This window comes from Benincasa hispida, chromosome 10 (genome assembly GCF_027475165.1).
Source record: "Benincasa hispida cultivar pf3 chromosome 10, pf3_genome.v1.1, whole genome shotgun sequence".
Classification (NCBI taxonomy): Eukaryota; Viridiplantae; Streptophyta; class Magnoliopsida; order Cucurbitales; family Cucurbitaceae; genus Benincasa; species Benincasa hispida.
The window spans coordinates 7218692-7279639 of record NC_143487.1 but is presented as its reverse complement, the minus strand read 5'-3'; the positions used below and the strand labels follow the sequence as shown (position 1 = coordinate 7279639).

At 33.8% G+C, this 60948-nt stretch overlaps 1 protein-coding gene and 2 pseudogenes across 1 annotated transcript; all 3 read left to right on the top strand.

Moving 5' to 3' along the window:
• Positions 1-10457: 10457 nt before the first annotated feature.
• LOC120088868 (linoleate 13S-lipoxygenase 2-1, chloroplastic-like) lies at positions 10458-12763 on the top strand. The gene is made up of 3 exons (XM_090306204.1): positions 10458-10729; positions 10826-11063; positions 11147-12763. Exons 2-3 carry the CDS (start codon positions 10865-10867, stop codon positions 11557-11559), a joined length of 612 nt encoding a protein of 203 aa, XP_090162330.1. The 5' UTR covers positions 10458-10729; positions 10826-10864; the 3' UTR covers positions 11560-12763.
• Positions 12764-13978: 1215 nt separating this feature from the next.
• LOC150033080 (linoleate 13S-lipoxygenase 2-1, chloroplastic pseudogene) lies at positions 13979-14636 on the top strand (annotated as a pseudogene).
• A 29-nt stretch (positions 14637-14665) lies between these two features.
• LOC150033079 (linoleate 13S-lipoxygenase 2-1, chloroplastic pseudogene) lies at positions 14666-15439 on the top strand (annotated as a pseudogene).
• Positions 15440-60948: the final 45509 nt, after the last annotated feature.

The following is a 60948-nucleotide window of genomic DNA, read 5'->3' as shown; positions in this document are numbered from 1 at the left end:
AAAATCAATATTTAAATTAAATACCAATATGACTTTATTAAAAGAATTTGATAACATTAATGTGCCATATAAAAAATCTAACTGATAATAAATGCATTAAATTTACACAGTTATTTTAAAAATTCAATCATAATGTAATAATAATAATTAATTGCTTGTTTAAACAAATACTAATTGGTTTAATTGATAAGAGTATATTATATAATTTTGACAACATTTTTATTTTCATACACAATCCAACATATTCCTAATCATTTGTTTCTGGCATTCTTAAACCAACTACATCTACAAAACCTTAAACTAATCCTAAAAATATATATAAATGGCACATAATTTTAGGTAGGAAGAAGCATGGGAAGGGATAAGACCACGTGATATTGCCTCATTGGAACATTATCTTTAGAGTTCACATGTTATTGGTGCAGTTTGTTTGACCTTTAAGGTGGAGCCAAAATTCTCTTTTAATAGTATTCTGCTGACATATATATTAATATATATTTTCATTGTCACGTTATAAGATTTAGAATAAAAAATTAACTTTTAGAATATGTTTGTTGACTTTGTATTAATATTAATAATATTATTATTAGATTATGTTTGTACATATTATGATTTATGAATGATGTCCATATTATGGTTTTGTTTAGGATATGTGGCCAAATAAATTGAACATGATAATGTGATTTAATAATTCTGCTCACCTCGTAACTACTATTTTATCCCATTCACATTTAAAAGAAAAATGAAGGGCCGGTGGGGTGCATTTTGACAGGGTCAGGATTGGTCAATAATTAAGGTTATTTGATTTTTTTATTTTTATTTTTGAAAATTAAGTGGGACACTATTTTCATCTTCAAATTTTTTCTTTTGTTATCTATTTTTTTACTAATGCTTTAAAAAATCAAACCAAATTTTGAAAACTAAAAAGTAGTTTTTCAAAACTTGTTTTTGTTTTGGAATTTGACTAAGGATTTAATCATCGTACTTAAGAAAGATGCAAATAATGATAAGAAATGAGAAAGGAATAAGTTTAATTTTCGAAAAACAAAAACAAAAAACAACGGTCCTATTTGATAATTATTTTGTTTTTTGTTTTTGTTTTGAAAATTAAGCCTATATCATCTACATTTCTTACCATGATTTGCATCTTTCTTAATTACAACGGTTAAATTCTTAGTCAAATTCCAAAAAGAAAAACAACTTTTTGAAAGCTACTTTTTTTTAGTTCTCAAAATTTGGCTTAGTTTTTTAAATCATTGGTGAAAAATAGATGATCAAAAAAAAAAATTTAGAGGAAGAAATAGTGTCCATAGAATTAATTTTAAAAAATAAAGACAAAAAATAAAATGATTAACAAACATGATCTAATGTATTCACTCTCCACATCCACACTGCTTCTGTTTTTTTTTTAAATGGGTTTGCTTTTCTAAAAATTTTAATATTTAATGCATTTATTTAATTCAAATTAATTCAATTAACGTAGTATTATTATTATTTTAAAGAGCTAGAGGTTGAATTACCCCGATCCACATATTATATAAAAAGAAACATTGTATAATAGTGATGGCAATTTAATTTTCCAACTTGTGCTGACACAAGTATAAAATACGTATTCTTCCAGTGTGTATATATAAATACCGATGTTTAATAAAATATAAAATCAACGGTTCTTTTTTTTTATTCGTTTAGTTCTATGTTTGTTTAATTTTCAGTTTTGCCCAATTACGTATATTTCTTCTTCTTTTCTATTCAAATTTTTAATTTTATTTCGTTTTTGTTTTGAATTGGACATTTTAAAATTTGGACTATTTTCTTTAGATTAGAATTTGAGCATTTTCATTCCTTTTCTTTTAGATGACAATAATTGAGCATTTTTTTAAATAACAAACGTGAATGTATCATAACAATTAAAATACTAAAAGTAAAAATAATAATATAACTATCATTCATCAAACATAATATAATGAGAATAATTCATTGTCCATCCAAATTTAAGAGTATATATACACACCACTGAATCAATTAGTTTCCGACTGATTTTTCTTAATTGAATCAATAATTTTAATTTTTCTCCACATATAAGTTAATAAGTCTAATTTTTCACTACAAAATTGTTCCAAACAAGTAAATTGACTTAGATCGGTTCAGTTTTTCGATTTCTAGTTTCTTTGGGTGCACTCCTACATTTTTTATACTATAGTTTTGTCTTCATCATATATATGTATAAATAATATTGGTGGAAGTTATATATAAAATACAAGTTCCATCTTTTTGAAATTGACATAGTGAACGATAAACAAAACGAGCATGTGCATCACACCTCCATTAAATAAGAATCACACGATAATATAAATTTACAGTTTTTCTTATTTGTTAATACAACAATGGTAGGAATATGAATTAAATTTTGGACTTTTTGAGTAAGAAGATCGTATTAACTATTGTTGAGTAAACTCACTTTGACGATGTAAATTTAGAGTTAAGTCAACAATATACAAATTTGTTTTTTTTGATTATGATGGAATGAAATTTTGAGATAATTAACAAACAAATATGGTTGACTAGAACATTTCGGACAAGGATGAATCTAAAATTTTTGTTCAGAGAACTTTGTTTAAAGCTTCACAAAATTATTAAAATGAATAAAAAAAAGTTTAAATTACAATGACCTTTTAATCTTGTGTTTGGTTGATTATTAAACTTTAGAAATGTCTAATAAATCTTAAAACTTTCAATTTTGTATTTAGTAGATTTATGAATTTTAAAGAATATCAAATAATTAATAATCTATTACTCTATTAAATACGTAATTTAAAATTTAAGACTTAATAAACAAAAATTAAAAAGTTTACAGTTTTAGAGCTGATATTGTCCATATAAAGATAAATTTTAAAATTTTTAGATATATTTATGTGTTGTCATAGTCAATGTAATAGAACTAAAAAGTAAAATTTTAAAAAATTGCACATAGAAAGATTTTTGAATTTGTGCCAAATGAGAGAGGATGAAGTACCGTACCAGTACCACTCCGTGTGCGTATGGTAAATTCACCGTGATTTTCACCTATGAAGCACAGATCTTTCATGTGAGGTAAAGAATCCGTATCAAATACATAATATTTTTAAATATTTTCGAAATATGTATTTGATATGTGATTTGACGTATCTATTTTTGTACTTATTTTTTCTTAAAGAAAAAAGATAAGCAGCTCATCTAATCTTTTTCCAATTCAAAATTAGACAACATATTTTAAAAGTTCACTACTTGAATCCAAAACTAGAAGGAAAAAAAAAAAAAATCAAACTCTAGAATAATCTAATTTTCATATTTGAGTCTCCACAAAATCCACTAAAATATAACCCACTTAAATATTTTTAACAAAACAATGAAAAAGTTTTTCGTTTATCTTCATATTTCTCCCTCTAATCTTCCTCTTCTTCTCTGATCAATATGAGTTGCTTTTCTATTGTATTTTATTGATCATTTTACTTCAACATCTTAGATGTTACTTTTTGTATTTTATTTCAATGATTGTACTGTATTTTATACTATTGTCATTAACTTATATATTAAATTTATCTATATTCTAGATTTTTTTTTAAGAAAAAGAAAACGTATATTCAACATATCAGTATCCTAATTTTTTTGAAATTGGTGTATCGTTGTATCCTATTATATTCGTATCTCGTATCTGTATCTATGTCTGTGCTTCATAGATCTCGATGATGTAAAACCATGACAGGTTATTAATTGAATAGGTTTTTCTTTAATTTTTTTTAACCAACTAATTTAGTTTCAGAGTTTGAGGATACAGAACTATGCATTATAAAATTTACATTACAATGTTCCCTAACTATTTTTATACTGCTCCTTAAAGGAGATTTTTCTATATAAAAAAATTTTTAATTATTAGCTTCACGAACCTAAAATGTATGTGCTTAAATACATGGGGACACTATTCTTTTTTGAGGTTAAATATCGGAATAGACCCTTCGAAGCATATACTTTTAAAAAAATGTCATAAATTTTTAGAATATCATCTTCATCAATGACTAAACCATTTAAACTCCAAGTAATATTTTAAATTACCATTCTACCTATTATGGTGTTTTTGTAATTAAATTTCAAAAATTACAAAAAAGAAAAAAATAAATTATACTTTGGGCTATTTTTAAATATAGAAAAACGAACCAAAATATTTACAAAATATAGTAAATTTTAGAACTATCAAAGATAGATGTACTATCAATGTCTATCAGTGACATTAATAGATACCGATAGAAGTCTATTAGTGTCTTTCAACATTTGTCATTGATAGTTCTAAAATTTTACTATATCTTATAAATAGTTTTAATAGTTTTACCATTTGAAATAATTTTCCTTATATTTTTTCTAACGTTTGATTTTTTCCACTAACGATTTTCAATTTTAATATATATATTAAAGTATTTACGTGTACTTTAATAGCAAATGACAAAGGAAAAATAAAAATAATATTTCCTAAAGCTTAGTGTTTTTTATATTAGTAGATATATAAGAATATAAAGAGTGGTAGAGAAAGAAGTGATTGTGAAAAATATAACCTATTTTTTTTTTCTTTTTTCAAATTTTGAATTTTAATTACAAAATTACTACAATGTGCATAACAGTAATTTAGTCTCATTTTCCCCTTAATTTTACAAGAGTAGGTTTTTATTTGTACGTTTTTATATATTTGTTACATTACACATTTATATTCCATAAATTTATGAGATATTAATTAGTACGAGATGTATATTACTGTTTCACTCTAGGATTACATTTCATAAATATGAGTGTACATATTTTCTTTTTGAATGAATATCATTATTGGCTTCGGGGTATGATGAGGGTGCTAAGAAAGTGTAACCTAGTTGAAATGTTCTGATGCACTCCCCGATCCTTCTTCCCTACATTGTTCAAAAGAAAAAAAAAAGATATACGGTATATTTAATAATATGAGGTATATGTTCTTGTTTCGTTCCATATTTATATTTAATAATACGAAATACGCTTGCTTAATCAATGGTACATAGAATATAATATACAGTAACTTAAAAAAAAAACAGTATACAACAATATATATACAAATATCAACAGCTTAAAGAAATAATATACATATATTAAACAATGTTAAAAAGACAAATGTTAATATACAAATGTTGAAAAAAAAAAATGTTAGAATATTTAGATGTAGATGATGAGAAGCTCACGATACACGTGCATAAATTCACAAACAAATAGAAAATGCAACATGCACAGTTTGTATTATTCAACTCATCAACTTGAACTAAACAATTAGAAAATTTAACATGGGCCATTATTGCATTACTCGGCTCATCACCTTAAATTTAGGTGGTTTAACCACATAAACCACAATTTTCTATTTCTTTTCAAAATGTTTATTTTAATGAATAAATTTAATAATGGTAATTGATTGGCATCTATCATCTCTAGGGAATTTTTTTTAGTATTATAGGAGAACATACAATTTCCATCCAAATTTTGATAAATGATATATTATTTTAATCCATAGATCACACACAATCCATAGATCACACGCAAATAAGTTTCAAAATCTTTCTTCTTTGACAGTAGTATGAAAAATGGGGAATTTTTAAAAATAAAAAATAAGAGAAATTATTTGCCCAAAATAACAAAATTTAACATTCTTTGATAGAGACTGATAGAAATTTATCAATATATATATCAGTGATAGGAATGGATAGAAGTATATCATTGACACTATGTGATAAACGCTGATAAAGTCTATCAGTGTTTATCAATATTTTTTTTTGTGACTCCTGTGAATAGTTTGACATTTTTTTTCCTATATGTGAAAATTTGTCATGAAAAATTATAGGACTAAATATTTCCGGTTTAATTTTAAGTTTTCTAGTTAATAGACAGATTAAATTTAAAAATATTTTCAAGATTAATTATTAAACATAAAGTTAAATTTAAAATCTAATATTGCTTAAAAAAAAATAAAGTCTAATATAACATTCCATTTTTATTTGTAAATACTACTACAGAAATTGAATTACTTGACGTTTTTCCAATGTCAAGTAAAGGGTATACTTGACGCTTATAAAAACATCGAGTATTCGATTGTCAAGTATAGTGTGATACTTGACTCCGAAAAAACGCTAAGACAAATGTTTTTTGATACAATTTTGATGTTAAGAAAGATAATACAATTGTCATTGGTGGTGTGTCAAGTTTATTGATTCTTGACCTTGATTAGTAGCATATATGATAACTCTTGATGGTTTTTATTTGTCAAGTATATGTCTTTTTTTTTTTTTAATAAATTAAATGCCCCAATTGATATTCTCATTTTCTGCCTTGTATTCCAACAATATAATATATCAACTAAATAAACATTATACATTTAAGATCTATCAATGCAATATTTTTACTAAAATTTCCATATGTTCAACTATGACCTTTCATATGAACACTCCTCACAAATTACAACAATATTTCTCTTTCACATGTACATGCACAAAATAAATTCTCAACTATTGCTTTTATATATAAAACTCAACGTTCAACAAACACAAAAGTGACAAATGGTTTAATAAGTAACTTCACAACAAAGTACATTATTTAATCTATACATTGAACTTTGAAGTCTAAAGATCGAGAACTAAAGGTCAAACAAACCATGTTTAAGTAAGTCAACCTGCAAAATAGAATAAATGATGATAACATCAAATTTTAAAAAAATATAAATATATGTTAAGATACAACAATAACAAAAAGTTACGCACAAGGAAAAATGTACATGATTGGCTTACTTAAAGTTAGGGACTTACTGGGATTTCATGCATTCTCTTTTGACCATATCCAGCCTCAGGAGGAACAATTACCTTTCGCTGCAAAACAAAGGAAGATCGGAGAGATTTGAGAAAATATAATAAAGAGGAAGAAAATTATCAACAAATCAAGCATATGCTAAAAATTAAAATAGAAGAATGCAGACACATTTCCTCCAACTTTCACAACTTTCACAACTTATCTTATCAAGAGCTTCTTATACTTGACATGAAAAACGTGTCAAACAAGATCTTATATTATTTGACACGAAAAATTTGTTAAGTAATGATTTGCGTGAAAATATCCGAAATATTCCGTAAATCTCTGCCTTTTTAACCATTTTACTTGACATTTTCTTTTCTAGAAGATCATTACTTGACCTTTTTTCCAAAGAAACGTCAAGTAATTAAAAACTATGAGTGTTAAGTAATGTAGATTTTGTAGTAGTGAAAAGACCTATATTTGATACAAAATTGATGTATTAGAGATCTATTAGACATAAAAATTGAAAACTCAATGACCTATTAGATTTTTTTTTTTTTAAAAATAAATTAGAGACTATATATAGTCATAAATTTAAAAGTTCATATGTTATACTTATGATTTTATATAAATTTGTCTTTATGTATATGACATAAAATTTTGGATCTACCCATATTAACGGGTGTAATTTATAGGTTCGGTTCATAATTAGTAATATAAATATAGGCAAGTATTTGACTATGCGGCATTTGATGGATGAACTCAAAACATTAGCATTAATTTTTTTTTTTAATTAAATAGAGCGATAAAGGTTGTTATTATTGTTATTATTCTGAATGTGAACGTGAAATTTGAAGCTTGAACTCTCTCCAAAGTTTTTGCTAGTGCTCTTAGAAAAAATGAAAGAAAAAGAAAAGAAAAATACTAATGTATCTCAAGCAATATTGATAAAAATACTTATGTATCTCAAACAATATTGATATTTGTACATCCTATCAAATTATTAGATCATAATTTATCACATAACAATTTCTTATTTCTTCTTCTTTTAAAAGATATATCAATTCATTTTTATATGTGTGTGATAATAATATGATGGATAAAGATGATTGCATCTTGAATATATATGAGTATTGCTAAAAAGAAAAATGGTTGAATCAGAAAGAAAGATATAAAACAAATAGGAGGGGGCAGTTCCGTAATCTTGAAGCTCCCAACTAGTATATAAAGACCTTTGATGGAAGAACTAAACTCACACCAATAGCAAATACAAAATTTGCATTCTCTTCATCGAAAATGAAAAGAATAACAATGTTGAAATCTCAAGGCCTTGGGTCTTCAACAAGAGTGGCTCCGGCAACTCTCTGCCATATGCGGAGGTCGTTGGGATGTTGCAGCATCGACGGCGGTGCTTTGGTTCCTTACCAGAATAATAATAATCTCCAAAAGCAGCTGCGGGGGATTAAGATCAAGAATAATAATGGAGGTTTGAGACTAACGTCTAGGGGTGGAATAGCCAAAGCAGCCTTAGCCACGGCCACGGAACCCACCACTAGTGTCACTACAAAAGTTACTGTGAAGAAGATCACAGGAGAAATCACTTCATCCAAAATTTTAAAAGAAAACCAAGCCCCTCAAAAGTTGCTCCAGCTTGGGTTTGCCAGCATCCTCCTCGACCCTAGTAAGTTTCTCTTCCTTACACATTTAATTAATTATCTAAACAAAAACTATACTCTTTTATTTTATAATAATGTGAAACCTTTTTTAACCTTCATACGTACAAACACATCACTTGTTTTGTTTCCAAACCAGTAGTATTTGCTCATTTTCGGGTGTTTTTCGGCGGTGTTAACCTAAAACAAGACGGATCAAAAGACTAAGAGTGTGTTAGGAATACATTTTCAAGTGTTTAATTTAAAAAACAAGTCATTTTGAAAGAAATTGAAGTGTTTGACAATCACTCAAAATAACTTTTCAGGTGTATTTTAATTTATTTTTATCAAAAGTATTTAAATAAAAATGATTTCTTGAAAAAACTTTTTTTTCTCACGTCAATCCAAACGGGCTCTAAAATTTATCATTTAAACTTTGTTTTATCAATAAACACACATCTCACTCTCTCACTCTCACAAATGAGGTCATAAATGGCAATTTTTTTTCCAAGTAACTTTTAATAAAATATAAATATTGGGATTTAATTGGTTTGTATATATAGAGTTAATTAAAACTCATAAAGATAAAATACGATTTTGGTCTAAGCCAAGTCTTTCTATTTTAGTCAATGTATTTCTAATACATTTTAAAATTAGATTGCGTTTGAAAAAAGTTTATTAAGTTTTTAAAAAGTATTTTTAGTGCAACAATATATATATAATGTTTGAAAACGTATGATAGACACTCACAAATAAATAACTAACGAATGTCTATTTGAAAAGATACATACTAAATAGATTAAATTGAAAGTATTTGTATTTATATTTTTTATTTTTTATTTTTTTAGGAAAAGTTGGCAGGGCTAATGATATGGTTGATTGAAAGCATAGAACTAGATAGACATTCAAAATTATAAATACTAAACGGATTAAGTCTCATATTATAGGAATAAAATGTGGTATTTTAACTAATTACGTACATGGTACAACTGAACAAAAAAAAAAAAAAGCAAACATAAAAATACTTTAATATATGTTTTAATAAAAACTTAAATTAAAAAAAAAACATTTGATTAGATTCACGTACATTAAAAATGGTTGATTATATCATCATCATTTAGGGTTAAGTTTGTGTGGAAGGAAATTTTTTTTAATTGTATTATCTTTATCATCAATAGAAAGTTAGTGTTGTAGTTGGGGTGGATGAGGTGTTTGTTTAGAAAGAAAGAAAAAAAAATCCCAAGACATCCAAAATTTCAATTTTATGTTAAATAGATAACCAATTTTTTTTGGTATTTTTATTTTGAAATAAATTTATCGTTGTAATTTTTGTCCTCTAAAATTGCCAACTATCAAACACCAATACAACAAATTCTCACAAAAATACTGGTATATACGAATTGAAATGGATTGGGTTAGAGCATTTTTTTTTTAACCAACCCAAAAATTCGGATTGGGTAAATCCACAACCCCGTCGGTTCTATACAAGGGGTCAACCCAACCCAATCCAACCCTATTTCGAGTTGGATCGGATAGGGTCACCGAATTAGATCTTTTTAAAAAACTTACCATCCTTTTTATTACCTTTAATAAGTTTGAATCTTTGTGTGTTGCTTGAAAAAATTAATAAAAAAATTATTTTGAATAGGCTCAATTGTAGGTGTACCTTCAATTTTTATATACATATAAACTAACATAAATATACTAAATTACTTGTTAAAAACATAAAAAATGTCTTTAAATTAAATAAAGAAATATATTTCTTTGATATGCTAACCTATTAAAATATATTAATTATACACATCCATACTTCTAAATTAACAGGGCCAAATAAAATAAATAATGGAGTAATTGATTTTTGTACCATTTAGATGGTTAAATTTGGCCACAACCTTTTTAATATTTTATAAGGAAATAAACATTTATACTTGATTCTAAATAGTGAATAAGAAAGTTGGTTTTATACTTGTTTGATGGAATAAGGAATTGGATCAGAGAAACCCCCAATTACGGTTCAAGCAAAATTGATACATGAGGGTGTAGTAGAAGAAATTTATGAGGCAAAATTGGAGGTTCCCTCAGATTTTGGGGAGATTGGGGCCATCATTGTTGAGAATTACAATGAAAATGAGATGTATGTCAAAGAGGTTGACCTCCATGGCTTTACTTCTGGTCCACTCACCATCTCTTGCAACTCATGAGTTCAACCCAAGACTTTGGATCCCACGTAGAGTAGAGTCTTCTTCACCAACAAGGTCATGCTCAACCCTTTTTTTTTTTTTCCTCTTATTACCTTCCAAATTTTAACTCAAAATGTTTATTTGTTTTTCACTTTGCTGGGCTCGACACAGTCATACTTGCCATCGCAGACTCTTGCTGGACTTATATCCATGAGGGAAACAGAGTTGGTGAATTTGCAAGGTAATGGTACTGGAGAGCCTCAGAGTTATGACAGAATATATGATTATGATGTGTACAATAACCTTGGAGATCCTGAAAAGAGTGACGATCTCAAAAGGCTCGTTCTTGGTGGCTCTGACCGCCCTTACCCTAGACGTTGTAGAACCGGTCATCCACCTTGTCCAAAAGGTCTCTATTTCCTCCTTTATAACTGGCCACCTTTATCCTAAAGTAAGTTTGTAGGTTTTAATTTTTATGTAATAATCATGTAGATCCACAATCTGAGCAAAAGGCATCAGGAAGTATATATGTTCCTCGAGATGAGACGTTCTCTGATATAAAGCAGACACAATTCAATGCAACTACTGTGTTGGATGTATTAAGAACGATTATACCCAATCTTCAAGTACATTTCGATAAAAACGCCGGATTCCCCAACTTCAAGGCAATTGATGCACTTTTAAATGTTGATGGCTTCAACTTGTCCTCTCTTGAATCCACTACCTCTTTCAAAGATCTTTTACCTTGGATTTTTAAACTCATCTCTGAGACTGGAGAATTTCTCTTCTGCTTTCAGTCTCCTGAACATATGGACAGTAAGCACATCATCTTTTATCTCCTCCCTATTTTTCTACTTCTTAATACTCTCTTTCTCTTTATTTTAACTTTTCTTTATGTTCATTAAATAAATATGGAATAAGTTCTTTTGGTTGAGTGATGAAGAATTTGCAAGCTCTTGCTGGTCTTAACCCATACAACACTCAGTTGGTCACGGTATGAATGAACTAACAATCATACTTATTGAATTCATAATTGATACTCATACTTCAATAATATTGTAAGAGTGGTCAATAACTAGCCAACTCGACCCTAATATCTATGGTCCTCCCGAGTCTGCATTCAACACCTTAATGATCAATCGCGAAATTAGCTCTATGACAGTTAAAGAGGTGTGTGTTCTTGTAACGACCGAATCCTTACATACTGTGGTCCGACCGCTACGATATGCATGCTTAGACTTTTCTATTATGAGATGAGTTTTGGACAAAAATCTCAAAAGAACATATCAAAGATTTTATTAATTAGGTAGAAAACTATATAAAAATTTTATTTTACAAAACACCAGGATCCATAAAACACTAGCGTAGTGATACAAAAATGCATATGCCTATAATAGTGAGTTTGATGGTTGGCCATTTGAGCGACGTCCAGTTCTACCACCTACGTTGTGTCCTTACCTAGAAAGTCTGTAAAAATAGGATGAGTATATAATATACCCAGTAAGTAGTTCTCACATAAGGTAGTGACCAAATGCACAATTACATGCAACATGTCCTGAAAACATATGATTGGGACCGAAAACATATAATAACATGTGGTGGTTGATTATGCTTCTAACGTAAATTTCTCTGCCCTGATAGGAAGATGAGGACTTAGGCGGAAACTAGCTCATCTGATGATTAGCGGGTTATGCAGTCAGTAGGGCCAGAGTCGCATCCCACATCACTAACGTAAATTTCTCTACTCTGATAGAAAGATGAGAACTTAGGCGGAAACTAGCCCATCTGATGATTAGCGGGTTATGCAGTCAGTGGGGCCAGAGTCGCATCCAACATCAATCATTAACATAAACGTAAGATTGGACTAGAGGGGTGTAACCATACATACCTTGTTAGTCCCTAGCATAATCTTGACATAGAATTGGGTCTAGAGGGGTGCAACCATACATGCCCTGCCAGCCCTAGAAGCATAACCTTTATCTAATTAAAATTTAATCTTATGAACAAACATAATGCATGAGGCCCTTGTCGATAAACGTATTTTAAACATGTAATGCAACATAACAATAACATAATTATGCAACATATTAAAGGTACACTACCATGAAACACTGGTGAGATAACTACTTACCTTGACTGCGATCCTAGTTATTCCTTATTATTCCTTATGGTTTGATCAGTAGAGCTTTCCCTCTTAAACTAGAAGGAAATTTGGGCAACACCTCACCCGAGCTTTATCTCTTCTAATCTCACAGAACTTCCTCACTCACACTTACTCTTTCACACGATTCTTTGTTACTGAGATTTCTTTGAGAATGGGTTAAATATTCTGGCAAAGGGTCCTATTTATAGTGGTTTTCGGCTCTTCTTAGTGTGACAACTCATCCTAAAAATGGCTTCTTTAAAATTACTTAGGTTTAAGAATTTCTCTTAATAAGACACCTAATTTTGGCTAACGTTTGCCCTTACGTCTTCAACCTTTGTTTGTATTCAATTTTAGGGTTCTTCATATATAATCTATAAGATCATGGCCAAATTCAACGCATAATCCACGCTTCTGTCCAAATCTCGCTCTCTTTGTTCTCAGAATCTCGCTCTCTCCAGCTTTCTCGCTGGTTTGGCTCTCATGACTCTCGCTCTCGCTCTCGCTCTCACTGGTCTCGATCTTGCTCCCGCTCTCGCTCCTGCTCTCACTCTCACTCTCGCTCCCGCTCCCGCTCTCTCCCACTGTCTCGCTGAGAATCTCGCTCTCTTTACTCTTGCTCTCTCCAATTTTCTCTCCAATATCACTAGTTTTTACACGTGGTTGTCTTCACTGCTTGTGGATTCCACTTCCCCTTTTTAACTCTTTCAAATTTTAGGAGTATATGGGCAATTAATTCATCTCCAATTCTTCCAATGAGCAGTACCCAAACAAAAGTTATCTACTGCTCTTTGTCTCCTGAATTAGCTAGTGTCCAACTTCTAATTAATTCTTACTGATTCTGCCCCCTTATTCATTATTTTTGGATAATTAATAAATTTCTTATTTTTTTCAAATTCTAAATTTCCACCCGACTTTCCTATTAAATTTATATTTTCATTCTTAATTATATATTTTATTTGTTTTCCTGCTTTCTAAATTAGGGTTAGGGTATTACATTTACCACCCCTTTAAATAAAATTTTGTCCTGCTTAACATTTGACATTTAATTTCCTGTAGTGTATGCGTACAAATTTGGGTTGCTACAGTTCTCATCTCAATTCATATTAATTCATAGCCATACAACCAACGGTGGCATTTGTACTAATATCTTGTCAAATAATTCATAAATGGGATTCAAGCAACTCACAAGAAAAAGTTGTTTATTTTGGATTACCATGACCTAGAAGAAGTGAGAGCCCAAAAAGGAACAACCCTTTATGGATCAAGAACATTGTTCTTTCTAGATGATGATGAAACACTTAGGCCACTAGCTATTGAGCTCACACGACCACCCATGGATGGAAAGCCTCAATGGAAAAGAGTTTATAGACCCAACGTAAAACCCACTAGCCTCTGGCTTTGGAGATTTGCCAAAGCTCATGTTCTTGCCCATGACGCTGGTTATCACCAACTTATCAGTCATTGGTTGAGGACTCACTGTGCCGTAGAGCCTTATGCTATAGCCACAAACAGACAATTGAGTGCAATGCACCCTATCTATAGACTTCTACATCCTCATTTTAGGTACACTTTGGAGATCAATGCAAATGCGCGCAGTGTTCTTATCAATGCAGGTGGAATAATTGAGAGCACATTCTCACCTTTTAAATATTGCATGGAGTTCATTTCTACAGCATATGATCTTCAATGGCAGTTTGACTTGCAAGCTTTACCAGCTGACCTAATTCACAGGTAAAATTAAAGGTTTTTTATTTGACTTTTTATTTAACATGATACCATAGTAAGAGGTCTCATATCCGAACTCTTGTAATATCATTTTCCCTATTAATATACAAAGGTGACCTTTTTCATGGAATGGTTGGTAGAGGATTGGTGGAAGAGGATCCAACTGCTTCACATGGTCTAAAATTACATATTAAAGATTATCCTTATGCTAATGATGGTTTGATTTTATGGGATGCTCTAAAACAATGGGTGACAGAGTATGTGAATTATTATTATCCATCTCCAAACCTTGTAACATCTGACACAGAGCTTCAAGCATGGTGGACTGAGATCAGAATAGTGGGACATGCAGACAAACAAGACAAACCATGGTGGCCACTTCTCAACACTCCTTAAGATCTAATAGACATAGTGACAAACATTGATTGGGTGGCATCAGTGCACCATGCAGCTGTGAACTTTGGACAATATGCATATTCGGGGTATTTCCCAAACAGGCCAAGCATAACAAGAACTAACATGCCTATAGAAGATTATAACCCTGCACTTTGGAAAAGCTTTTTGGAAAAGCATGCAGAGTTGCTTCTAAATGCATTCCCTTCACAATATCAAGCAACACAGGTAATGTTTACATTGGATGTGCTATCAAGTCACTCTCCAGATGAAGAGTATCTTGGAAAGAATATGGAACCATCGTGGAATGATAATCCTATAATAAAGGCAGCATTTGAAAGGTTTAGTGCAAAGATGAAAGAATTAGAGTTGATAATTGATAATAGGAATGTTGATTCCAACTTGAAGAATAGAACTAGAGCTGGGGTTACTCCTTATGAACTTTTGAAGCCATTTTCAGGGCCTGGAGTGACTGGGAAAGGAGTTCCATATAGTATTTATATTTAATCAATGAAGGAGGTAAAAATTAAGTACTGAAAGCTTTGAAATACTGAAATCTATATATATGTATCAGACATTAGTCTGTGATGTATTCTATCAAAATTCAAAATAAATGCTTTGTTGTTGTTTTAAGAAATCAAACCTATCTCATTGATATGCCATAACCATGTGCATGCGAAAAAATTAAAATTTAATAATTATAGGTCAACTTTAGTTATTACATCTAAAGTACCATAATTTAGAATTTATTTATCAAATACTAACCAACTTGTTGAACTATAAAGTTTGAAATTTACCAAACATTAATAAACTTCATATTATAGTTGATTTTACTAGAAACTTAGTGACCAACAATTATTCTAGAGCTACAACAACACCACATGAAACTTAAAACTTATTTATTACTACTTTCTTAGAATGTCAAAAGCCCTATTTTGTCAAATTTCTAAAATACCATTTATTTTGGCCCTCATATTTTGAAATTTATTTAATTTTAGTCTCTATATTTTCAACTATCCATTTTTATTTCCACACACTTTCAATAAATCTTAAATTTAGTCCATCAAAGTTAAAACTTACTGAAATTGATTAAATAGTAATAATTATATTAATTTTCAAACAAAGAAACACAATGTGTAAATATATTTTCAAAATTTATAATTTTATAGTAAGCATATATGATTATGATGTGTACAATGACCTTGATGATCCCGAAAAAGGTCATCACGACCAATTCTTGGTGGTAAACAATTTCCTTATCCTCGACGTCGTATGACTAGACGACCTCCTACTCCTTTAGGTTTTCTTTTCCACTTTTCCTTCTACATATGTTTCTATTTTTTTAATAAGGCAAAAAAATGGGAAATACTAAGAAGTTTAGGGCAAAGGACAGAGAGCACCTTTTAGGAGATGATGAAATATTTTACTGAGTGAGTATTCCATTCCATATACAGAAGGTTAAATAGTACAAAGGAGGATAGGTGAAAATATTCCTACCTTATGAGTAGGCGCCACATGGCATATACAAAGAATAAAAAAAAAAACAGACAATTCTAACAAACTAAAGGACACCGTTTCACAATGAGCAACAATAGTTTTTACAATTTAGGATATAAATTAGGCTTCTGTTTCAAAATCCCCTCTCAAACACTGGTTATGAGATTACCCTGAGTTTGGACCGCAATTCACAAAATCGGTGCTCAGATAGAGGCTTCGTTAAGCCATCAGTAAGCTGGTCTAAGGAAGAAACATACCGTACTTCCAATTCTTTGGCCAGAACTTTGTCACGAATAAAATGAATGCCCAATTCAACATTTTTACTACTAGAGTGACAGACCGGATTAGCTGCAAGAGATAAGGCACTCATATTACCGCACTAGATGATGGAAGGAGCCGAAGGATGAAGGGATAACTCTCAAAGGAAAGATTGTATCTAGCTCACATCAACAGTAGCGTAGGCAAGACCCTATATTCTGATTCAGTGTTGGAGCAGGCAACATGTTGTTTCTTCGAGCTCCATGAGACAAGAGAGTTTCCTAGGAAAACACAATGGGTAGCGATGGACTTGCAATCATCGACATTACATGCACAATCTACATCACTATAGATGACCTGAGATCATTAGGTTTGGAAAGAAACAACTCATGATGTAGAGTCCCTTTAAGTACTGAAGGATTTGTTTAATTACTTGCCATTAGGTGGATTTATGAACTAATTAAATTGGTTGAGACGATTGAAAATAAAGGAAATTTCTGGACAAATGTGAGTGAGGTATTGAAGAGCTTTGATAACACTCCGATATAAAGTTGGATTGGTCATGGGAACACCATCATAAATAAACAAGTGCTTACTAGTGATAGCCGGGTAGGAGCTAGTTTTAAATGAGACAAGTCAGCCCTATCAAGAAGATGAATAATATATTTTGATTGAGTGAGATAGATACCATCACTTGTTCAGTTTACTTTAACAACTAAGTAGAAATGAAGAGGTCCCATGTCTTTCAAGGCAAATGAGCTATGTAGTTGCTGAACAAAGGAATCAATCCACGTGCTTGGCATTCCAGTGACCAATATATCATCAACATAGATGAATACAAGAGCAAGAAACATTGTGGTTTTAATAAAGAAGAGGGACGAGTCAGCTTTGGAGTTTGTAAAGCCCCACCGGATCAGTGTAGCTTTCAATTTGTCAAACCAAAGTCTTGGTGCCTGTTTCAACCTGTAAATACCCTTGTGTAACTTACACACATGTGTAGGATGGGAAGAGCTAACAAAGCCCTCTGATTGTTTCATATACACATATTCAGTGAGGACTCCATTGAGAAAGACATTGATCACTTCTAGTTGCTGAATCGCCCAATCTTTGGCAGCTGCAAGGGTAAGGATAATCCGAATAGCTGGGGCTTTGACAACATGACTGAATGTCTCATGGAAATCAACCCTTGGAATTTGGTGAAAACCCTTGGCAACGAGTCGAGCCTTACAACGTTAGAAACTGCCATATGGATTTTTCTTGATCTTGAACACCCATTTATGGCCCATAAGATTGACATTAGGTGGAGGGGGAACGCGCAACCATATGTGGTTGGTTGTTAAAGCAGTCGTTTCCTCGACCACAACTTGCTTCCAAGTAGATGACTGTCAAGCTTCAGGCACATTTCGAGGTTCAGTTGTGGATGGAGTGGCAGCAGAGGGGAAGTAGCATTAGTAGGTGAGGATAGAAGGTGCCATCTTTCGCACGGTGCAGAGGATGAACAAGTAGTGTGAGAGCTAGCATTGAATATGAATATGCCATCTTTCGCACGGGTCTGCATAGGATGAACAGGTAGTGTGGGAGCTAGCATTGTAGGAGGAATGAGAGCCCCATGATTAGTTGGTGAAGCCTATTCATTTACCACATGATAATAGGGGAAGTAGCATTAGTAGGTAAGGATAGAAGGTGGTCCGTGATAGGAGTGCAAGTAGGCTGATTTATTGGGCTAGATGGTGTTGTGCGAACCTCTGAAGGGGTGGCAGGGCTGAAAGGAAGAGTGATACACAGGGGGAAGGTGTTGATGGCAACATAGGCTTAGAGGTAGGTGAAGGAAAAGGCAACCAGGTCATAATCGTGTCATTGAGATGATGTTTAGAAGGTGAAGTGGTGAGAAATCATGTTTAAAGGGGAAGTACTCTTTATTAACGACAACATGACACAAAATGTAAAGGCGACCACTTGAACTAAGGCACCTATACCCTTTGTGAACTTCACTGTAGCCGAGAAAGACATACTTGGTGCTGTGGAACTTAAACTTGTGAGATTGATAAAGGCAAAGACAGGGGTAGCAAGTTGAGGGATCAAATCTCGAAGCAAAAGCATTGTGAATGTCTTGCATCCTGCAATTCGATTTTTACATAAACAAATTCAGTATACTAAAACAAAATATAAACATGTAATATAGAATGTTTTAGGAAAAAAGGTTAGAACCATTCTTACCATTATAGATGCCCGTGTTTCATGAACGATCCTCTTTAAGTTCCAACGAACAGCTCCTCCAACGATCTTGATCATGAACAATTTCTTGAACAATCTCGAACCCTACCACGAAAGTAACCTTGTTATTCTCTAGGATTCTAATAGATGGATAGGTGGTATCCAACTATTGGGAGAAGCAGAGGAGAAAATGGTTTTGGAAAGTAGAGAGAATTCTCTTTGTTGCTTAGGAAAAATTTTGCACAATAACATTTGTGTGTTGTGCATTGTCAGTGTATCCCAAAGAGGTCATAAAGAGGTCTTTATATAGAGAAGAACCAAATATTTTTCCTAATTCTTTTACTGTTTCCCTTGTGCAAAATTAATTAATTAAATAACACTTATATAATTAATTATACCAACTAATTAAATAATACTTATTTAATTAATTAGCACAATTAAATAATACCTATTTAATTTAATTTGCACATTAATTAATAACTATTTATACATTAAATCCAATCTAATGTATATACATATTTAATTATCATAAACATCGTATGTATATGTGCAATACCATTCTATTAATTAATTCTTTGTGTTAAGTTGTATGTCTTAAAACCCACAGTTTGTAAAATTAAACATATTCCATTGGCAATAAGAAGTTATTGAGTTTTATTCAATAGAACTGTTATTGAATATGTAAATTGCTCTTGTAAAAACTAAATCCAATAAACTAAGATCTATGGCTACTACATGAGTACTTGAACTTTATGTGGAGATATAAGAGTGAATTAAGTTTGAGTAGATAGCCAAAACGGTCTATAGTATATGGATAAGAGTAGGGTACCTTATTGGGGACACTATTGGATGCGGCTCACTTTGTATTTAGTACAAACGATGTAATCTTGAATCGTTAATGTGGTGACATGCGAATGGGAGCATCATATGCAAAGAGTTTGTATAAGATCAGACCAAGAAATAAGTCACTCTTACTTTATAACATTATTTACCGTATAAGACCGACTATTTCAAAACGATAACCTAGGTAACTTAACCTTAATCCTGAGCTAACTATGAACTCCTGTTTATTCGAGATTATCCTTATATTTGCATGGGTGAGGATTGGCTCAACAACGCTGACTTAATAAGCCCCCTATTTTAGGAGTAAGATTGGGTAGATAGTTGGGGACATAGGGTGCAAGACGGAATTTACTCCCTGCTTTTAGGGTTAGTAGAGAGGTCATTCCCTTAAGTACTGACTCCGAGTTTTGAACAAAGGGCTTCACCCTTTCATAGGTTGGAGAGGGATTCGATTTGGTGATTAGATCATAAACCAATTGTTCATTAGAGAATCAACGGGACTTAAGGAGTAGGATGTAATATTGGAGGTAAAACAACTTTTGACCCAGCTGTTATTACAAACAACTTGTGAAGGGTCGATTTAGTAATTATGGTTAAATCAAGTGAACAGAAATATATCTATAGTGAGGAGAGTACAACTACGGGCTTTAGTGGAGTGAACCTATAATTAACAAATGTTGATTAATTCGGTTTAAAGAATTAAACCAATTAATCTCGGATCGCTGGAGCTCATGATCTATAGGTCTATTAGGTCTCCCTATTAGCTCACAAATGGATTAAACCTAGAATAGCATGATAAGTCAATTTGAAACGTTCAAATTTGAATTAAGGAAATTAGTGATTATATACGATATAATTAAACGTTTAATTATCAAATTAAACAGAATTGGAGAAATGAATAATATTTAAAATTGATTTAAATATTAAATGCATGAATATGGATTTATGATTGTGGAATTGATGATCTAATAATTGAATATTAGATATTAAATTATTTTAATTAATTATTTGAATTAATTTTATTTAAAATTGATTTTTTGAATTTTATGAAAATTTAAATATTTAAATCAATTTTGTTTTAAATTATTTTTTGGAAAATTAAATTAAAATTTAATTTTATTAAGAATTCAATAATATTGTTTCTAATTCAATTTAAATTGAAAATTTGTCTTGTGGTTTTTTCCCACTTTGGACACTAAAATTCCATTAAGAATTAAAGTGTTTTGGAGTCAAACTATGGGACAAGAGAGTGGCATGCTGAATCTGATATAGATCAAATTCATTTCAACTGAAGAGGAGGACATGCAATTGGAATTTTTTTTAAAAAAAATTTAGTTGAAGAAAGGTTCTTCAATCCTTGAATACCTAAACCAAATTTTCTCTCCAATCCTCCCTAAATTCATTCTCATTTTGGATCCCACAATCCAATCAAAGGTCTTAGAGAATAGTAGGGAAAAACAAGTGGTTATTTTCAAAGATTGAAGATTGGAGTTGGATTTGAAGATTTGAGGAGTTCTTCAAAGGTATAAGTACAAAACCCTATGTCTCTTATTGGACATGCTTGCTTGTTTGCTTAAATTGATGGAATTAGAGTACTTAGATCCTAATTGCTTCCGCATGTTGAATGTCAACACCATCAATTGGTATCAGAGCATGATTTAAGCACTCAATTCGCATGTTTTAGCTTTTTAGGTGATTTTCATAGATTGTATGAAAATAGGTGTTGATATGGATAATTTCAGTTTTGGCATTAGATTTCTCTTCAATTCAATGTTAATTGTTGTAATTGGCTATTTGTTTATGAGCCTTAATGTGTGATTAAGTGTCTGTAAATTTGTTAGAGTCAATAGAGCTACAATTAGGTTGTAATTGAAGAAAGAAGGAATCAAGCTAAGCAGCAAAAAAACGTTTTTGAAGCTACTACCTTGCAGCATTGCAATGCTACCCTTGGAGCACTGCAACATTGTTCTTCAGACAACCCAGAAAAAAGGAGAAACACCTCGAAGCGTTAGAACACTATCTTTAAGCATTGCAACGTTGTGCTTCAGCCTACCCAAAATGCGTGCACGTGCCGACCGGTGGTCCAGGCGATTCGATTGGACTTGTTTGACCCCTTTTGGTTCGGTTCAACAAGGAATTGATCGGTTCAACCCATTTTGTAATCTAGAGGTCCGATTCAGGTGGTTGGGGTCTGATTCGGGTTGGTTCGTGCTATCCCATGGCAGTTCAAGGCTTTTTCCATTTATTATTGTAATAATTTAAGTTGTTTCCTTGCTTCGAATGCCAAAACTGGTCCATATCAGTGTGTGTTTAAATACTTATGCATTATGAATGTATGTTATAATTAAATAAATCTTGTATATGCATATAGTATGCCATGTATATTTGAAATCCCACCATAGGAAGCACGTGTCATACATTGAACGTATGTTATAGTTTGTTATAATAGATAGTATGCATGATTTATGGTTTCATACTTTTAATATAAATAGTTATATTAAATGTTGAAATGCTTGGTGTTTGTTATGGATGAAAAACATGTCTACAGTTTTATAAATTGTTATACAAATGGTTTAGACATTTAAAATCCATAACACAGATAATATGCATGCTCACCTAGGTTAACAAATAACAACTTGTTTTAAATAGTTAGAATAGGTCGTTATCTTGTAAAACTTTGGTTACAAACGCACTCGAGCTAAAATCTTGTCTAAGGCTGGAGGTACTTAAGTTGACGGTTTATGGAATACCTGCTACGTGGGATTTTAGCTGTTCTTAAGCCTTTTTTACCCAATTTTATGAGCATGCATAAGCGATGTGAGGTAATAAAATGGTTTATCACATAAACATTGTAGGTTAACTCCAAATATAAATGTTATACTTGGAAATCACATGGACTTAGGTTATTTTATTAGTCGGAATATACCTAAGTAATTATTTACCCAAAACAAATAGAATACTTAAATGGAAGATTAATAACATATATGATATGTTGTTCTTAGTTCTCACGTCTCTAAGAGATCACATTGTGAGATTCATGCTTAGCTTTGTGTCACCTTGGAAGTGACCTCCATTCGGAAAGTGTTTGCATGAGTCAATAGCAAGGTGAATAGGGGAAGTAGTTCATAATAAGTGGCTAAAGGATGTGTGTTAACGTATCCTATAGTCTCCTCCATTAGTTTGAACTGTGAGATTCCTATGTTGCGCTTGCTTGTCGTATTTAGGCGACATAAGCTAGTTGTTTTATAGCGGCTATCCCCTCGAATGGTTGTAACATTGCATTTGGAACAACTCAAACTTTAGAAATGGATGGGATTTCTTAGGTCTATTCCCGACCTTGACTTTCCAATTCGGTAACATTGTTGGGGTCGACCTCTAAGGTCTGAAAATGGAGGGTTATACTTACAAGAGTTACTAAGTGTTAGTAAGTTCTTGACCAAAAATGGTAACCAAATGATTATAGGAATAAGAGTTATTTTGGAATTAGTATTTAGTCAAAAATGTCTTGCTTTAGTGAAGGAGTATTTGACTGCCCTTCGGTATATCTATTTTGACTCATTAAAGTATTGTTACAAATAAATAATGAAATTTGAGTACATTATTACTTTTGTTAAATTTGTTTGGATTTAAAAGTAATTTACTGATTAGAATTTGTTTATGTTTTCAGCATGTCGGATTCTTCTAAATTACCCGCTTTCGATAAGTTTAACGGTCGTAATTTTCAAACAACGAACATAAATGCAATACTAGCAAATGATGACTTAAATTTTGTTTTAACAATATCCTCCATCTCCCAGTTCATCTACAAACCAAAGAGTTTAGAATGAGACAGATAGATTAAGGTAAATGAAAAGGCCTGAATCCACATCTTAGCAAATATATTAGATATACTAGCTAAGAAGTTAAAAAACATGGTTTCTGCTAAAGAAATCATAGATTCGTTACAGTCATTGTTTGAACATTATGTCAGGAATGATATTCTTGAAGATGTTTATAACCATGTCATAAATGATAGAACCTATGTTAATGAACAAGTTATGGATATGTTAAAATTAATAAACACGAGTGTCATAAATGAGAAAACTAAAAAAGCACAACAAAGTAAGTATGATTTACTTGTCATTGAGACATGCTTAGTGAAAAATGATAAATTAACCTGGACATTAAATTCAGATGCCCCTAATTATATTTGTGTTTTTGATCAGGAAATAGGTTCATGGAGGTAGCTTACAAAAGGCGAAACAATGTTTAAGATAGGGACCGGGGAGATTATCTCAGCTAAAGCAGTGGGAGATATGAAGTTATTTATTGACGATAGATTCATATTACTTGAAAATGTTTATTATATTCATTCCATGAGGAGGAATTTAATATCTATGTCATGTTTGCTAGAACAAAATACAAAATCTCTTTTGAATATAATGAAGTATTCATTATTTAGAAAGGTATTAAAATATGTTCTGTAAAACTTGAAAATAATTTATATGTGTTAAAACAAACTAAGGTAAATGTGTTTTGAATATAGAGCTGTTTAAAACAGCCGACACTCAAAATAAGAAATGAAAGATTTCTCCTAATGCATATCTTTGGTACTTAAGACTTGACCACACCAATCTCAATAGGATCAGGAGATAGATTAAGAGTATAATCCTAAATCAGTTAGAAGACTACTCTCTATCACCATGTGAATCCTATCTTGAGGGTAAAATGACTGAAAGATCTTTTCCGGGAAAATATCTTAGAGCCAAAGAACCCTTAGAGCTCATACATTCAAACCTCTATGGTCCATTGAATGTTAAAGCCCGAGGAGGGTATGAATATTTTATCAGTATTATCGATGATTATTCTAGATATGACTACATTTACTTGATGCACCATAAGTTCGAAACCCTTAAAAAGTTCAAGGAATATAAAGCAGGGTTGAGAACGAATTAGGTAAAAATATTAAAACACTTTGATCATATCGAGGTAGTGAATATATGGACTTAGAATTCCAGAACTATTTTGTTGGATTTTATGTCCTAAAACTCGTGGATTGTAAACAATAAACTCATTTTGTAAACTGATAAAGTTTTTATTGAATATATGAATTGCTTATTTCGTTTTAGAAATAAATCCAATAAACTAAAAGATCCAAGCTATTACATGAGTACTTGAACTTTATGTGGAGACATAAGAGTAGATCAAGTTCGAGTAAATAGTCAAAATGATCTATAGTATATGAATAAGGTTGGGTGCCTTATTCTGGTAATACTATTGGATGCGACCTCTCTGTAGTTGTTACAAGCAGTTGTAAACTGCTACAAATAAAGTGATCTTGATTCGTTTATGTGGTGACATGAGGAGTGGGGGTGTCCTGTGCAATGAATTTGCATAAGATCGGACCAAGAAATAAGTCACTCTTACTTTATAACATTGTTTACTATTTAAGACTGATTATTTCAAAATGATGACCTAGGTAACTTGACCTTAATCCTGAATTAACTATGAACTCTTATTTATTGAGGATTATCCTTGGATTTTCATGGGTGAAGGTTGGCTTAATAGTGCCAGCTCAATAAGCTTCTCATTTTAGAGGTAAGATGAGGTAGATAGCTGGGGAAATAGGGTGCAAGACAGAATTCACTCCTACCCGCTTTTAGGGATAGTAGAGAGGTTGTTCCCTTAAGTATTGACTTCAGGTCTTGAACAAAGTACCCCACCCTTTCATTGGCTTGAGAGGGACTCGGTTTGATGATCGGATCAGATACTAATTGTTCATTAGAGGATCAATGAGACTTAAGGAACAAGAGGTAATCTCGGGGGTAAAATGGCCTTTTGACCTAACTGTTATTACGGACAACCTCTGAAGGGTTAACTTACTCATTATGGTTATATCGAGTGGACACAATATATCTATAGTGAGGGGAGTGTAACTACTGGGCTTTAGTGGAGCAACTCGGTAGTTAACGAATATGGGTTAATTTGGTATAAAGAGTTCAGCCAATTAATCTCGGATTATTGAATCCCATGATATGTCAGTCCATTAAGTCCGTTTACTAGCACATAAATGAAATTAGCCATAGAATAGCGTGATAAGTTGATTTGAAACGTTCAAATTAGAATTAATAGAATTAGTAATTATATGTGATATAATTACACGTCTAATTTTAGAATTAAACGTAATTGGAGAATCAATTAATATATAAATATGATTTAAATATTAATTTGAAGATAGAGATTCATGGTATGAAATTGGTGACAAATTAATTTAATATTGGATATTAAATTAATAGAATTAATTATTAATTATTAATTCTATTAGAAAAATTTATTATTGAATTAATTTTTGTAAAATTAATAAAATTTCAATTTCTATTAAATAATTAAAATTGAATTTTATTTTTTATTTTGAAAGACAATTTCAGAATAAAAAAAAAAGAAATTGAAAATGGAGAAAAACCCAATGTGGGATTTTCCCACTTTCAAGCAAGAAGGTTAGTCACCTTCTTACACATAATTCCACCACCAAATTTAAGGAGTAGCTAGAATCACTTCAAGTGATCAATTTGCATGAGAGTCATGTAATAAAACCACTCTTGATTGAGTGAAAAAGCTGATGGAATTGTTGAATTGCTAAGTGTTTTGAGGGTTGAAGAAGTTGTTCTTCAACAAGCTGAAAAACCAGAAAACCTACCCTCCAATTCCCTAAGTTCAAGTTTTTTTTTAGTCCCACAACTCAATCTAAGGCTCCTAGAGAATAGTAGGGAAGCTCTAGTGGTGGTCCACGACCTGAGTTGGAGAAGATTGCAGCTGAATTTCGAGTTTGAAGAGGATCTTCAAAGGTATGTAATGAAACCATCGTAATACCATATGAACATGCTTATTTTGATGTGAAAACTGAAGAATTAGAATGCTTAATGATCTTAGTTTCTTCCGCTGCATGTTTTTGTATTCCAACAATAGTTACCAGAGCATCATTTAAGCATTCAATTCGAGTTAATTTTGGCTTGGTGGGTGTATTTCATATGTTGTATGAAAATGGTGAACCGATATGGTTTTTCTGAGTTTTGGTATTGAAATCTCTTCAATTATGTTGTAATTCTTGTAATTGGCTCTTGTTTGATGGGACTTAATGTATGATTAAGTTTATGTAATTCGATTGGAGTCATTAGAGTTGAAATTAGGTTGTAATTGAAGAAAGAAGTGAAGAAGGTCGAGCAACAGAAACTATTTTTTCAGCCATTGCCCCATACTCGATGCACGATGTCATACTCAATGGCATTTACTCGATGGTATTTTGGTAAATACTCGATGCATGATGCTATAGTCGATGGTACTCGATGGAATTTACTTGATGGTATTTTGGTAAATACTCAATGCTCGATAGTACTTGATGACATACTTGATACTTGATGGCATACTTGATGCTCATGCTCGATGGGATACTCGATGCTCGATGTCATACTCAATGTTCAATGGCATACTTGATGCTCATACTCGATGTCAGATGCTCGATGGCATACTTGATGTTCATACTCGTTGGCATACTCGATGCTCGATGGCATATTTGATGCTCATGCTCAATGGCATACTCGATGCTCGATGGTACTCGATGGCTTTTTGCCTGATTCAGCCAAATTTTGAGCATTGGAGGTCCAATTCAAGGTTCGGATCTGGTTCAGGGCGGTTCGAGCGATCTAGAAGTATTTTGGAGCCAATTTTGATTATTTTTGTAATAATTAGACCTTTGTTTGCTTGAGTATGCTAAAACTAAACCATATCAATTTGTGTTTAATTATTTATGCATGTGATGTATGTTATAATTAAATAAATCTTGTATGTGCGCATATAGTATGCCATGAGATTTAAAAGGCCATCATAGGAAGCATGTTACATGCATGGAAAGTATGTTATAAGGTGTTATAATATATAGTATGCATGTTTAAGGTTTTAGATGTTTTAATATAAGTGTTATATTAAATCATGAGATATCTGGTGTATTGGATCAATATGGCAACCCTAGAGAGGGGGTGAATAGAGTTTAATTAAACTCTTTTTTCTAAATTAACCCAATTAAACTAATTAATACACTTTTTATAAATAATAAGAAAAATTCAATTTATGCAACAAATAAGATGACAAAAAGTGTGATAATTTAATTCTATCAAATTTTAGCAAATAAATAAGAACAAACTAAAACATACAATAAATTGCTTAAATTAATTGCAAAAATAAAAAGGAAAGAGTTAGAGAAGAAGACACCGTAATTTTTATAGTGTTTCGGTCAAACTCGACCTACTATACTCTCTAAGCGCCTCTTGGGAATTTGAATAAAATCTTTTCGACTCTTTCCACGAATTAGAGCCCAACCGTTATACCACCGCTCCTTTTACGAGTTCAAGAGCAAACCCGATCCTTTCCACGGTTTAGGATCAAACTGTTACAAATGTTGGAATTTTTGAAGAACACAATACAACTCTCACTAGAGTGAATTTACAAGTGCTTATCCTCACAATATAATAACACTCTCTCAAGAACAAGATGAATGGAAAACAAAATTGGGAGCTTAGAGAGAGCAACAATGGAAACTTTTGAGTTTTGGAGGATTATGAAATGTAGAATTTGTTAGTTCAAATTTTGGAGAGGAAGATGGTTTATATAGAGATGGAAAAATTTTTAGAAACCACAATTAATTTGGACCATTGGATTTTGGAAAAGAAAAATCAATGGTGGAGATTTTAAACTAAACTAGTCGTTAGATACAAATAAAATATAATATTAAATTCCTTTTCTTTTGAAATCCATTTCCTTTTTAAAATCAATCCAAAAAATAAAAAACATACAATGTGTCAAAAACCAGCCGTTAGACACAAACATAAAATAATATTAAATTCGTTTTTCTTTTAATTCATTTTCTTTTTAAATTCATTCTTTTTAAAGTAAATCCAAAAATAAAAAACATACCATGTGTAAAAAACTAGTCGTTAGACACAAACATAAAATAATATTAAATTTATTTTCTTTTTAAATTTCTTTTAAATTTCATTTTTAATAAAATAATATATATATATATATATAATATTTTAAATAACCAAAAGCCCCACGTGTCACTCTCCCAAAGCTCCATGTGTCGTCGCCGGATTGGTCATTGATGCTGACTCAGTCGCCATTGATGCTGACTCAGTCGCCACGTCATCACCACGGTATTTTTCGATAAAACTCGTTTCGGTCATAACGTCTTTGTTTTAGCTCCGATTTGAGTGATTCAAGAGGTGTTGGAATCGTTGTTCTGATCTCTACGCTATGGACATATTAAAACACTAAAATTTTCAGTAATTAAAAATTGTGTTTGTTATCATCAAAACATTTATTAATTAATTTGAGATTAAGGGTAAAAAAGCCAACAATCTCCCCCTTTTTGATGATGACAAACCATTCAAGAAAAATAGCTTGAAATACATATAAACCATATGTAGCACATAATAAAAGTCAACATATCACCATAAAGATCATTCTTGGAATTCACTCAAAAAAATAAATTCTCCCCCTAATTAATACAGTCAAAATCATAACAAATTTATAGCATATTTTTCTTAAACTTCTCCCCCTTTGGAATCATCAAAAAGAATAATTAAGAAAAATTTAGAACTACATAAATGTTTCCCTTAAAAACATGAACATAAATTTAGCACAACTTCCCCTAAGAATATTAGCACATGCTTTCCATATCTCCCCATATCAAAATGCCTTCTAAAAGATTTAACAAGTAAAATTATAAAATCAAGAGGCATCACAACGAATAATACCGAGCTCAAGCCTATTTTTACAAAAGTTTTCTTTATTCAAAGGCTTGGTAAAAATATCTGCTAATTGGTTATTAGAGCCTACGAATTCAAGAGTAATATTATCATTTTGCACATGCTCTCTAATAAAGTGATGCCTAATATCAATATGCTTAGTCCTAGAATGATGTATAGGATTTTTAGTCAAATTAATAGCACTAGTATTATCACAAAATATAGGCACATTATCAAACTTTAATCCAAAATCAGAAAGAGTTTGTTTCATCCAAAGAATTTGAGCACAACAACTAGCAACTGCAATATATTCCGCCTCGGTAGTGGATAAGGCAACCGAATTTTGCTTTTTACTAAACCAAGAAACTAAGAAACTACCAAGAAATTGACAAGTCCCACTAGTACTCTTACGGTCAAGTAAACTACCCGCAAAATTCGCATCGGAATATCCTACCAAATTAAATTCAACATTTCTAGGATACTATAAGCCTAAATCAATAGTACCAAGCAAATATTTAAAAATTCTTTTAACGGCATGTAAATGTGATTCCTTAGGACAAAATTGAAATCTAGCACAAAGACATACGCTAAACATAATATCGGGTCTACCAGCGGTTAAATAAAGTAAAGATCTAATCATACCTCTATAAGTTTTTATATCCACACACTTACCTTTTTCATCCTTGTCAAGCTTAGGGGAAGTGCTCATAGGAGTTTTTGCAATTTTACCTTCATTGAATTTGAATCTTTTGAGCAAATCCCTTGTGTATTTTTCTTGACTTATGAAAATACCATCCTTGAGTTGTTTGATTTGGAGTCCAAGGAAGAAGCTAAGTTCTCCCATCATACTCATCTCAAATTCACTATGCATACACTTAGAAAATTCTTCACACAAAGATGGATTAGTAAAACAAAAAATAATATCATCCACATATATTTGTACTAAAAGCATATCATTTTCTTTAGTTTTAATAAAAAGAGTAGTATCAATTTTACCCATTTTAAATCCATTCTCAAGCAAGAAATTACTAAATCTATCATACCAAGCTCTTGGAGCTTGTTTTAAGCCATAAAGAGCCTTTTTTCAACTTATAGACATGATTAGGAAAATCAAGACTTTTAAACCCCGGAGGTTGTTCTACATAAACTTCCTCCATGATATAACCATTTAAAAATGCACTTTTCACATCCATTTGATACAAAATGAAATTCTTATAAGAAGCAAAAGCAAGCAATATTCTAATAGCTTCTAATCTAGCAACGAGTGCAAAAGTTTCTTCATAATCTATTCCTTCCTCTTGACAATAACCTTGAGTTACAAGTCTAGCTTTATTTCTAATGATATTTCCATTTTCATCCATTTTATTTCTAAAGACTCATTTAGTTCCAATTATAGAAGCATGAGAGGACCTAAGGACTAACTCCCAAATTTTATTCCTTTCAAATTGATTTAATTCTTCTTGCATAGCTAAAATCCAAAATTCATCATTTTCGGCATCTTTAAAAATTTTTGGTTCAATTTGAGAAACAAAAGCAAGATTATTAATCATATTAAGAGAGGAACGAGTTTTCACACCTTGTTCGGGATCACCAAGAATTAATTCTTTGGGATGGGAAGGAGCATATCTCCACTCTTTAGGCATGGATGAAGAACCAACTTCGTTCTTTTCGATTAAGCTCACCTCTTGCTTACTTGAAACAATTTCCTTGCCTTTGTCACTAACAAGTAAATCTCCAAAATTTCCTTCTAAAACATCACTATAAATAGGCTCATTAGAAATAACATTGCAAGATTCATCAAATACTACATGCATAGATTCCTCAATTACTAAAGTTCTTTTATTGAAAACTCTATAAGCTTTACTAGTAGAGGAATAGCCAAGGAAAATACCAATATCCGTCTTAGAATCAAATTTCCAAGTTTTTCTTTGTTATTCAAAATAAAACATTTCCAACCAAAAACTTTGAAATACCCAATATTTGAAATTTTGTTATGCCAAAGTTCATAAGGAGTTTTATCCAAAGAAGGTCTAATTAAAACTCTATTTAAAACATAACAAGCGGTGTTAACGGCTTCTGCCCAAAAGTATGTAGGTAAACCATACTCATGCAACATTGATCTAGTAAATTCTTGCAAAGTACGATTTTTCCTTTCAAGTACATCGTTTTGTTGAGGAGTTCTTGGAGCGGAGAAATTATGAGAAATACAATTTTCTTCACAAAAAGTTTCAAAAGCATTGCTATCAAATTCTCCTCCATGATCACTCCTAATTCCTAATTTTAGAAATCAAAAAATCTTTTTCATTTTGAACTCTTTTTGAAAAACTAGAAAAGCTTTTCAAAGCATCCTCCTTATGTTTTAGCATCAAAACCCAAGTAAATCTTGAAAAATCATCAACTATCACAAAGGCATAATAGTTCCCTCCAAAACTAGCAATTCTAGAAGGGCCAAATAAGTCCATGTGTAATAGTTGAAGGGGTCTAGTTGTAGAGATCACATTTTTAGTTTTGAAAGAGGATTTAGTTTGCTTACCCATTTGACAAGCATCACAAACTGTCTTTTTCAAATTTAAATTTGGGAGGACCTCTAACCAAAGAATTCTTGGAAATATTTGAAATTAAGTGCATGCTAGCATGTTCTAGTCTTCTATGCCATAATCAAGAATCATTATGCAAAGCCGATAAACATTTATCATTAATAGGACAATCATTCAAATCAATAGTATAAACATTTTCATCTCTATTTCCAACAAATATAACTTTTCTATCGCTAGCATCTTCAATGATCTAGTTCTTTTTATCAAACACAACTCTAAAGCCTTTATCACACAATTGACTAATACTAAGTAAATCATGCTTCAAACCATCAACCAAAAGTACATTTTCAATTAAAATAGAAGATTCATTACCTACACTACCTTTACCAATTATTTTACCTTTCTTTTTGTCACCAAAAGTTACAAGACCTCCATCCTTTTTGGAGAGAGAGACAAACATGGATGGGTCTCCCGTCATGTGCCTCGAGCAACCACTATCCAGATACCACTTGTTTTTCTTAGAGACTTTCAAATAAACCTACAAACACAAATGTTCAAGTTTGATTCTTTGGTACCCACACTTGTTTGGGTCCTAGATGGTTAGCATTGACAAACTTGGGAAACCATTCATTTTTGCATAGACATTTAAAGCATTGGATTTAGACAAGTAACAAGAATAAGTTGTATGTCCAAACTTGCCACATGAGAAACAAACAACATTATGCAAAGATTTATTTCTTACAACAAATTTATACACTCTACTTTTCTTGGAGAAATTATTCCTTGGAGCATTGTGAAACTTTGCCCTTTGAGAAAATTTTCTTCTTGGAGAAGTAGTATGAGCATATTTCAATTTAAAACACTTAGGTCTAATATGGCCTTCAACACCACAATAATGACATATAGGCACAAAGTTAGATTTAACATGCTTAGACACAACCTTAGGCATATTAAGCTTAGGCATATTATGAGATGCTTTAACAAAGATAGTTTTAGAACTTGAAGGAGTAGAACATTCATCAATATAGCCTAAACCTCTTTTATCACCAAAAGGCTTGCCTACTTCAATTATCTTGTCTAATCTTTGAGCACCTATTGTCAACTTTTTAATAGATTCTTTAGCCTTATCAAGTTCTTGTAAAGCACTAAATTCCTTTTCTTTGAGCAATTTAATCAAATTATCTTTTTCACAACTATCATGCTCAAGAAATTTAACTTTGTCAAGCAAGACATTTTTCTCATCACAATCAAAAGCATGCTTGTCACAAGAGATATTCATTTCATCAATATGCATAGCAAAAAGCTCATTCTCTTTTAAGCAAGCAATTTCTCCAAGACTTATTTTTACTAGATAAAACATTGTATTTCTTTTTAAGCACAACATACTTAGAACTAAGTTTTTCTAAATCATTTTGCATATTTTCAAAAGCTTCAAACAATTTTTTTATAAGAAAGAGGTTCTAGAGTTACCTCATCATTTTGTTCATCCTCTTTGTCACTATTAGCCATGAAGCAAAAATTGGCCACTTCTTCATTATCACTCCCACTTTCGTTTTCATCGCTATCATCCCAAGTAGCTTTCATTGCTTTCTTCTTGGATTTCTTGGATGATTTGAGAAAAGGACAATCGGTTCTAATATGACCCGGCTTCTTGCATTCATAGCAATATTACCTCATCCTTTTTGCTCTTTTCACCTTTTGACTCTTTTTGGTTGGAGAGATACTTCTCGCGTTGCTTCTTTCTCTTGATGAAGTTCTTATACTTACGTGAAAGATAGACAACATCATCTTCATCAAGGTCATCTTCATCTTGGGAGTCAACTTCTAAAGAGATGGTCTTTAAAGCTATACTCTTTTCTTTCTTTTTCTTCTCATCCTCCATGTTTTTCTTGATCTTTATCTCATGCGTCAACAACGAGCCCATGAGTTCATCAATAGAGAGAGATTTGAGATCCTTTGCCTCTTGAATAGCGGTGACTTTAGGCTCCCATTGTTTAGGCAAAGACTACAATAGCTTCTTTATCTTCTCAAGATTTGAGAACTTTTTCCCAAGTCCTTCTAAAGCATTGACAATGTTAGTAAATCTAATAAACATATCGGAAATAGCTTCATTTTCATCAATTTTAAACATTTCATATTGATGAACTAACATGTCAATCTTTGTTTCTTTTACTTGACTAGTTCTTTAATGAGTAATTCTAATTTATCCCATATCTCTTTAGTGGTTTTGCAAATAGACACTCTATTATACTCAACTTCATTCAAAGTACAAAATAAACAATTACTAGCTTTGGCATTTAAAGAGCATGCTTTCTTTTCATTTATTGACCATTCTTCCTTAGATTTTATAGTGCTAACACCATCAATATCTTTTGTTGGAATTTTAAAACTTTCCTCAACAATATCCCATAAATCATAATCAATAGAAAGCAAGAAAAATCTCATTCTATTTTTCCAATAACTATAATTAGTACCATTAAAGAAAGGAGGCTTTGTAATAGATTGACTATCGGTAAAAGGGATAAAACCTAAAGTTGTCATAGCTCAAAAACAATTAAGTTTATCAAGAAATAAATATTTCAAGAAGAGCAACCCGCTCTGATACTAATTGTTGGATCGATATGGCAACCCTAGAGGGGGTGAATAGGGTTTAATTAAACTCTTTTTTCTAAATTAACCAAATTAAACTAATTACTACACTTTTTATAAATAATAAGAAAAATTCAATTTATGCAACAAATAAGATGACAAAAGGTGTGATAATTTAATTCTATCAAATTTTAGCAAATAAATAAGAACAAACTAAAACATACAATAAATTGCTTAAATTAATTGCAAAAATAAAAAGGAAAGAGTTAGAGAAGAAGACACCGTAATTTTTATAGTGGTTCGGTCAAACTCGACCTACTATACTCTCCAAGCGCCTCTTGAGAATTTGAATAAAATCTTTTCAACTCTTTCCATGAATTAGAACCCAACCATTATACCACTGCTCCTTTTACGGGTTCAAGAGCAAACCCGATCCTTTCCACGGTTTAGGATCAAACTATTACAAATGTTGGAATTTTTGAAGAACACAATACAACTCTCACTAGAGTGGATTTACAAGTGCTTATCCTCACAATATAATAACACTCTCTCAAGAATAAGATGAACGGAAAACAAAATTGGGAGCTTAGAGAGAGCAACAATGGAAACTTTTGAGTTTTGGAGGATTATGAAAAGTAGAATTTGTTAGTTCAAAATTTGGAGAAGAAGATGGTTTATATAGAGATGGAAAAAATTTTAGAAACCACAATTAATTTGGACCATTGGATTTTGGAAAAGAAAAATCAATGGTGGAGATTTTAAACTAAACTAGTCGTTAGATACAAATAAAATATAATATTAAATTCCTTTTCTTTTGAAATCCATTTTCTTTTTAAAATCAATCCAAAAAATAAAAAACATACAATGTGTCAAAAACCAGCCGTTAGACACAAACATAAAATAATATTAAATTCGTTTTTCTTTTAATTCATTTTCTTTTTAAATTCATTCTTTTTAAAGTCAATCCAAAAATAAAAAAATATACCATGTGTAAAAAACTAGCCGTTAGACACAAACATAAAACAATATTAAATTTATTTTCCTTTTAAATTTTATTTTTTTAATAAAATAATATATATATATACTGTTTTAAATAACCAAAAGCCCCACGTGTCACTCTCCCAAAGCTCCATGTGTCGTCGCCGGATTGGTCATTGATGCTGACTCAGTCGCCACGTCATCGCCACCAATATTTTTCGATAAAACTCATTTTGGTCATAACTTCTTCGTTTTAGCACCGATTTGAGTGATTCAAGAGGTGTTGGAATCATTATTCCGAGCTCTACGCTATGGACATATTAAAACACTAAAATTTTCAGTAATTAAAAATTGAGTTTGTTATCATCAAAACATTGATTTAATTAATTAATTTGAGATTAAGAGCCAAAAAGCCAACATGGTGTATGTTATGGATGTACAGTATGTCTAAACTTTTATAAGTTGTTATGAAATTAGATTAGACATTAAAATCCATAATAAAGATAAGCTACATGCGCATGTAGGCTAACTACTTGTTTGAATAGTTAAAATAGGTCGTTATCTTATAAAATTGAGGTTACAAACTCAACCGGTATATAATCCTATCTAAGGCTGAGGGTATTTAAGTTGATGGTCTACGGAACACCTCCTACCTGAGGATTATGGTCGAATAATTTAGCATTTTTAACCAGTTTTATGAGCAATACGTGAGCGGTGTGAAGTGTTAAAATTGGTTTTTCACCTAGTCATCGTAGGTTAAATCCAAATATAAACGTTATACTTGGATAAACACCTAGACTTAGGTTGTTTAATCAGTCGAAATATTTCTAAGTAAAGATTTACCCAAAAACAAACAGCACAATTTAGTGGGAGTTTAATAACATATATGATATGTTGTTAGAACACTTCAGTGGAACTTTAGTAACGTACATGATATGTTATTAAAATGCTTCAATGAGAGATTAATAACATATACGATATATTGTTTTTAGCTCTCGCGTCTCTTAGAGTTCACAATCGAGATTCATGTTTTGCTTTGTGTCATCCTAGGAGTGACCTCCATTCGGAAAATGTTTTCATGAATCAAGATCTAGGTGAATAGGGGAAGTTGTTCATAGTAAAATAAAAAGTGATGTTTTGATTTTAAATCTCACGTTCTAAGATGTTCACACTGCGAGATCCATGCAACACTTTGTTTCGATTATACCTCACTGCTCCATTCAGAACGTGTTTGCATGGGATCAAGATCAAAGTGAATGAAGGGAAGGTTTTCAATGTAAAGTCAAATATATGATATATTGATTTCAACTCTCACGTCCCTAGAAATATCACACCGTGAGGTCCATACAACGTTTCATGTTGATTACTGATAATTGGCAAGAATGCCAGTTATTAGAAGCCTTTTATTTAGAATTATGAGGGCTAATAAGTAGAAAATGCAGTGATAATAATTAGAGTTTGTGAAAAATTGAGTTTTGCATCAGCACCTAAATCCTCACTAACCCCAATATTATGCGTTACTCCGTGCCAAAGTGTCTACTTTTGTAGCTATCGCAGGAATCAAACGCATGTATTGGAAATAAGCAATCACAATCAAACGCATGTGCTGAAGCCAGGCGAGTGCAAAGACAAACGCATTCGGTGAAAGCCAAGTTATCGCATAGATGAACGCATGCGTCCATCGCATAGAAGTTACGATAATCAATTGAATGCGGTCATCAATGAAAAGTTGCAGTCATCGAGCGAATGCGGTCATCGCGTGGATGTTGCGGCTACAAAGTTATCACCATAATAGAAGGGTGATCGCAAGATGGGTAGAATGCGTTGATACTTTAGTTGAATCAAGCTCGGACGCATACCTTGGGAGTATCAACAAGATAAGATGATGGGACATTGCCCATACTGCGACAAATGTAGCAGTGAGACATAAAGCAATCATGATTGCTGTTGGCATTTAAACTCTATAAATAGCCCTTTGGGCCTTCATTTTAAAACATCCGAACTTCTGCCTCAAGACAGAGGTTTGCAATCATAGATGAGAGTATGAGCGAGATTTTTTGTAAGGATTTTCAATCTCCAAAAACCAGTCCAAGTGACGACCAGACCTTTCGTCGGAGATAGAGCTCGAGAGAGACGTCTCCACCATTCATCCATGGCACCATAGCACAAAGTCTTTCATTTCTACTCTGATCTTTGTATTGCATTACATTTTAGCTTAAGATATTAAGACATTTTGTAATCAATGCACATCTTGATTCCTTCAATGCCATCTTCTTGATCGTCTTTATCTTTATCATCGTTTACCTCCATCGTTTATTTTGTAGCCTAGAGATAGGACGCATGTAGCAACCCACCGAGAGGTGTGCATTGTGCGAGTATAGTGAGTTAATCCTCTTTTCTTGGTGAAAGGTTGTAGCAACACTTGTCGATGGGTTGTTGCAATGCTTGTCTATAAGTTAATTAGCCTTATCTAACTACCTGAGAAGGTAAGAGATGGAACGCACTAAGGCAAAGTATGCATTGTTCCTAGAGATAGGCACGGTCTTATGCGCGATGTACCCATGCACTATAGAGATATAGTCATGTGGCTGACCATCGAGAGGTGTGCGATGCGTTAGTGTGATGAGCTGGGATTACTCGAGCGATTTAAGATAATAAACAATACTATGCGTTAATGATGACAAGAAATTTAGATGTCAATTTACTCGACAACTAAAATCCCTTGGACGCAATATGCGATGCATGTTCTTAAGGTATGCGTTGATAATCATGTGTTGATGGTCATGCGTTGGAATGACTATGCGTTAATAAATGTATGCGATGACCATGCGTCCTGTCATAAGTTTTCTTGCGCTCACGTCAAGTATAATGCGAACGCAAGTTTCTCGGGTGATCCGAGGTCGAACACAGGGTCTTGTAGCTGGCTGAATGCGGTAATGTGCATGCGGCGGTTGAATAAAAGAATGGATCGGAAGGTTTCTAAGTTAACACTACTACTCCAAGCTAACAGACAACACAATGAGAATATGAATGAGAGGTAGAGACACAACAGCTCTTGACATGAAGCAAATGAATGGGAAAAATAGATAAAATGCGGAGATGTTTTCATTGTAATACTTAAGAGTGACCGCAAGGGCAACCTTAGTCAATGCAAGCCATGCAATCATGCTACACACACTTGAGCCTAACTCTAGGATGTATACGGTGTATCTACGATATTGCCGAGAAGCCTATGCCTACCTAAACCTCCATAACCCACTCACGAGCTTTCGCCGTATGAGCGTGATAGCCGCATACCACCTTATCCTACATCCTGAACGCATGCAATACTCTATCCGTAGCGTGCATACGCTGTGTGATAGCAAACAAAGCTTATCCCTAAATTCCCCATTCTTGCCTATGCGTTTCAATCCGCTCTCTCGAGTCTTAGATTTGGGTTTTAGACTACTTTCTCAAGTATGTCTAAATGATGAATGATGCACTCATAGACAAGGTAACCGCTGAAATTTACTAACATAAGATTATTCCTATCTCTAGTGAAAAATCCATACATTGCTTAATGCGACCAACCACTTACCCTCTTGGGTAGTTGGTTGTCGTTGACTGTACTTATAGACAAGCATTGTGTTGGCCTATAGACACGCATTTCTAGAACTTCACACTATGTAAATAAGGTTATTCACACACTCACGCAACGCACACCTCTCGGTAGTTTGCTACATGCTTCACATCCCTAATCCACATGACTAAGTATGCGATACTCAAGCAATCTCACTAAGTAATGCAATGGAGATTAAAGGTGCTAAGTGAAGAAGATGGAGATGGAATTGAAGGAAATATAGAAATGTATTGAAAACAAAATGTATTAATTCTTTAATTACAAAAATGTCATATAATACAATACAGGAAAAGAAAGGAAAATGAAATGACTGGCTGGAAGCAAAGACTTGCTTCTAGCGAACGTGCATCAAGGCTGCCGGTGGTGCCATGGATGGGCGGTGGAGCTGACTCTCTCGAGATCTAACTCCAGTCGTCACTTAGAATGGATGGAGGCGAAGAACTCCCAAGCATCTTCCCACGCATTTTTCTGGATCACAAGCATCCGCCCTAGGCAAACCTCAGGCGAAAACCTTGGATAACCTGAATTTCTGCTCATCGGCTTCTTTATATAGAGCCTGGATTGCCGGTAGCATTAATGGACTACTCTGATTCTGACATTCGACGCGTTTAGTCCTTTCTGAACCTCTGCTGCTAACGGCGTGATAGGTGAAATGTCAACATCAGCTTTTGATTTTCCCAAGGTAGATGCGTTGATGTGTTTATTCCACCAACCTTACGTTGATCTCACTAGTATGTGTTATCGTGTAGCTGTAATCATTCAGTGATCGCATTCACTTAATACCATAACTCTACACGATGACCGCAATCACTTGACGAGCGCAACTCCCATGCGATGGACGCATGCGGCTGATTATCACAACATCCATACGTTGATCGAATGCATTCGCCTTTGTGATGGAGAGTTTCTATGCATGCGGTCGTCTATGCGGTGGTCTGGTTTCAACGTTTGTGTCCACTTCCTGTGTTAGCTACAAAAATAGAACATCGAACACATAATATTGCATAATAATGGGTTAGCCGAGATTCATCATGCTGAACGACGCAAGCTCATTTTCTCATGAATTCCTAGCATAATTGCCGCATATTCTGCTTAACAACCTTCATAATTCTAAGTAAAAGACCTAAGATGACATGTATTTCTGCATGTCATCAGTTAACAGTTGTTGTGTATCTACTAATTCTCATTGCATATCTTCCATTGCTCAATCTATTTAGTTAGGAGTAGGAGTAGTGTGTAATCCATTAAAATTCTTCATTTTACTTTTATTCATCACCTCAAATGCATTGCTTCACAAGCATTATTGAGTGACAAGTCCCTGTGTTCGACCTCGGATTACCCGAGAAACTTGCGTTTTCGTTATACTTGGCGAGAAGGCAAGAAAACTTGTGATAGGAACGCATGATCATTGCATACTAGATTAACGCATACTTTTCATTCCAACGCATGACCTCTAACGCATGGGCATAAATGCATAGCTTAAGACATGCAACGCACATAATTGCGTTCACCCCAACTACAGTTGTTTGAGGAAAAATTAGGGGTGAATGCAATTATGCGCGTTGCATGTCTTGAGCTAGCGTTTATGCCCATGCGTCAGAGGTCATGCGTTGGAATGAAAAGTATCCGTTAATCTAGTATACAATTACCATGCGTTCCTATCACAAGTTTTCTTGCCTTCTCGCCAAGTATAACAAAAACACAAGTTTCTCGGGTAATCCGAGGTCGAACACAGGGACTTGTCACTCAATATTGCTTGTGAAGCAATGCGTTTGAGGCGATGAATAAAAGTAAAAAGAAGAAGTTTAATAGATTACACACTACTTCTACTCCTAACTAAACAGATTAAGCAATGGAAGACATGCGATGAGAATTGGTAGATACACAACAACTGTTAACGCATAGTATTGTTTATTATCTTAAATCGCTCGAGTAATCGCAGCTCGTCACACTAACGCATCGCAGAACTCTTGAGGGTCAGCCACATGACTATATCTCTATAGTGCATGGGTGCGTCGAGCATAAGACCGTGCCTATCTCTAGGAATAATGCATACTTTGCTTTAGTGCGTTCCATCTCTTACCTTCTCAAGTAGTTAGATGCGCCTAATTAACTTATAGACAAGCATTGCAACAACCCATCGACAAGCGTTGCTACAACCTTTCACCAAGCAAAGAGGATTAACTCACTATACTCGCACAACACACACTTCTCGATGGGTTGCTACATGTGTCCTATCTCTAGGCTACACGATTGAATATGCGATCGCCTTTGATAAATAAACAATGAAGGTAAACGATGATAAAGATAAAGACGATGAAGAAGATGGTATTAAAGGAATCAAGATATGCATTGATTGCCAAATGTCTTAATATCTTAAGCTAAAATGTAATACAATACAGAGATTAGAGGAGAAATGAAAGACTTTGCGTTAAGGCTGCTGGTGGTGCCATGGATGAATGGTGGAGAGATGTCTCTCTCGAGCTCTATCTTCGGCGAAAGCTCCAGTCATCACTTGGACCGATTTGTGGAGATGAATAATCCTCACAAAAACTCTCGTTCATGCTCTCATATGTGATCGCAAACCTCTACCTTGAGACAGAAGTTCAGATGTCTTGAAATGAAGGTCCAAAGGGCTATTTATAGAGTTTAAATGCCGACAGCAATCATGATTGCGTTTTGTCTCACTACTGCATTTGTCGCGGTATGGGCAATGTCCCATCATCTTATCTTGTTGATACTCCCAAGGTATGCGCCCGAGCTTGATTCAACTGAAGTATCAACGTATTCTAACCCTCTTGTGATCACCCTTCTATTATGGTTATAACTTTGTAGCCGCAACATCCATGCAATGACTGCATTCGCTCGATGACCGCAACTTTTTGTTGATGACGACATTCGTTTGATTACCGCAAGTTCTATGCGATGAACACATGCAGTGTGATAGCTCAGCTTTCACTGAATGCGTTTGTCTTTACGGTCGCCTGGCTTTAGCGCATGCATTTGATTGCGATTACGATAGCTACAAAAATAGACACTTTTACGATAGCTACAAAAATAGACACTTTGACATGGAGTAACGTATAATATTGGGGTTAGTGAGTATTTAGGTGCTGATCGATGCAAAACTCAATTTTTCACAAATTCTAAGTATTATCACCGCATTTTCTACTTGTTAGCCCTCATAATTCTAAATAAAAGGCTTATAATAACTAGCATTCTTGCCAGTTATCAATTATACCTCGACTGCTCCATTCGGAAAGTGTTTGTAGGGGTCAAGATCAAGGTGCATGAGGGAAGTAGTTCATAGTAAGTGGGTGAAGGATTGTATCAATATGTCCTGCGGTCTCTTCCATTGGTTTGGACCGTGAAATTCCTATGCTGTGCTTGCTGGTTAGCTTTAGGTGGCCTTTGCTAGTCGTTTAACAATGGCTATCCCCTCGAAGGGTTGCAACATAGGATTCGAAACAACTCAAACTCCATAAATGGATAAAATTTCTTAGGTCATTTTCCAACCTTGACTTTCCAATTCGGTAGCATCGTTGGGGCTGACCTCCGAGTTCTGAAAATGGAGGGTTACACTTACAGAATTACTAAGTGTTAGTATGTTCTGACCGAAAATGGTAGCTAAATGACTATTGAAATATGAGTTATTTTGGATATAGTATTTAGTCAAGAATGTCTTGCTTTAAGTGAAGGAGTATTTGACTGCCCCTCGGTAGCACTTATTCTCACTCACTATAGTATCGTTGCAAAAATAATGAAATTTGAGTATATTATTACTTTGCTAAAAATATAATTGAGTTTAAAAATAATTCACTAATAAAGAAATTGTTTATTTTTCAGAATGACTAGTTCATTGATACAACTATTGGCTTCGGATAAATTAACTGGGGACAATTAAGCTACATGGAAATCAAATTTGAACATAATACTGGTGATAGACGATAGATGGGTATGTGATATCTAAAGGCAAACCATGGGTATGTGATACCCTAGTTTATTATATTTCTCTGTAAAACTAAAAAACTCAATGTATTCATATGTATGTTACCACTGAAGTTTTAGTCCAATTGGGAGTTTGTTGGGCTTTATGTCCTAAAACTCGTAGTTTGTAAACAATAAACTCATTCTGTAAATCGATAAAGTTGTTATTGAATATATGAATTGCTTTTTCATTTTAGAAATAAATCCAATATACCAAAATATCCATGACTATTACATGAGTACTTGAACTTTATGTGGAGACATAAGAGTGGATCAGGTTCAAGTAAATAGTCAAAATTATCTATAGTCTACGAATAAGTTTGGGTGCCTTATTCTGGTAACACTATCGGATGCGACCTACTCTGTAGTTGTTACAATGAGTGTTAAAGTGCTACAAAGGAAGTGATTCTGATTCATTCATGTGGCCAGATTGTGGGCGTCCTTTGCAATGAGTTTGCATAAGATCGGACCAAGAAGTAAGTCACTTTTACTTTATAACGTTGTTTACTATTTAAGAATGATTATTTCAAAATAATGACCTAGGTAACTTGACCTTAATCCTGAGCTAACTATGGTCTCTTGTTTATTTGGGACTATCCTTAGATTTGCATGGGTGAGGGTTGGCTCAATAGTGCTGGCTCAATAAGCCTCCCATTCATGGGTAAGACCAGGTAGATAGCTAGGGACAGGGTGCAAGACAAAATTCACTCCTACCCACTTTTAGGGATAGTAGAGAGTTTGTTCCCTGAAGTGCTGACTCTGGGTCTTAAACAAGGGGCCCCACCCTCTCATTTGCCCGAGAGGGACTCGGTTTGATGATCAGATAAAAAACTAATTGTTCATTAGAGGATCAGTTGGACGTAAGGAACAAGAGGTAATCTCGGGGGTAAAACAACCTTTTGACCCAACCTTATTACGAACAACCTGTGAAGGGTTAACTTACTACTTATGGTTATATCGAGTGCACACAATATATCTATAGTGAGAGAAGTGCAACTACTGGGCTTTAGTTGAATGACCTGTAGTTAACGAATGGGAGTTAATTCGGTGTAAAGAGTTTAGCCAATTATTCTTGGATCGTTGGAGCTCATGATCTATAGGTCCATTAGGTCCCCCTACTAGCTCACAAACGGAATTAGCTTGAGAATAACGTGATAAGTTGATGTGAAACGTTCAAATTTGAATTAAGGAAATTAGTAATTATATGTCATATAATTACACGTTTAATTTTAAAATTAATTGTAATTGGAGAATCAATTAATATATAAATATGATTTAAATATTAATTTCATGAATAGAGATTCATGGAAATGGAATTGGTTTCAAATTAATTTAATATTTAATAGAATTAATTAAATTATTTAATTAATTATTAACAATTATTTTTATTTGTTTTGTAAAATTAATAAAATTTTAATTTTAATTAAAGAATTAAAATTAGAAAAATGTTTGGATTTTGAAAATCAATTTCAAAATAAAAAAAAATTGAAATTGGAGAAAAATTCTAATGTGGGATTTTCCCACTTTCAAGCAAGAAGGTTAGTCACCTTCTTACACATAATTCCACCACCAAATTCAAGGAGTAGTTGGGATCCCTTTAAGTGATCAGTTTGCATGGGAGTCATGTAATAAAACCACTTTGATTGAGTAGAAAAGCTGATGCAATTGCTGAATTACTGAGTTCTTAAAGGTTGAAGAAGTTGTTCTTCAACAAGTTGATAAACCAGAAAATGTCCCCCCCAATTCCTTAAGTTCAAGATTGTTTTAAGTTCCACAACTCAATCTAAGGCTCCTAGAGAATATAAGGAAGCTCTAGTGGTGGTCCACGACCTAAGTTGGAGAAGATGGTAGCTGAATTTCGAGTTTGAAGAGGATCTTCAAAGGTATGTAAAATGAAACCCTTTTATTACCCTATGAACATGCTTATTTTGATGTCAAATTGAAGAATTAGAATGCTTAATGATCCCATTTTCTTCTGCTACATGTTTATGTATTCAAACATATTTGATAGAACATGGAATTCATTCACAACTCACGCCACCAAGTACTCTTCAATGGAATGGAGTAGCGGAAAGGAGAAATTGAACCCTGCTAGACATGGTTCGTTCGATGATGATTTATTCTCAGTTACCTAATTCTTTTCAGGGACATGTAGTTGAGATTGCTGTATTTGAACATGGTTCCTTAGAAAAGTGTTTCAGAAACACCTTACAAGTTATGGAGAGGGCATAAAGGTTGTTTACGTCACTTTAGGATTTGAGGATGTCCTGCAAATGTGTTGGTGCAAAACTTAAAGAAACTGAAACGTCGTTCAAAAGTATGCCTATTTGTAGGATACCCAAAAAGAGACAAAAGATGGTTTATGTTATGATCCTCAAGAAGACAAAGTATTTGTATCGACAAATGAAACCTTCTTAGAAAAATATCACATAAAGAATCATCAACCTCGCAATAAGCTAGTATTAAATGAAATGTCCACAGAAGCTACAAACAAATCAAAAAAGGTTGTTGATCAAGCTGGTTTTTCAACAAAATTTATTAATGAGATTGGTACTTCACATCCTTCTCAAAATTTGAGAGTGTCTCGACGTAGTGAGAGGATTATTCAACAGCCTGATCGATACATGGGTTTGAAAGAAACTCAGGTCATCATATCTGAAGATGGCTTAGAGGATCCAGTGACTTTTAACAGGAAATGGAAGATATGGATAGAGATCAATGGATAAAAGCCATGAACCTCAAAATTGAGTCTACTTCAATTCAGTCTGGGAACTTATAGATCAACCAGAATGGATAAAATCTATTGGTTGCAAATGGATCTAGAAAACAAAACGAAACCAAACTGGTAAGGTACAGACCTACAAAGCTATACTTGTGGCAAAAGGGTTTACCCAAAGAGAGTGGGTGGACTATGAAGAAACATTCTCTCCAGTTGCCATGATCAAGTCTATTAGAATACTCTTATCCATTGCCACTTTATATGATTGTGAAATATAGTAAATGGATGTCAAGACAACCTTTTTGAATGACTATCTTGAAGAGAGTATCTATATGTCTCAACCAGAGGGGTTTATAAAGCAGAGTCAAGAGAAAAAGATTTGTAAGCTTAAAAGATCCATTTATAGGTTGAAACAAGCATCTCGATCCTGGAATATGAGATTTGACACTGCGATTAAATCTTATGGCTTTGAACAAAACGTTGATAAATTTTGTGTTTACAAGAAGATTGTCAACAAGACTGTAATTTTTTTGGTTTTATATGTTGATGATATTCTACTCATTACAAATGAAGTAGAATTCGTAGCGGACATTAAGAGATGGCTAGCTTCACAATTCCAAATGAAGGATTTGAGAGATGCACAGTATGTTCTTGGAATCCAAATAGTTTGGAATCGCAAGAACATAATACTAACATTATCTCAGGCATTTTATATAGACAAGATGTTGTCTAGATATAAAATGCAAAATTCCAAGAGAGATATGTTGCCTTTCAGCCATGAAATTTATTTTTCTAAGGAACAATGTTCTAAGATACCTCAAGAGGTTGAGGTTATGGAACGAATTCCCCATGCATCAGAAGTTGGAAGTTTGATGTATGCCATGTTGTGTATACGCCACGACATATACTATGCAGTTAGAATAGTTAGCAGATAGCAGTCCAATCTTGGATATAATCATTGGACGACTATTAAGAACATCACTAAGTATCTTCGGAGAACAAGGAACTATATGCTCATGTATAGTACCATTCTAGTGCTTTCGTTCATTGTATTTTGTGGAATACCCTGTTGCTGATTGATTCGAGCCTTGCTGGTGACTCCATACGTTTCCTCTAAAGCCTTCCACACTTTTCTTGAAGTTTTCAGACCAACATCTGTAGTAACAGAGGGGTCTATAGACCCAACCAGCCAGCTGGACAAGGCCTGGTCAACAGTTATTCATTCTTAATATTGAGGATTTGGGACAAGATTTCCACTATCTTTGGTTCCTTTCCTTGAGTCTAAAAACTCAGATGGTTGCGTTTTTGTGCCAAGCACATACCCATCTACCTTTTGCCTTCTCAGCATAGCAAGGACCATCCCTCGCCACAGAAGGTATTTTTTCTCATCAAGCTTGACAATGAGGACAGTGCTCAGCGTGTGACCAAATGAGGAGCTAATAACGTTCGTAACTGTAGATGAAGAGGAAACATTAGCAGCCTTGGTGTTCTTACCGGTCGTTGAGCTTTCTATTGTGTCACCCACGATGTTTGCTGAGAGGCTCTGATACCAACTAGGAAATTTAGGGAAAAGGATAGAGAGCACATTTTTGGAGATGATGAAATATTTTGCAGCATGAGCATTCCATTCCATATATAGGAGATTAAATAGTACGAAGGAGGATATGTGGAAAGATTCCTACCTCATGAGCAGGTGCCACATGGCATATACCAAAAATAAAAAAACAGACAGTTCTAACAAACTAAACGACACCATTTCCCAGTGAGCCACAATAGTCTTTACAATTTAGGTGAGAAATTAGGCCTCTGTAGGTCCATTATTGGAAGTCAAAACTATGGAGTTTTATGTGCCACGAGATTAAGCACATTCTCCATATCAAAACAAGAAAATACATTAACAAAGGCATTTTATTCCATGTTACATATGGCTTCTTACCGGCTTTGAAGGACAGTTTCACTGACCAAAATTCCACTCTCTCTAAAATAAAACATCTCTCTCTTTTTCCACTACTTGTCCACATATCCTTACTGATAAGGCCATAGATATTCTTCCTTACTGATAAGGCCATAGATATTCTACTCTTGCATTCTTCTCAAATATCCTATGGTAACAAATTTATAATATTTTATCTTTGATGTAGTTATTCATATTGAGATGAATTTTAATTTAGTTGCATCATTATTATTCAGGGTACAATATTTTGGTTTAGAGATGAGGAATTTGCTAGACAAACACTTGCAGGTCTCATCCCTATAGCATACGGATCGTCACGGTATAACAACTTTATTATGTAAATTATTAAGTGTATCGTCCCTAATTAATTTTTTACTATATTTAATCTCATGCATCCCATTATCCTTATATAGTAAAAAGAAAAAAAGAAACAATTCACTTTTTTAATATATAAAAAAAACCTGTCACATGGCAAATTTTTATTGTTGTGTAATATGGTTTACAAGTCTGTACTGCTCTTAAATTTTACCATAATACACCTAGACTTCACAAAATTTATTACATGCTTATAAGTTATTATTATTATTATTTTTTAATCATCATCAATTAGTTTTAAGATGAATCTCTATATTTATATATCTAATATTGTATCATACTTCATGAAGTCTAAACAGATATTAAGTAAAAAAAAAATAGTAATAATATTGGCAAACCTAAGGAAACATTATATTCAACAACATGCTAAATTAATTTAACTTTCCAGAAAATGAAAACTAATTATGCTTAGAAAATTTTACCCAAAATGGCCATTAAAGAGTAGGCTTCACCCTTCTATTTATAGTTCTCTTGAATTAGCATCACAAATGTAATAGTTGAGTAACAAATAAAAAGATTCATGAGTCTTGATGAGGTATATCAATAATGATATAATGGTTTCAATTAGATTAACGATAATTATACTAATTAATTTGGTTTGTGATTCATCTAATTTTTTTTAATATATATAATGTTGTGAGGATGCAGGCATTGAACTGGGGCACCTCCTAGTGCTAGGGTGCTATAGGTGTGGTAACCTAGTTGAGTTATTCAGGTGCATCTCCAAATCCCTCGACCTCTTGTATATTGTTCAAAAAAAAAAAAAAAAAGTGGGTGCAAACATTGAAACATAAGAAGTTATCTATATTAGATTATCAAGATGTGTCCCTAACATGTGTAGCAAAGGTAAGAAAGGGGAATTTTGTACGGATGAACCAAAATCAAGGCCAAAAATGAAATTTGGCCTCTTCCTAGATTTTCAACGATACATGGTCATTCACTTGCATCAGCACCGTGTGAATTTACCGTATCGCCCCCATTAAGAGATTGACAAGCCCTTGCACATTCTACTCCAGTTTCTCGCTCTCGATTCTCCATCTTATCTCTCAGTTCTCACTTTCGTTCCACTTCGTCAAATATTTTGATTTTTTATTAATCACTCACACTCGGTTCTCGTATACCCTTCTCATGTCTCGCTCTCGCTTCCTCATTAGCACATTTTTTAGAAATTAATGCGCGTTGCATGTTAATCAATCTAACAATTCACTCATTCCTTTTGAATCAATTTGAGTAAATTATTAAGTAAATTGTTTACCAAATTTCATCTGTGAAACATTTTAGAAATCAAACCAAACATCAAATTTGTAACCAAAAGAATTCCTCACGTCTAAAATTCATGAAAACGCCATACAACCAAGCTGTGAAAAAAGAATTAGCAACAAGTACGAAATCGATATTATAGTCACTTAGCTTCAAACGCCAAGTAAAAGTCTTCACAGTTTTCTTTCCATTATTTTCAACATTGTTAATGTATTGAGTAAAGTTGGGCATGAGCTGCCATGATCTCTGAGTAGTAAGAGGGTGACATGAGATAGGAATGGTGAATGATTAACAACTTAGAGTGAGAGTCGAGAGTGTAATAAGAGGACACGATTTTGGGAAACAAGAGCGAGAAGTAAGGGCCAGAAAATCAATGTGAGAGTAAGACAACGAGAGTAAAATAAGTGGACACAAGTTTGAAAATTGAGAGTGTGAGACGAGAGCGAGACACAAGACGTGAAAGACGAGAAAGATGTAGCGTGAGAGAAGCAAGAAGCGAGAGCTTACAAAAAGCTTATGAGAGAGTAGCGAGAAGCGAGGGAGAAATGAGTAATTAGTATCGAGAGACCAACAAGAGCTTTAAGCACGAGCGAGTAGCCTAGGTGAGTGAGAGGTGAAAGCGGTCAGCACGAGTAAGAAGCGAGATCACATAGCGAGAATTTGTATCGAGATTTTAACATAATACTAAATTTTCAAATTTTATTTTCTTGTTTAATATTTTGCAGGATGGATGAGAACTAACTATTCATTTAGCATGGTGGAACATAGGATGATAGCAAACAATGCTATGATGTAGGTGTTTTGAAGGGCATCATGGTGCCAGGTACATAGAGGTACCAAGAATTGAAAGACCATGGTTACAAAGTAGTAGGGAACACTAAATGTTCTCTCCCATGTAAGCTACCCCAATCCTGATTGTTGAAGAAATCTTGGTCTTCCATGTCATCGAGCAAAGACTTATCGACACTACTCTTTGGACATTCTCAAACTGCAACCCCTTCTAATGCTCTTTAAAGGTGGTCGGGTGGATCTCCTGACTACATATATTTTGGAAATACTTCATTCGAAGTGAGTGCTCTGGCACTTCAACGATCCGAGCAACAGTCATAGGTGACCTCTATAGTCCACTCACAAAGTAGGAACTCTTCCTTGGAAAAATTCTTAGTATGTCCATTCATGTCGAAGTGCATGGACTCATCACCACGACCCTCCTAGTGTACCTCCCTCAGTAGGATGTGGTGGACTAAGGGCTATTGAAGACTATGTCCATGTCCACAAACCTACCAAAAACAGTCCTCCTGAATATATGGAGCTGCCTATCATTAAGCTTCTCTTTGATTAATCGATTCACAACCTCAATATGAGACAACATGCCAGTAGCTTAGGTAGGAAAATGATTTTCAAGAGCATTCTTGAAGTTTCCCATCCACTAGTGCAAGTAAAAAAACAGAATTAAAGGAAAACAGAGATCTCAAATTGTAGAATTATGTAAAACTCTCGTTTCTATCTCTCATTTCTTGCTCTCATGTCACGCTATTGTTTACCTCTCATAGTCCTTCTCTCGTACGCGGATCTTGTTTCTTGTTCTCTTTTTTTTGTTACCTCTCTCGGTTTTCCTTAGAATGGGGTATGGATGAATCAAGATCACATCGAAATGACAAGGATCATGAGGAAATGAAAGTATGATTAACAAAGGCTTCAAATAATTTGATAGCACCAACAATGTTGTCACACCCCCTCCCAAGCTCAGCTCTCGAATCGGGAAGGAGACATGAGAACGGCTGATACCACCCTTTTGTGATACCTACTGCCCATCTGAACCTGTTTTTGCTTACTAAACTTTAAGCCAAGTAAAAAAATAACAACTGTTTGGCTAAATTTATTTTATTACAAACAGTATGATGTTTATACAACTCCCAGACTTATCTATAAATTTCTATAATAACAACTTAAAACTGAAAGTGTGGTTGTACCGTGGCAGACCTTGACCTTAGCAGCACTCTGGAACTCCATCATTCGCTACCTGGGAAGAAAACATTTTGCGAGTTGGGAAGCCCAGTGAGTGACATTTTATAAACAAACTTGTAAAGAAAACTACGCAAACTATATAGCAAAGCTTTTCAATGCACTTATTGAATGCATAATACATCATACATCAAACCTGTACCCAAGCTTCCCTGGGGTAGACCAACTCCATACTCCCAGGTAATGAGGAGGTGGAACCATACTCACACCTTCATTTATTAAGGTGGAATCAACTTAACACACTCAATTTATTTTCTAATGGAGAACCAACTTAATGCATAACATTCGTCATACGTGCACGCAGAGCTTTCAACTTAGTACTAGATCTAATGGTTTTGAAACTTACTTTCAAGAACCATAACTTAAATAACCAAACAAGAGTTTCAAATAACTCAAAGCATAAAAACATAATTTCTAAAGCTTTGCTAAAACAGTCACTCACAGCCTTTGGCCAATCCTTTTAAGGTACCCCTTCTTTCATGTCAATCCTTCCAACATCAAGCACTAGTAGGTGTTGAGCACTTAGTCAATTTCTTAGTCTTCAACTTGGCCAACTTGGCTATGCGACAACTTTTTCACCATCTAGCCCTTCAAGATACCTGCTTGTTCAAGATTTCCTAATTCAACTTACCCGTTTAATAAATCAATTTCAAGATATTTTCTCAAGAAATTTCATTCTACAAAACTGTTCAGAATTGTCTTAACAAGTTTACCTTATAATTTGGGCTTCAAATTCCAATGCAAGAGCTCAGAATCTCCAGATTCCTCCACTTTACTTGGCTGTCCCTGATTCTGTAAACACCCCTCGGTTTCCTTCAATTTTGACAGCCCTTAACTTATAATTTTTGAGATTTTGGCTCAAGAATCACCTTGTTTGCACGAGTAGTTTGGGAGAACTCCTCGTTTGAACTTGGGTTACATTCTGCCCTCAACGCCAGACAACACTTGCACCTTCTGCCTTCTTGATCCACGCATGCTCTTCATGATCAACGCAAGACTTTCTCCAAACTTGCCCTCAATAACTATTTCTAACGTCTTTTTTAAGGGAATTTATGATGAGAAGTGTTACTCCCCTTCAAGGCATTTATAGGCATTCCAACTTCTTCACAGCTTGACACTTAGCTTGCATGGAGGGTCTATTTGTCCTCAACTAGGGTGGCTAACACATGGCCCTTTTGAAGGTGTCAACTTCAGAGTTCGTAGGCCTTCTACTTGCTCCATATGTAGTCCACCTTCTACTTGCATGCTGACCAGGTGTCCCTTCCTTGCTTAACCAACACATGGGTTGATCTTGGTGTCAAACTCCCATCCTAGCTTGGTTTTCAGTCGTCCACCTCCTACTTAAACTAGTCAAAATTCTTTTAAGTTGAGCCACGTACTATACTTTGCTGTCAACTTAAGTTGATCTTCCAAGGAAACTTGTTTCTAACGCATGATCCTTGGCTTGGATGCATGACTTGAAGGAAATCGAATCCGAGATTTCCATGAGCAGCGGATTAGATCATTCCAAATTACTATCATGTATGAACATTACAAATTACAGTCGTAAAACAAAACAAATAGTTATGCAATTGTTACAGAAATTATAGCATGATAACTACAAATGAACAAAGTGAAAGCTACGAACATTTATAGACCAATCTCCACGCTCCTTTGCTCACATACGCTCGAACACAACAACCTCAAACGCTCGAACAACACGACCGCAACACTGCACGAACACTTCGCGGTCGAACTCAGCAATCGCCTCAGTCACGAACTCTCCAGCAACACGAACGGCCTCCACAGAACCTCCACAGTGTTGAGTTGAGTATGACACCACCAAAAAGCTACCTTGGTATTCTCGTGTGAGAATCCAGAGGGTGGGCTCTGTGTGGACTTGGATTGAGGCAAACGAAGGTGGAAGAAACAATCGTGAACCTGATTGGGCAAGTGGGAGAAGGCAAAAACCTATTGCATACTTCGATGCCCAATCGTTTAAATAAAGTCAAGCAATCATCTAGCAAAAGCTAAGCGATCGTTTAGCTCATCGTTTAGTTCATTGTATATCGCCTACAAAACACTACATGATTTTTTACTTCGCTCAAGCTATCGCTTAGTAAATCGGTATTTACTTGACAAGCTTTGTGAGTTTCTTTTTGCGAGAGAGAAAACTCAAAAAAAAAATTTCAACCTTTTGTAAAAACTTACTAAAATTAGGAAAACAATTTTTCTTTTATCTCATGGTTACCATGAACCACCAATAACCTCCCACTCAATTGGTTATTAGTGAAAAAGATTTAATTATTCAATAATTAATATTATTATAAATATAAATGATAACTAACTTATCATACTATATTTATAATGTATAGTTTTAATAATTCATTTCATGAAACATATAAACCATAGTTCTTTTTCTATTCCATGGTACTTAATATAAATCTCATTTACATCAATCCTCCACTAGATGTATCTCATACATCATACCGATTATATCATATATAATCAAAATACCTCATGTCAATTTGAACATTTCAAATCAACACCAAGAACTGATCCTTAACTGAATTCATTGAGCTACCAAGGGGCCCTTATGGACCTATAGCTCGAAGCTCAAACGGTACGTGAATAACTGATTAAACTCTTTAGTCACGGGATTCACCATCTGTTAACTATTAAGCACTCCACTAAAGACCAATAGTTGAACTCTCCTTACCACAGATATATTATGTGTCCATCTTAACCAATCAGTAGTGCGACAACCCTTCACAAATCGCTCGTAAGTACAGCTGGGCTAATAACTGATAACTTGTAAAAATACAAGTTATCTTTGCTCATAAGTTGGAACAATTAGGGTTTTTAATGATAAATTCTCCTCATTTTTAATAGAAACACATGGATTTACTTGAACAATAGCAAATTCATGTAAAAGAAGTTTAATCACTGATTATCGTGGCGCTAACGCACTACTTTGCAGGATTTCAATGCAAGAACTGACAGCAACGCATTAGACAAGTGCCGCAGGAAACGCGCTAATGCATGAACCATGCGTTGGAGGGAGTTCAACGTATAGAAGATTCGTTACTCTGGGCTGATTGTATCACATCACCACTTGCAAGCATGGGCACCTGCAACAGGCGGCGTCTGAAAAGCTTCTAAGAGTTCAGGTGGCCAACTAGGATATGGAATTTAATGCTGACCAGGGCATGGATTTAAATGCAGCCCATCCTCCACGTGGACGAGACCAGTGCCTATAAATACTTGAAGGCCCTCTAAGGCAGAAAATTAGAAGCTCCATACTTTCTGTAAATTTTTAGACTTAGTTTTAGTTGTACAAGTTATGCCGAGGTGTAAGACGATCGAAGAAACTGTCCACCACCACCGTCGGCGAGGGAGGGGAGAAAGTTATTCTTAAGAAAGATACCCTGTCCTTGGCTCTTTAAAGTGATTGTACACAACAAGATTGAGCCAAAGAACTACAAGAGATTGTATTCTTTGGCTTGACTCAGTCTCTCTCTTAATATCATTTTCATATCATTTTGATTGAATATAGTCCTTTGTAAAGACTCATTGATCCTTTATAAAATTCATATATTTGATCATCACTGTTGCTATTGTTTTTCTTCTGTTTATGTTGAAAGCATTAGTACTTCATGCATAATTCTGTTCCAACGCCTAAGCCAACTTGACAACTTAGTGAAAGCTTATTTACTTAGTTGTTCGAAAGAATAGCTAAGCCGCATTAAGTAGAACACCTAGTACAGCTAGAGATAGACTTACTGGTGTTTCTTGCATTCTAGGTTAGACGCACGCACCCTAGAGATAGGCTTGTATATTATTCGCATTGAGAAGTGTTGAATGATATCTAACGCATGAATAGAAAGATAAGCAACCCATCCCATTTCATCCACACTACATCCGTTGTATGCAATTATCTTTAACCGGCGCGTCCACCCACTTAAATTCCATTTTCACATGAAACTTCATTTTCCACTCAACCCTTTTGTATTGTCTTGCATGGGCACAACATGTTAGGGTAAATAATACATCTTTCACATTTATTTAGGAAAAACTTTCTACTGCAAATTTAGCGCATAATCTGTGTTAGTAAAATTGAATCCCTGTGATCGACCCTAGACTTGCCAGGAACTTAGATTGGATTTATACTTGGGTTTAATCTAGGAAAACTTGAATGTTATTATAAGGAGCTGTGTGTCTTCTATGCATAATATTAATGCCCCAACACGTTGCATTCATTTAAACGCATCAAGGTAGAACACAGCACTTAAGACTTTATTCTCCAATCTGTTTTATTCTATACACTCCTAAAGTATCTCACGATAACAAGTGAACAATAACCGTTATGCCCCTGTAGTTACATCTAACTCCTTAAGTACCACTGATCCCACTAATGAATATAAGTCATAGTCCTACTATGACCAAGTATTCTCTTCCAAAGAGAAGCTGTGGTCACTATGTTCAAGCCCCGGAATCAGCCCTTAAGGGAGCAATCTTTTTGCTTATCCTTGCTACGGGAAACTAGTGAATTTCATCTTGTGGATTGAGTTTCCAACTCCCAAATCAGACAAGTCCCCAAAAAGGTAAGCAAGTTGAGTTGACAATCTGGCCACTCTTACCCATACTAGTTAAAGGACTGCCCTGAAAGGTAGGAGTTCCCAAAACACGTAGGATTGAGGTCATGTCACCTACGGTCATTTAGGTGAGATGCAAGTCTCTAGTATCAACGGCGTTATATACAGAGTATAGTCATCTCGTGGTCCAGGTCTTATACAAACTCTTTGTATAAGACACCCGCTCGCACGTCTCCACATGAATGGTTAGGATCTACCATCTATAGTAGTTTAAAACACTTGCAAACCTCTACAAAGTAGGCCGTATCCGTAGTGTCACCAAGATCAAGTATCCCACCTTAATCCTTATACTACAGACCTATTTAGGTTATCACTTAAGGCATGATCCACTTATATATCACATATACATTCTTAAGTTCACATAAGATAACCAAGAAGCTTTTTTTATTGGATATGAGTAAATGCCAAAATTAAATAACACTTATTTTATTCATCAAATAATATGTATATTTACAAAACAACGAGACTCTGGGAGAATTAGGACACTAATCCCAACAATCTCCCACTTGTCCTAATGACTCGGGAGACTAATGTACAATACAATATAAAAATGTACAATATACAATAAACTAGGGCATACCCCAGTATCATGACTTTGCTTTGATGTCACTAACTTGTCTCCATACTTAGGTTATAACATCCCTCAATTTTTCCCCATGCGTTTACCCTTTCCAAAATCTACTATCCTTACTAGTCCTATGTGTCCCCTTGCCCTTGGTATGCATTTGAAACTTCTTCATCTCCAACTATGGCTTTGACTTATGTTAGCATACCATACTTAGCACTTTGGTCATCTTCCTACTCACTATATGCGTCCTTCCTTCTAAAAGACAACAAAATTTTGAAAATACTATGTGTCCACACCAATGCATAACGCATACCAATGCTCGCCTTAGATAGCTCTTGTGTCAATTCTTGCCCAAGCCCCTTGCTTAAGGTCTCTTGCTGTACGCATCAACCTAGTCTCATTGCATAGCTTCCAGGCTCATCGCATACCTACTAGTCGCATGCCTCAATGCACACCCAATGCCCTGCATTTAGCGCCTTGCACGCATCCTTGCGTGCAACCGAGTGCTTCCTCGATGCACGATGGCCTTTATTTTGGGATGTACTAGCATGCGATGGAAGAAAACAGAATCAATAAGCACTCTAATTACATTTAATTTAAGTTCTAAAAGCATGCTTAAATTGAAACTTCAGAAGAGGGTTTCTAAACTACATACCTTTGATGAATTCTCCCAATTCTAAGCAGCTCTTCACGTGATTCCAGCTCCAATTCAACGGTGAACCACCAAGAGATCTTCTCTACTATTCTCAGCTTTGAATTTGAGTGGTGGAACTCAGACTGGAGTGAATTTTATAAGGGAAAAAATGGGTTTTAGATGATGAACAAGCTTTTTGTAGAAAACTTATTTCCAGCAGCAAGTCTCTCGTTCCTCAGCCAAATTGGAGTGTTTTTATCCACTATTTTCATGGGCGTTGAAGCAGATTTCTCAAGGCCGCCTCAATTGCATGTATTAAAATGGATCTATGTGTGTATATGAGAGTAACACCTCAATTTTTTAAAAAGTGGGAAGATTCCACTCAAAACTAATTTCCAATTTTTGTATATTTAAATTCAAATTTTAATTAATTAAAAAATTAACTAAAATTTGATTTATTAATTCATAATTAATTAAGTTTAAAGCATCAAATTCAATTTCTCAAATTAATTGAAATTGAAAATTAATTTGATTTTTAATTAATTAAATAATAATTTAATATCAAAATATTAAATTGATCACATACCTAATTTTAAACATGAATCATATTCATGTAATTAATATTTAAATCAATATTTAAATATTATAAACTCTACAATCTTATTTAATTTAGATAAATTAACTGTTTAATCATATCAAATATAATTATATAAACCCTAATTTGATTTTGAACTTATTCAAATACAAACCCTAATTTGATATCATTCCAAATTCACTCCATTTATTAATTCAAGGTATTCATGTTTTACGAGCTAGTAGAGGGACTTTATGGACCTACAGATCATGAGCTCCAACGATTTAAGATTAATTGGCTAAAACTCTTTACACTAAATTAATCAGTATTCATTAACTATCAAGTCACACCACTATAGCTCGATAGATGCATTCTTCTCACTATAGATATATTTGTGTTCACTTGATTTAACAATAATCAATAAGTCATCTCTTCATAGGTTGTTCGTAATAACGTCTGGGTCAATATGCTGTTTTACCCTCGATATTACATCTTGCTCCATAAGTTCCACATATCCTCTAATAAACAATTGGTTTGTGATCCAATAACTAAATCGAAATCCTCTCAGGCCAATGAGAGGGTGAGACCCCTTGTTCAAGACTTGGATTCAGTATTTAAGAGAACAATCTTACTCCTATCCCTAAATCGCGTAGGCATGAATCCCTTATTGCAGCCTATTTCCTTAACTATCTACTCGGTTTTACCCCTGAAATAGGAGGTTTATCGAGTCGGCGATGTTGAGGCAACCCTTACCTATGCAAATCTAAGGATAATCTGGAATAAACAGGAGTTCATAGTTAGTTTAGGATTAAGATCGAGTTACCTAGGTCATCTAAGCGAAATAGTCAGTCTTAAATAGTAAACAATGTTATAAAGTTAGAGTGGCTTATTTCTTGGTCCGATCTTACGCAAACTCATTGCATAGGACCCTCATTCCTAATGGCAATACATGAACGAATCAGAATCATTTCGTTTGTAGCACCTTACAAAAAATTGTAACAACTACAAAATGGGCTACATTCGATAGTGTTACCAGAATAAGGAACCAAACCTTATTCGTATACTATAGATCATTTTGACTATTTACTCAAACTTGATCCAATTTTATATCTCTACAGAAAGTTTAAGAATTCATATAATAGCCATGGATCTTTTTTTATTGGATTTAGACTTTATAAGTGCAATTTATAAATTAATTAACAACTTTATTGAAGTAATGTCGAATAACATCTTTATTGATAATAGAACATGTTTAACTTTATAAATTGCAAGTTTTAGGACATACAACTCAACACTTTACTCGATGCATGATCATTCCCTTCCTCAATCATGCAAACTCGATGCACGATAATTTCTTCATTCACATGATGACCTTTACTCAATGAATGCATAATTCGAATTTATGATTTATTGGCTTAAAACAATGATTTGATTTACATTGAATGGCTATTTGATCCAAGAACTAAATGAATCATTTACCGTTTCATATATCCATCGCATTTTATTTTCTTTTCACGCATTTATCTTTTCCACCTCATACCCCCCCCCCCCCCATTTATCGCTCTAGGTAGAAAATTAACTTAACGAAACCAATTCCGCTTCTCTACGGATCGATTTAGACTTACCACTGTTACCACATATTTGTAGTAATAGAAGTAGTTTGGTACTATAAATTTTCTTTGGACCAGACTTGAAGCTTATTAACGACGTGAGTTTCGACTCTGTAAAAAATGGCATCGTTGTCGGGGAAGTCATTGACGTTTCGTTAGTTAAATTTCTAGTTAGAATATTCTTTTGCTTTTGATTTGTTTTCCTTGTTGGGTTAGTTTTCTAAGCATGGACAAATTTCGTCAACAAAGATGGAAGCAATCAAGTGGAGCATCTCGGCTTAGTGACGAGGTTTATGACCTTTGAGGTTAACTTGCTGAGTTAACTTCTTTGGTTAGTCAATTGGTTGCAAGTAACCCACAGCAGGTGCAAGTATGTAGGACTAATCACCCTGAGCAAGAATGCCTAAGTCTGCAGTGGAGCCTTATACCACGAGACTACTCCATGGGAGGGTATCCTAGTTATATGGATGACGATTTTCATCGGCTCAGATGGGAGGAGTCCTATGACTATGAAAACCTAGGATGGGAGTGCTCCTATAACCCATACCCTGCCACATTCGACATGACGATGCATGCTCACACCACCGACTCAGGTATGTCCTTAGAAGATGTGATTAGATAAATTACTATTAACAATTGTTTTTCAGCAGGAGATCTGCGACCTCTAGGAGAGCTTTAGTCTTCAGACTGAGGTTGGAACTGATCTTCAGAGATTGAAAGACCCAGTCACTCAATCTTCTGATTCAATTGAGAGAGGACGCGAACCCCTGCTACACACATCTTTTGACATCACTGAGGCATGTAGTAATGAGGTAATCTATGTTGACATTGAGGATGAGTTGGAGGATAGCATGCCATGTTTAGAATCACTTTGTGAGGACTGAAGAATTTGATCATAAACCTGTCAATTTCTAGGTGATAGAGTTAAAGGTTGAAAAACCTCATCCTGTTTTGCCATCTGGTATATCATATATTTTTTAGTATTGTTCTTCTAGTTCTCAAGAGTCAGTTGAGTTAGTTGAGTTAGAGTCTTTATTTTATGTTGAGTCAGTCCTTGAGTCTTTTATTTTATTTCCTTTTATAAATATAAAAAATACCAAATTTAACCTATCTGGTTCTCTTCAAAAGATGAAGAGTCTTATAACTTACTTGGCTATATCGACTCATCCAAGAAGTGACCAGAGAAATACGAGAATTTCTTTGTACCTTGACAGAGGAAAGGTCACGTCGAGCAATCGGCATTAAAAATTTTCCCTTCATAGAGGGAGCCAGGTGAACAAATTTTACTACTTTGTTTATTTGTTTTCTAGATTAGGTTTCTTTTTGTTGTTGTTTTGTAGGGACAACCTAGGAGAGGAGAGCATCTTTCTAAGAGA

Bases quoted from the DNA above. Each gene is read 5' to 3' on its own strand.
- LOC120088868 (XM_090306204.1), top strand. From the start codon at position 10,865: ATGAGGGAAACAGAGTTGGTGAATTTGCAAGGTAATGGTACTGGAGAG. The intron at 11,064-11,146 runs GTCTCTATTTCC...ATAATCATGTAG, and splicing joins TCATCCACCTTGTCCAAAAG to ATCCACAATCTGAGCAAAAG.